Source organism: Spea bombifrons, chromosome 11 (assembly GCF_027358695.1).
Source record: "Spea bombifrons isolate aSpeBom1 chromosome 11, aSpeBom1.2.pri, whole genome shotgun sequence".
NCBI lineage: Eukaryota > Metazoa > Chordata > Amphibia > Anura > Pelobatidae > Spea > Spea bombifrons.
The window spans coordinates 19,146,175-19,218,263 of NC_071097.1; the positions used below are offsets into that span (position 1 = coordinate 19,146,175).

At 39.7% G+C, this 72,089-nt stretch overlaps 3 protein-coding genes across 5 annotated transcripts; 1 reads left to right on the plus strand and 2 right to left on the minus strand.

The window, feature by feature from the left end:
• Nucleotides 1-27,940: 27,940 nt before the first annotated feature.
• TNKS2 (tankyrase 2) lies at nucleotides 27,941-48,662 on the minus strand. 3 transcript variants are annotated; one of them, XM_053451211.1, is made up of 28 exons: nucleotides 48,108-48,662; nucleotides 46,521-46,745; nucleotides 45,734-45,829; nucleotides 45,580-45,616; nucleotides 45,371-45,446; nucleotides 45,195-45,242; nucleotides 44,902-44,996; nucleotides 44,617-44,683; nucleotides 43,003-43,189; nucleotides 42,510-42,631; nucleotides 41,377-41,468; nucleotides 41,200-41,278; nucleotides 40,463-40,634; nucleotides 40,286-40,365; nucleotides 39,828-39,973; nucleotides 35,321-35,486; nucleotides 34,875-35,094; nucleotides 34,404-34,513; nucleotides 33,795-33,983; nucleotides 33,046-33,295; nucleotides 32,485-32,567; nucleotides 32,230-32,350; nucleotides 31,983-32,080; nucleotides 31,180-31,254; nucleotides 30,421-30,526; nucleotides 29,742-29,928; nucleotides 28,948-29,104; nucleotides 27,941-28,718 (listed from the first exon to the last, which is right to left on the minus strand). In XM_053451211.1, exons 1-28 carry the CDS (start codon nucleotides 48,307-48,309, stop codon nucleotides 28,656-28,658), a joined length of 3,549 nt encoding a protein of 1,182 aa, XP_053307186.1. In that variant the 5' UTR covers nucleotides 48,310-48,662; the 3' UTR covers nucleotides 27,941-28,655. The 3 variants fall into 3 exon arrangements, with proteins under 3 accessions (XP_053307186.1, XP_053307185.1, XP_053307187.1); XM_053451210.1 differs by having other exon boundaries at nucleotides 45,195-45,245; XM_053451212.1 differs by lacking the exon at nucleotides 45,195-45,242.
• Nucleotides 48,663-52,820: 4,158 nt separating this feature from the next.
• LOC128469393 (toll-like receptor 13) lies at nucleotides 52,821-55,727 on the plus strand. Its single transcript, XM_053451213.1, has one exon. The coding sequence runs from the start codon at nucleotides 52,828-52,830 to the stop codon at nucleotides 55,669-55,671; it is 2,844 nt and encodes a 947-aa protein (XP_053307188.1). The 5' UTR covers nucleotides 52,821-52,827; the 3' UTR covers nucleotides 55,672-55,727.
• Nucleotides 55,728-66,344: 10,617 nt separating this feature from the next.
• On the minus strand, nucleotides 66,345-69,171 carry LOC128468242 (toll-like receptor 13). Its single transcript, XM_053449932.1, has one exon. It carries the CDS (start codon nucleotides 69,169-69,171, stop codon nucleotides 66,358-66,360), a length of 2,814 nt encoding a protein of 937 aa, XP_053305907.1. The 3' UTR covers nucleotides 66,345-66,357.
• Nucleotides 69,172-72,089: the final 2,918 nt, after the last annotated feature.

A 72,089-nucleotide genomic window follows, 5' to 3' on the forward strand; every position in this document is an offset into this window, starting at 1 on the left:
TGGGATGTGGTGGAACAGGAAATTTGTATCATGGGTGTGCTGCTGGGTGATGCTATCATGTCCATATGTACCAAAATCTCTGAGGAATGTTTCCAAGACCTTGTAGAAAGTATGCCACAAAGAATGAAGGCACTTCTGAAGGCAAAAGGCGGTCCAATTGACCCCCCTCCTCTTTTTACAAACCCTTAATTCTAAAGTCATCCGTGACACAGCTCTTTCCTACTTCTCTGACTGTACTTTTAGTGTCTCCTTCACTGAAACGTGTTCCTCTCCCCTACTGCTATCTGTTGATGTCTCTCAGGGCTTAGTTCTTGGGCCTCTATTTTTCTCCATCTACACATTTTTTCCTGGACAACTTATATCTTCCTTTAGTTTCCAATACCACCTATACGCAGATGACACCCTAATCTACACTGATCAGCCATAACATTATGACCACATGCCCAATCTTGTGTAGGTCCCCCTTTTGCCGCCAAAAACAGCCCTCACCTGTTGAGGCATGGGCTCCATTAGAACATGTGCTGTGGTATCTGGCACCCAGACGTTAGCAGTAGATCCTCTAATGTCCTGTAAATTGCAAGGTGGGGCCGCCATGGATCGGACTTGTTTGTCCAGCACATCCCACAGATGCTCAATTGGATTGAGAGCTGGGTAATTTTATACGGAGAGTGCAAGATGCATGGGAGACAGGGAAGCAAGGTAAGAGTGTGAGTAAGGTGTGTGAATGTGTATGTATGTGCACTGTACTGTTGTGTAGAGTACAGTGTGTATGCAAAGTGTTAGATTGTATGCAAAGTGTGGATTTTATAGAAATACTGCACAAAGCCACCACTAAGCCTAGGCTCGTACCTGCTCTCATGGAAAAAATCATAAGGCAGAGTGACGGGGGAGACAATGGGCTCAACAAGGGGGATCAGGCATTAAGTCTATACTGGGCCCCAAGATTCTTGATGGCGGCTCCGTAGCTGATGGCGGCTCTGTAGCTACCTATACGTTTCTTGCACCTGACTGCTGGGAGTTCGTCCCTCTCTTCAGTTCCTGAATATTTGCAGGATGCACCAATAATTGGTGGTCAATCCAAAGCAGTCCACTTTTTCCTTTTCAATTAATCTTTTGTGCGTTTGGATGTGTGCTTTGGATCAGTGGCATGACCACAGGGGTGAAAGCGGTCTCAACCACCTCTCAAGGGGACCTAGGCGACCCCTGCAAGCACTTGTTTCTGTCTCTCTTTGCAGGTTCAAAATTGTTCAGAAAGGGTTCTTCAGAGAGTATCTATAATTGTGTGGTGGTGATATTTCCATTTTTATACTATTTCCTCCTATTTCCTCTTTTAGTTATTACTATTTACTCACGTGCTGATTTATGTATGAGTGCATCTATTTCCCTATGCTTTTTATTTTCAGGAGATAATATACATGATATATAAAATATTCTAGGGTGCCAATAATGTTGACCATAAGTGTGCTAACTTCTTTCTTACTGAGTTTGTGCCTACTTTTATGTATGTTAGTTATAGCTCTAATTCAGTCATCTTTCTTTTATATAGAACATTTTATAATGTTTGATGTATACATTTTATCATCATTATTATAGGGTCTAATTATGTTTATAGTTTTAGCATTATAGATAAAAGATCATGTGTGGTTAGCTAATGCGTTCTGAATAGAGTTCTGAATAACAATGTTGATTTTTGAGATGTATGCATGTATTCTTTTAATTATTATGCAAAACTTTATCTTATGGGGCCCCATGGATTTCCTTTAAAAAGAACCTTTTGTATATGGATTAATTTGCCAGTTCTATAGATGGTTGAGTTTTCTGAAAACCCTGTGATTAGAAAGCAGTTTTAATGAAGCCAGGATCTCACCCTAGAATTGCTCCAGTGACTTTAAGGTTTCTTCTAATCTGCCTCTGTGCCACATGGATGCTTTCTTCTTCTTTTGATATTTGATTTCTACCGTATTCTGCACATAAACAGTTTACTTGCTTACATAAGTGACATGGTTTACACATTTTGGATTTCTTGTTACAAGTCTACCCCGTGTCTATCACTGCATGTTCTTTGACATTTATCAACTTCTAGTTACCAATTTTGGATTTCACACTGACCACTATTTTACTTATACAGTTTCTGCTTATGACCTTGCTAAATCTACACTACGCCTACTAGAAAAGTTTGCAAGACTTCTGCCAAAGACCACGTGCTGGAATCCACCACTGCATCAGGACTCCATGCTTACATATTACCCAGTAGCATATTAATACATTAACATCATACACCATACACTAAGATGTGCATGGCATACATGATTGCGTTAACATATGTTGTAAGAATGAGTGTTAACATATGGTGTTTGTAACTATGTTAACTATACCAGGTCTAACTGGGAAATGCAGGTACATGCATTTAGCCTTTGTGATATTGTCCCTACTTTTGCTAATACTTGGCTGGACATTCCTTCTCTTACTATTGTATCTGAGGTATAACTTGTACAGAAAATGCAATCATGCTATGCATGTGCTCTAGCAGGGCCGGCCCAAGACATAGTGCCCCCTGGGGCGAAGTTTGAATTGCCGACTGGGGGCAAAGTTTGAAATGCCGTCCCCCCCTGCCGATGCCACTGCTCATTATCTACCCTTCATCTCCCTACCTTCTCATTATCTACCCTACCCCCCCCTTTGTACTTTACTTACCTTCCAGCAGTCCTGCGTCGAGAATCTCCCTGCTCTGCCGCGGTGCGCGCTGCTTCACTGCTGAGCGCCGGAAATGACGTCATATTCCAGCGCTCAGCATTACAAGCAGGAACCGAGACCGAGCTGACCATAAAAGTATAAAGAAATCCTTATTTGCCACAAACATATGCACAAAGATGAAATGTCCATTTCTTGCATTCATAGAAGGTGGAAGTTATGTGCAGAAATGCCTAACTTAACGTGAAGCCCTTTTCTCAGCATCACATGTGTCAGAATGACAGTTATATTAGAGATAATTTAATTTTTGGCAGAAGTAATGCTTCTGCTTTTAATGTGTACTTGACATTTAAAAAAATGGCACAGGCAGGTTGTTAAAGGGGCAGAGGTGGCACAGGCAGGCTGCTAAAGGGACAACAGTGGAGCGACCAGGATGTTTTAGGGGCAGCAGTGGCACAGGAAGGTAGTTTTAAGGGGCAGAGGCTTCCACGTCAATGTCTGGCTTAGTGTATAGAAATACAAACGAGGTGTGTGTGTGTGTGAAATGTGGCACTTAGCTCCTCCTTGTACTCCTCACAGTACTATTAAAACAAGAGTAATGTATACAGGTAGGGAAGCGCAGGGTTAAACGGTGTGAAAAAATTCACAGGACAATCCAGGACAATCTAAAATGCAGTCCTTTCCAATGATCTGTATAAAAGAAATGATACCATGGCACAGTATAGCAAGTAAAAAGTGTGGCCCCTATTTATTGGAGCAACTTACAAGAGGTGATGGCTCACAAAGTGAGCTACAACAGCATAAATGCAAAGGCAGTGCACGAGGAATCCTCTGGTAAGTGATGATATGAATGGATGAAGATAATATCAGCCTCTCTATGCATTTCACCAGGTGCTGTCCTGGCTTCCTCAGGAGACAAATTTGCTGACCGAAAATGCTGATTTATTTTCGGTCAGCAAATTTGTCTCCTAGAGTATAGTAAGCAGGGTTATGTTGCACTAATGTCAATGTCTGGCTAAGTGTATGGTGATGGGAGGTACGCTGTACGACCATAAACATCTGGCTCAGTATAGTGATAGGAGTTATGCTCCTGTTCAGTAAATGTTATTTATTTAAACTTTTTTATTTATTATTTACTTATTCAGATTTCTAGTTTTGTCCAGTTGACATACAGTTTACATCTTTGTGAAATAAGTATTCCTGCCAATATGATTTTTTTGTGGGGGTGCCACATACAGGATCCGACCCAGGTGCCAAATACTCTAGGTACATCCCTGCTTTTTATTTCCTTCTAATATTAGGCCATTGTAAGAAACAGTTTAGAAACAACAAAATATGCAAACAAAACAAGCTGCTATAACATATAATAAACGTGTTTTATTTATTCGTGTATATATTTATTTATTGTAAAAAATATTCACTTTGCCATTACATTTGGAATCTCCATTTGAAGGACACATTTACAGTAGCAGTTGCAAATACATTCCATGGCAATATGACAAAGGGATGATTGTGTCAGGATTTCAGATGAAAAATAGCAATTCTGTTAAAATATGCCAGGTTATTAATCAGAAATCCTATGCAGGAAGCTTCATCTAAATTATTTCAAAGGACAAGACCTCACAGTCAGGAAATTATAATAATATATTTCCACAACTGAGAACTTGCTTACTTTTTTCTTTAGTAAGTTACCAAATAATAATAACGCATTGAAGGACCAAATACAATAATACAAAATTTCACAATATTGCTGAATTTACAATGTCACATGTATAGTTGTTTTCTCAGAATAAACTATATTAGCCTGACATAACCTGGTGCAAAGTTCTGCCAAAAACTGGGCGCTTCCAGTGTCACCTAAAGCACCACAATTTTTCCCCAAGATGGCTTTCCACCAAAATTGCGGTGGTGTTGTTGACGCACCCCCCTACCAGTTGTAGGTTCTGGGAGAGGACATCACCAGAAACGCTTCTCCTTTCAAATAAGCTTGCCTTCTGTACTTTGTTAAATCCCTTTAAGTATTTAAATGTTTCTATTGCATCACACTCTCTCTTCTTTCCTCCAAGACCCTCCATATTAAGACCCTTTAACCTTTCCTGATAATTTCTGTCCTGCAAACCACTTACCATTTTTGTAGCATTCCTCTGAACTCTCTCCAATGTGTCAATATACTTCTGGAGATGGGGTCTACAGAACTGTATGTAATACTCTAGGTAATCACCTCCCTCTTTCTGCTACTAATGCCTCTCCCTATGCAACCCAGCATCCTGCTTGCTTTATGAAATGCTTTATTGCATTGTCTGCTTACTCTTCCTAAGTCCCTCTCTTCCATTGTTACTGACAGTACAGTGTCACCAATGCTATATTGTGTATTTTTACATTATTTTACATTTATTAATATTAAACTGCAGCTACTACATTTTCAACCATTCTTCTAATTGACTTAAGTCATTCACAATTTGAGTTGTCCCACCTGGAATGTCAAACCCTGTTGCAGACAATTGTGGCATCTGCAAAAAGACATATCATACCATTAAGACCTTCTGTAATATTATATAATATAATATTAAAAAGTACAGGTCCCAATACTAATCCCTGAGGTACCCCACTGGTGACAAGTCCTTTCTCTGAATATACACCATTAACTACCACCTTCTGCCTCCTATCACTCAACCATTGGCTTATCCATTCAACTATTCAGGCATCCATACCCATAGACTGTAATTTATTTATAAGTCTTCTATGAGAGACAGTGTTAAATGCCTTACTCTGATCATGCAGACCATTTATGTATTTAACAATCCGACCCTTAAGCATGTGCTAAACCATGGGCAAATGGGCCAAAAATTGTTCAAACTAATTTTTTGCTTCGTTGTTTTCCCATTCGTTTTTGTTTAACAAATGTAATTCCCTGCCCATTCTTCATCCACATTGCAGCGGTGATGTCCTCCTCGATCCTTCAATCAGGGGAGAGGACATCACTGCAAGCACCGCCATAGTGCCCTCAGGTGAACAGAGGGCAATACGGTGGTGCTTGTGATGATGGCCTCCCCGATACTCCAATATATAATGAGGGGAGTTATGCTGTACCACCCTTAGTGTCTGACTTACTATATATTTTTGGGAGTTATTCTGAAACATCATCAGTGTCTGACCTGCTAAATAATGATGGGAGATATGCTGTTCCCATCGTTGTCTGGCTCAATATATATGATGGGAGTTATGCAATACAACCATCAGTGTCTGACCCAATATAGAGTAATGAGATTTATTCTGTACCACATATGTTAGGCTCATTGTGTGCTTATGTGCTTATGTCCCATTAACTTCACGCAAAATACATGCTCAGGCCCCGACCAGAAAACAATATGAATAAATCATTGGAGAAATTTGTTTTACTATGATTTTTTTTTATTTCTCTGCAATTCTCATATCATTAATTTCCTTATTGTTTATTTCTATAATGTCAAGCTGTTTGGGCACAAATGTGGCACTGAAAAGCTGTTTGGGTACAAAGATGGCACTGACAAGATGTTTGAAGGCAAAGATGGCACTGGTAAGTTGTTTGGGGCAAATATGTCACTGACAAGCTGTTTGGGGACAAAGCTGACACTGTTTTGTTTGGCTGCATCTAATAATATTCCATATTAAAACATAGTTATAGATATCCATGTTTACTATTGTAAGCATATATTCCCTGCTTTTGAAATCCTGTATTCTGACCTACATCCATGCTCTCTTATCTATGTTATCTACAAAGCAGCCTGAAGTGCAACATTTTACACCTTACACTAACTTGCATCCTATAGTTTAGGACAATATGACTATCCACCACAGCTGACTTTCCTTAAAAACTTAAAGGCTACTTTAACCACATCACTACTGATACAATGATCAACCATACTCTCTTATATGTATATTCCATATAATCTCAAAAAGTGGTCTCTCCAGTCAGCCCCTCGCAAGTAGTTACCCTAAAATCGCTTGGCATCTTCAAAGGCAGTCATAGGGGCTGCTGTGGAGAAAAATCAATACTTAAAATTCAATATGTTCATACTATCATAGCTGCTTCACCACTATGTATACCTGTAAACCCAATTGAAGCCACAAAAAACACACAAAGAAATTTCTTTCTGTGATCCCCATAAGAACACAAACCTTTTACAAAGTACAGAACAAGAACTTAGAACCCCAAGACAATTTTATCAGAACAACTTGTACAATGCCAGATCAATAAGGAATAAAACAGTTATTATCGTCAACATTATTGAAACCTGCACTAGAAGCAGCTATTCCAGGAAATTATTCTTTACTCTACCACCCGAGATAAGAGCACAAGGGCAGTGGTGTAATGATCTGTGCCAAATCATCCTTAAACCCCAGTCCAATATCAGCCAACACACCTCAATTATTATTGTTTATTTTTTTGTATAGAGTCATCATATTCCGCAGCGCTGTACAGTGGGTAAACAGGACATCACAAGTATATAACATAGCAGAAACAACAGGTAAAGAGGACTATGCTCAAACAAGCTAGCATCTGAATAGACAGAGCATTCTGGATAATGTTAAGTTACAGACCCCCAGGAGATGGAAGGAGATTTCTTAATGAACTCTCAGACCTTTTGACTAGTTTAATCCTTGAACAACTAAGATGGCTTGTGTTGGGAGACTTCAATATTCGCCTTACTTGGACAGGACCTCCTCAACTTAATGAGTGCACTTGGTTTTATACAAATCATCGCTACTTGTACCCATAGAAAAGATACACTTGATCTAGTGTTCCAATCCGGACAAGAATTGTCGCCAGTCAGACTACGACTCCATACACTTCTCCATTATATCATAATGGGCCAGACGCCAGACTCAGAACCTGGTCAAACACCACTCATTAAAAAGGGTGACGTCATTGGGCATAACAGCAAATGTGGATCTAAGTGAAATGATGGGCACGTGTGAAGAACCCAGCTCTTTAGTCTGACTCTACAACAAAACCCCGAGAGATACCTTAGAGAGCATAGCATCGACAAGCATGTGCAAAAATGCACCTTGATTTCATAGTGTAATCAGAGATGTGAAGAGAACAGGCCATGAAAATTGGCACAACACACATAGTCTAATAATTTAAGACACACTTACCAAACTTTTTCATTTTGGCAAATTACACTCTCCTGCAATAGCCCTAGGCATATCCCCACCAACTTTCCCAGGCTTAATGTGAAGATTTTGTTATCTTCTTTACTGACAAGATTTCTTCCATCTGAGCCTACATCATAGCTGGCCAGCCAGAAACAAACATAACCTTAACATTGGATTACCGGATTGCCACATGGTGTACCTTTACAAATGTGGATAGACGTTAACAGAACCATGCAAAAGTTGCGCCCCACTACATACAGTGTGACCCAGACCCTGTTCCAACGTATGTTATCTCCGCATGCATTGAAACATTCGCCCCACCCTTCACAAAAACAGTGCAGTGCTCACTAAAAACTGGAAACTTCCTGGATCCTATAAAAGAAGCAGTGGTAAAATCCCTCATAAAGAAACTTTCATTAGACCCAGACTGCATGGCAAATTACAGACCAATTTCCAACCTTCAATTCAAGGGGAAAATCATTGAAAAAGTAGTAGCAACTTAACTGGAGACCCAGTTCAAGCGATAACATTTTTGATCCCTTCTAGCGAGGTTTCAGATGTCACCACAGCATGGAAAAAGCACTAGTCCGAGTGCTAAATGATCTCCTTTTTGCGAGAAACAAAGATAATTACTCTATCCTAATTCTTCTGGATGTTTCAGCTGCATTTGACACCACTGACCATTGGATTTTAATAGAGCACTTACAGCACATCTGTGCTTTAGGAGGCACAGTCCTTAACTAGTTGAAATCTCTCCTCCAGGGCCGGACTGGGACTGAAAAGCAGCCCTGGAAAACTTTGGGGACCAGTCCCATATAGTTTATCTCACGGTGAAGCTCTTATACCCACACGCACCCCTTAAACACACCCGAGTCACACTATGTGCCATTTTTATCTCATTATTTGTATTAAAATGCCAGAAAGCAAAAGTGTTAAAAGGCCCTAATAAATGAAATACATTACACATAATGGGATCAAAACATTTACTACTGCGACATTTTTAGATGAAAGAGTTCCATTTTATTCAGTGGAACAAAACACTGATCACATTATTCTTCACGATATTCTGGTAAGAAACTTTTATTTCTTTATTAATTCATGTAGACTATTTTTTTCCATATTTAATAAAAGCTATGATTGAGACATGTTTGGTTTTTATTTCCTTTCATTTGCCAACCTACCCCCGAGTTATGCACCTCTGCCCCCTATTTGCCACTCTGCCCCCCTGATATGCCTTCTAACCCCCTATATGCCACTCTACCTCCAGAAATGCCTTATACCCCCTATATGCCACTCTGTCCCATGATATGCCTTCTAACCCCCTATATGCCACTCTGTCCCATGCAGTGGCGACTCTAGAAACAATATATAGGGGGGGCACACAAGATACCACAGTCAAACTGGGGGGGCATTAATAATTTCCACCATTAAATGATACCACTGAAAAAACACACATATATATATATATATATATATATATATATATATATATATATTGCCAAAAGTAATGTGCTATGGAATGATACTTTTGTTATTGGACAATACAATACTTGATCATTCATCATGGGAAGCCTGAAGCCACAATTTAGTACGACTAATCCTTGAAATCCTTTAAACAACACAATACCTTAACTTTTGCACTAAATGATTTCAGGGCCTAATATTAGATCCTGCTGCTGATATACATATATATTAGCCCCTGCTGCCCATATATATTAATATTAGCCCCAGTTGCCGATATATATTAATATTAGTCCCTGCTGACGATAGCAGGTATAGATCAACACATTAACACACACAAACCCAGCTTTGCATGTATAGATCAATTTAAATTCACTTGTGATCTCAGCACTGAAGGTATATATCAAATAAACAGAATCAGACATACAAATCCTGTATTTGCAGGTATACAATAATATTATATGAAACGTAGCATCGCAGGTATAGATCAAATAAATACATGGAAACAGCATTGCAGGTATTAATCAACTGAACAAGACATACAAACCCTGTATTTGCAGGTATTCATAAATAATGTATGGAAACATAGCATAGCAGATATGGATCTACAGAATAACACAGAAACCCAGCTTTGCAGGTACAGATCAATTGGAATTCACATAAAAACACAGCATTAAAGGTATATTTAAAACCCCCTAAATTACAGGCATAGATCACAGGATGCACACCCCAAAGCAAGCCCTGGCGTCCACGCTGTCCACATAGAACCTGGCCAGAACCCAGATAACACACATACGATTTGCCATCTTTGTCCCATATACACCCGGCCTGTGCCATCTTGTTCCCCAAGGCTCAAACATCCTGCTAGTGCCATCTTTGCCCTTCCACAATTATACATCTATGATACACACAAACACATTAACTCATGCTCTCCCTCATTCAGACAATTCATCCACACATTAACTCATGCTCTCCCTCATTCAGACAATTCATCCATTTTAAGAAACTACGCCCCTTGGAGCTTCAAATGAGGGGCTACATGTATTTCTAGGACAAAAGTTGAGTGCACAAATAATGATGGAATATGTCGCTTTGGCTAGAAAATATGTTTTTTCTATCCATAGCGACATGTTCATTTGTGTCTAGCGCACTCCATGTTTGTACTAGAAACACATACAGCCCCTCATTTGATGCGCCAAAGTGTGTAGTTCTTGCAAATGTGTACTTTTTGTGCCATAATTTAACTTCCTACATGAGCAGTAATGCCACGTCAAGGCTTCAACCCTAATTACTGATCATTCACACGCCTTTCATATATCCATTCACTCGCAGAAGCACACACCATACTTTCCATAGATTCACTCACATAAGCGCACACACCATTCTTTCCCCTTGCAATCCCAAAGAAATGATGGTAAAGGGAGAAAAAAAAATCACTTTTACAGCAAAAATAAGTTTTGCAGTAAAAATGCAAGGCGCTCCAGGGATGATATGGTTACTCACGTACCACACAGGCTAAATGGCTGATTTTAATAATATTTGCAGTTCATCAGGATTTCAAAAATTGCCTCCCTCTACCGTTGGCTAAATTTAACCCCATGATCAAAGGGATCATGGGATTAAAAATTAGTATCGGCCATTTTTAAAAAGGGAATGTGACTTTTTATAGCTATATGATCGCTGTGGAAAGGTGAGATAATTACCTTTCCAACGGTATATGTTGGAGGTCTGTAGCTGCTTAGATGCCTGAGATACAGGCATCTAAGCAGCATGCCCCCATACCGCTTTAACTGACAATTGTCAGTTATTAATAAAGTTGCGCGGTGACGTCATCGCGTCATTGCGCGTGCCGTCACCGGCCGGATCGGATGGCCCCGGTGATGCCCTTCAGTGTGAGGGGCAGATCGCCGGGGTAGGTGGTGATGGAGGTCCACAGACCTCCATCAAGGTAAGATAGTGCTAGTGACGGCATGGTGCCGTCGTTAGCACCTGACTGGGACTGCTAGCGACGGCACCATGCCGTTGTTAGCAGTCAAGGGGACTGTCCTGGGTGGCTCCAATTTCGGCAGGGGGGCAACAGGGGGGGCAAGGAATATCCTAGGGGGGGCAATTGCCCCCCCTTGCCCCCCTGTAGCGACGCCACTGGTCCCATGATATGCCTTCTAACCCCCTATATGCCACTCTGCCATATAGGAGGTTAAAAGGCATATCATGGGACATTTTTGTTTACTTTATATGGCAAGCCGATCCAGCTTGCCATATTAAATAAAAAATAATATATGCCACTCTGTCCCATGATATGCCTTCTAACCCCCTATATGCCACTCTGCCATATAGGGGGTTAAAAGGCATATCATGGGACAGAGTGGCATATAGGGGGTATAAGGCATTTCTGGAGGCAGAGTGGCATATAGGGGGACACACTTACATACACACACATGCCGATTTTTTTTTGTTTTTAACAAATACAAAAAACATTATACAGTACAAAAAATACATTATTTTACTCACCTTCTACTTCTCTTGACTTTCTGGTAGCTGCACACTGTTCTCCTCTATGCTGACAGGATGCCACTGACCTGACATCCGGTGCTGCAGCAGTCTGAGTGCGAGGGGGCGGAGCTTCCACCTCACGCTGCTCCCATCACTATGCAGCCATCAGACTGCTGGGAATGTAATCTAAACGGCCAGTGCGTGCTGATGCCGCCGGACGGAGCTACTTTAACACTTTTTTTATTTATATGGTAAGCTGGATCGGCTTGCCATATAAAGTAAAAAAAAAAGTATTAAAGCAGAGCCGGCCGGCGGCATCAGCACGCACCGGCCGTTTAGATTACATTCCCAGCAATCTGATGGCCGCATAGTGATGGGTGAAAGGTCAGTGCGAGGGGGCGGAGCTTTCACCCCTCACACTGCTCCCATCACTAGACGGCCATCGCACACGGCCGCTTTGATTAGATTTCGGGCAGCCTGGGGGGCAATTGCCCCCCTGCCCAGCCTGCCCCTGGCACCGAGGGAGGCGTTCAATGCAATTTGCAGCCGCTCAGAGGCTGTCTTCATGGTTAGTCTGCCGGCCGCCCAGCCCACGGACCTTCCGGCCCACCGGGAAATTTCCCGGTATCCCGGTGGGCCAGTACGGCCCTGCATCCATAGGTTCACCGTATGGGTAAATACACAAATGTTTGTAAATACATATGGGGGGTAATTGTTCCAACCCACACCAGCCAAAGCATATAATAAAGAAAGCAATTACTTTTACTATCTCCTATATAAAGCATCTTTATAAATTGTTCTGTTTAATACAGGCAATGAATGCAAATCTTTACTTTGTTATTAGTTATTTATTTCATATACAACCAAAAAAATGTTTGCTCTTCCAAGTCCAATTAGTCTGATTCTATTATTAAAACATTCAGAAAATATCCTGCTGGTATCTAGTAACTAAGCCCTGCTCACAACACCAAGCTCCTACTATTATGTCATAGAATCTTTGTGATATCATTGTTGATACCCATGTAAACTCAAGTCAAACAAAGCTTTCCATCAGTAGAGCAGCAGGTGGTCAGGAGTGTTCTACAGATCTAGCTTTGGTACCATTGCTCTTAGCGTGTTCTTCAGGAGATTAACCATGGATGAGAGATACGATGAGGTATGAATAGTTTGGGCCAGATTTCATTTCTACACAAAGATTATTTCTATGACGAAATCAAAATGTGAAGAAAAAGATGTTTTATGTTCTTTCTATTTGCAGGCGAACTATTTCACAACACCTCCACAGTTTGGTGTTAATGAGGAAGGCCTTTCTGTCCTTACCATCACTGAAGGTGGCATTTTCATCACCACCTATATGGACGATGGCCTTTCAGTCATGAACATTTCGTACTACGGTGTTTTCATCCTTACCGTTAATGTCTACGGCATTTCCATCACAACCATTACCAGAGATGGCCTTTCCATCATTACCATCGCCGGTGATGAAGAGGAGGAGGAGGATGATATTGGATATTACCCCGAGCCTCCTCCCTTGGAAGAAATAGAGACTCCCTGGGCCCATACGGTCAGTTCTTAGGTTCTGTTTAAATAATTTACTAATCATTTAATTTTATAAATTTAATTCAATATTTTGAATTCATGATAATTTTAAGAAAAATATGATTTACTTTCTTTCTATTCGCAGGCCAATAACCTCCCAACTCCTAAACCATTTGGCTTAAATGAGGAGGACTGTTACATCTTTATGCCAGATGAGGATGAGGAAGAGGACGAGGAGGAAGACAGAGAGGAGGAAGAATTGGTGGAGGACAATGACCTCCCGACTCCTAACCCATTTGGCTTTGAGGAGGAGGACTGTTACATCTTTATGCCAGATGACACAGAGGAGGAGGACGAGGAGGAGGACGAGGAGGAGGACGAGGAGGAGGACGAGTCGGTGGAGGACAATAACCTCCCGACTCCTAACCGATTTGGCTTAAATGAGGAGGACTGTTACATCCTAATGCCAGATGAGGATGAGGAAGAGGACGAGGAGGGAGACAGAGAGGATGAAGAATTGGTGGAGGACAATGACCTCCCGACTCCTAACCCATTTGGCTTTGAGGAGGAGGACTGTTACATCTTTATGCCAGATGACACAGATGAGGAGGACGAGGAGGAGGAAGAGTCGTTGGAGGACAATAACCTCCCTACTCCTTACCCATTTGACATTTTCATCTTAATGCCAGATGACACAGAGGAGAAGGACAAGGAGGAGGACGACTCGGAGGAGAACAACAACCTCCCTACTCCTCACCCAAAATATGATGATATCATTATTTCTGATGATGATGCAGATGGGGAGGATAAGGAGAAAGAGGAGGTTGAGGAGGAGGAAAAGGAGGAGAAGGAGGATGAGGAAGAGGAGGCTGGCAAACATGGGTGCTTTCCCTGCAAATGGAGACCCAAGATCAGATCAAGCCAAAAAACACCTGGCCTCCTGGGCAGACTCCTGTCATTCTGGAATAGGAGGATTATGAAGAAGGGCGTGCGTGTGGATGATTAAGTCATCGCATTTGTTGTTGCTTGTAGAATAAATTAGATTAAGTTAGAATAAGTTAGAATAAGTTAGTATTTTAAAAATAAAAATGTTGTGTTGCATTAAACACAGGATTATGTCTTATATTATCCGTGAAACTCAACAATAAATTCTCACCAGATCCTTCCATCACCAGGACCAACCCCACAGAACTCTCTGCCTGCTCCGTCCAACCATTTACTAAAAAACCCTACTTTACAGCAAACATAAAAAACACGGAACCTGCCGGCAGATCACTCACTGTATTATCCTCTACAACTTCAGCTGTTAGGCTGTTCCACTCATCTACTACCCTGTCACTAAACTAAAAGCTCTTTACTTTTCATCTAAGCCTCTGGCCCTTTAGAATTACACTTTCTGATGACCTTAATGCTCAGGGCTAACAGTTCTGGCAATTAATGGCCAAAAACAGGTTCTAACTAGATAGCCGAATGCTTAGTAGGCAAACAGACTCTTCTTTTCGAAGAAAGGGGGTCTTCCAATAACGAGTGCAGACGGGGGGCATTGGGGTAATTACCGGATTGATGCGGCAACAAGGTGTTGTACTCGACGTAACCGATTGCTAGCTCTTTAGCTTTTATAGAACCTTAATGACGACGACTAACGAATAAATAAAAAAATATTGAAGTTGAACTGAAGTGACATCTGTAGCAAAAGCCATATTTTTGGAGCGTATTTTTCTTGCCTCAATTAACAAGTAAGATTTTGTCAAATTTTTCAAGATTTCTCAAGCAGAAACATATTTCTGACAACAGATGTGATGTAGGTCATGAGAAGACATAAGAGTTCTGGAATTTGTATTTTTCATTTGTTTTTTTTTCAACTAGCGCTGCCAAATTTAAAAATCATGTATTTTTAACTCTGAAAACAAAAGATTTGTTGCAGTTAACGGCTCGCTTGCAGAACACCGTGCTTTCAAGATCTTGGGGGGTCCTTATAAAAACTATGATTATATTTATTATAATATAATCATATTATAGTTTGTATATAAATGTGTATATATATATATATATATATATATATATACAATTTATTTATATGCCACTCCTGAAGCAAGAATAACAAGAATCTTGGGGCGTCCTTATAAAAACTATGATTATATTTATTATTATTATATTCAGGGCCGGACTGGGACTGAAAAGCAGCCCTGGAAACATTTGGAGAGCAGCCCCATATAGTTTATCTCGCGATTGAGCTCTTATACCCACACGCACCCCTTATACATACCCGAGTCACACTATTTGCCATACAAATAACTATAAAACATTCTTTTTATCATATTATTTGTATTAAAATACCAGAAAGCAAAAGTGTTAAAAGGCCCTAATAAATGAAATATATTACACATAATGGAATCAAAACATTTACTACTGCGAACATTTTTAGATTGAGACATTTTTTGTTTTTGTTTACATTTCCTTTTATTTGCCAACCTGCCCCCCCCAGTTATGCACATCTGCCCCAGACTTGCCACTTTGCCCGCTTTTAACCCCCTATATGCCCCTCTGCCTCCAGAAATGCCTTATAACCCCTATATGCCACTCTGCCATATAGGGGGTTAAAAGGCATATCACGCGAGTCGCTGTTGCCCAGAACCTGATGCAATCTTTCCCTTCCTCTAATAGGGTTACCCACAGCCCCTTCTACCCCCTTTTTATTTTCTTTTGCACAGAGCCCCATGTCAAGGAGCTTTCAATTACTTAAGTTAATAGAACCTGATTAAGTTAGTAGAATCTGATGTCTTTTCGTATTGCAGGGTACATCCAGAAAAAAAACACAGATCAATTCTGGTGGAGTGCCAGACATCTGCCCCAGGCTTGCCACTCTGCCCCCTTTTAACTCCCTATATGCCCCTCTGCCTCCAGAAATGCCTTATACCCCCTATACGCCACTCTGCCATATAGGGGTTAAAAGGTATTTATAGAGGCAGAGTGGCATATAGGGGGTTAAAAGGCATTTATAGAGGCAGAGTGGCATATAGGGGGTTAAAAGGCATTTCTGGAGACAGAGTGACATAAAGGGGGTTAAAAGGCATACCATGGGGCACTCCAGAAAAGCCTTATGCGCCCCATATGCCACTCTGTCTCCCTGATATGCTTTATACCCTCCTATATGCCCCTCTGCCCCATGATATGCATTTTAACCTCCTATATGCCGCTTTGCCTCCAGAAATGCCTTGTAGCCCATATATGCCACTATGGCATTTAGGGGGTTAAAAGGCATTTCATGGAACAGAGTGGCATATAGGGGTATAAGGCATTTCTGGAAGGAGAGTGGCATATAAAGGGGCATAAGGCATATCAGGGAGGCAGAGTGGCATATGGGGGGCATAAGGCTTTTATATAAAAAAAATATTATACAGTTTGTTAAAAAATACATTTGTTTACTGACCTTCTACTTCTTCCACTTTGGAGCTTTTTTATCCTGGCCTCCGTCCTCTGGTAGCTGCGGGCCGCCGTTTTCTATGTAAACAGGATGTCAGTGACAGGACATCCGGTGCTCCAGCAGTCTGAGTGCGAGGGGGCGGAGCTTTCACCCCTCACGCTCCTCCCATCACTATGCGGCCAACAGATTAATGGAAATTTAATCGAAACGGCCGATGCGTTTTTGAATTGAATATGCCGGATCGGCTTGCCATATAAAGTAAAATAAAAAAAAAGTATTAAAGTAGCTACGGCCGGCGGTGTCAGCACGCATCGGCCGTTTCGATTAAATTTACATTAATCTGATGGCCGCATAGTGATGGGAGCAGCGTGAGGGGTGAAAGGTCCTGCGAGGGGGCGGAGCTTTCACCCCTCACGCTGCTCCCATCAGTAGGCAGCCATCGCACACGGCCGCTGAGTGCTGATGCCGCCGGCCGGCGCTGCTTTAATACTTTAATAAAAAAAAGAATTGAAGTAGCGCCGGCCGTTTAGATTAGATTTCGGGCAGCCACCCGGCCTACGAATCTGCCAGCCCACCGGGAAATTTCCCGGTATCCCGGTGGGCCAGTCCGGCCCTGCTCTCCTCACTGGTAGATTACAGAGAATAACATCCATCGGCTCCAACAGAATTAGCCTGCAGAGTTCCACAAGGTTCCACCTTGTCTCCCATCCTATTCACAATTTAAATGCTACAACTGGGGGACAACATTAAGGGGACATGGTCTAAGAGACCATTGCTCTGCAGATAACACACAACTGTACTTCTCTTTTGCCCAAGATACTAAAGACCTGACATGCCTCACCAATAGTTGCTTAGCAGACCTCATAGAGTACATGAATGGTAGCTGGCAAAAAGTGAACCTGGACAAAACAGTGTTCCTCTTAGTGAGGGGACCCCACACATCAAGAATAACTCATGATTACCCAACTGGCCTGGAACTAGGAAGCTCTGAACTCAAGTTCAGCATTCAAGAGAGGTACGACTGCTGATTGATTCTGGAATCTGGACTGTCATTTAAAAAAGATTCCCTCAGTAATATAATCTGCATGTCTATGGATGAGTGTATGTGACCATGGATGTGGATGTATAAGTGTGTGTGAGCATGCATGTGAATGTATAAGTGTGAGCATAGATGTGGATGTGTAAGTGTATGTGAGCATATATGTGTATGTGTAAATGTGTGTGAGCATGTATGTGTAAGTGGTGTGAGATTGAGTGTGTGTTAGAATGAGTGTGTATGTGTGTTAGAGAGTATGAGTAAGTGTGTGTGTGTAAATTCTTTACATATGTGTGCCCTATATATGTGTATGCTGGAGGAGGGGTAAGCGAAGTTGGGGGGCCCCAGGCAATTTTCACACTGGAGCCCTGCGATTTCTAGTTACATCCCTGTCCCTCCTGCCTAGAATAAAGACAAATTCAGGTTCCGGGCATTTAGCTATGCTGCCTCCATACTCTGGAACTCTTTATTGTGCTCATTATTGTGTATCATCAGTACAAACCTTTACAAAAAGCTTTTTTTTAATCAGGCATTTAGTCAGCTCATCAGAAACTCTTAATGTATGTGTTTGTTTATATATTTGTAAAGTGCTTAGAGTCTCACAGGGAGAAAAGTGCTATAAAAATCACAAATTATGCTTATTATTTTTATTGTTTATTTATTTTTATTATTTATTTTTATGTAGTCAAGATAAAATTATAGTTGTTCATAGTTTGAAAGCCTCGAGTTGGGTGGTCAAATTATAAATACTTTTGGCTGGTGGTGGGCCCCATATCTTTGATCAATACGTTCTTTTGTTGTTTTATACAATGGAAACAATGGATGTCAACTTCTCTAAGGGCAGCAAAAAGTACTTTGGAAATGTAATAAAAGGGGGGAGGGAGGGGATCGGAATGTTTGGGCCAAATTCCACCAGATATTTGTAGCAGCTCAAATATGTAGCTTTCTCAGGCTGAAATTCCATCACATGATGTTTCTTATGAACATGCTGCCTGATGTATTTTAAAACAAAAATGAGTCAAAAATACATATTGCATTACCAAAAATTGAAGGTTAAAAGTAATAGAATTGACATTGTGTATATATATATATATGTTTGCATACTGTGTTGTTGCAATTGTTTATTCTTTTCTGAATAATTTAATAGTACACTTCACCTTCACCCACAACAGAAGATCAGCTTTTCTAAAATATTCATTACAATTCAAATTCATTCATAAAGTCCAGCACACCCACTTTCCCTCTGCTAATGCAATACTATTCAGAAGACGGAACCGTGGGAAACGTTAGGTTATTGTTGAGTATTCGGGTGGTTAATAATGCGTGTGCCTTCGGGGATAAGGACACAGGGGCTGGACTAAACTTCCATAATTCAGCCCGCCCTCTGGTTTCATGAATAGATAAAATGGCCTGATGGTGGTGTGGCGTGATTTTACCCATTAGTTGCCACCCCTTAAATGTTGAAGTGTTCCTTCACAAAAACAAGCCATGTGCTGTGCATTCACATTGGCTTATTCTTGGATCCCATATTCATTACTGATTTTAAAAGGATCAATAGGAATTCTCAGGATTGCCCAAACATTGGGGGAATGCAGTGGCATGTGTACTGAAAAATAGTCTAACTATTTATCTATAAACACTCAAACACAGGTATCTCTGGAAATATTTACAGATTTTTTTTAAAATAAACAATAATTCTCTGTATTACATTTTGGTTGCTTGTAAACAAACAATTTTATAAACAAAAATACCCTTCCTTTCTATAGTTTTGCATAATAGGCAAAAAATCAAGAATGTACGAAAATAATTAAAAAAAAAATCATAGATCTGTCACTACAACGCAGTATTTTCTTGTGCTACATAGAGAACAATTAAAAAGAATGCGCTATTATAATTAATACCGTATAGGAACGTTAATCTGTCTGTACAAGCATTCTAAAATGTGTTCTTACTTTCTGAGCCTTAGATATGTCTGTTATGTTAAAATTGTTACATAGTGTATGTCTTTTATATAGCATGCCAAATGTGTTACATAGAGATGTAATTGGGACATTAAAACGTTGTCGCATATTTCAATCTAGTAGGGTCCGGCAAAACTAAGAGCCAGATTTAAAAAGAATTAGTAGTTATTAGTAGCTATTAACATTGATCAGGATCGGGAAGTTTGAAAAGTGGTCTGATCACCATAGCAACCAAAGTAGAGCTCTAGTCAGCAGGAGGAACATTCACTACTAATTTTTAAAACCTTGAATTAGAAACAGATTTTATCCATACCACCTATTGTGTGTATACAGTGCTCTGTCCGAGTGTACATTTTCTTTTGATAAATTGAATTAGATATGAATAAAAGACAAAATTATTACATTGCCATTAGCATAGCAATGCATTTTGATATGATATGGGCTTTTTGCAGCGTTTCTCCTATTTACCAATCATGGCAAGAAATAAACAAATCTTCAATTTCAAAAATCTATTTTTATCCTTCTATTATGTTTGGTGGAGCAGTTTACATTCTTACATTGTATCTCAGGACACAATGGACTTTTATATGCAGGGCCTTCCTTACCTATAGTTTTTGTAAGTTCAATTGTTTTGTTATATACTACTTGTTGTGCCCCGTTTACTCATTGTACAGCACTGCAGAAAATGATGGCACTTTAATAAAAATAATGCAGTCCATGTATGTCAATCAATAAACAGTAATATCACTAAGTAATAGTTAAAGTATCATTTACGTCCAAACTTTTTTTTTTGGGGGGGGGGGACAGGTCAGAAGCTTCCTAGTGAAGCCACTGCAATCGTTGCACAAGTCTTCTTCAAACCAACCTAGTATCAACCACCATTTAAAGAAAGTCCTCATGATAGTGCCATCTTAAACACATGGGCACGCTGCCCAGGGGCTCCACTTCTAGGGGGTGGGGAATCATATCGCTGGCTTATCGAGATCGAGGGAGGAATATATGTTGGTTGGGGGACATGACTTATACGAAGGTGATGATGGTCAGGGGCAGCTCTACACTTGCACACACATACATACAAACAAACATACACATAGACTATATGGACAAAAGAATTAGAACACTTGACCATTACACCAACAGGGACTTTTATGAGATCGCATTCTAAATACATAGACATTAATATGTAGTTAGTCCTTTGCAGCTAGAACAGCCTCCAATCCTCTGGGTTCCATGATTTTTTCTGTGGGAATTGTTGCCCATTCATCCAGTAGAGCATTTGTGAGGTCAGGCACTGATGTTGAATGAGAATGCCTGACGCGCAATCTCCGTTCCAGTTCATCCCAAAGGTGTTCGATGAGGATGAGGTCAGGGCTGTGTGTAGGTCAGTCAAGTTCTTCCACACCAAACTCATCCAGCCATATCTTTATGCACTGGGGCACAGCCACGTGGAAATAGAAAAAAAGGGCCTTCATCTTCACAAAGCATAGCATTCTCCAAAAGTCTTGGTATGTCTCCTTCAGCATACCAAGACGTTTTGGAAAACACCAAACACTTGCCCATGCATACACACAGCCAGGCCCGGACTGGGACAAAAAATAGGCCCGGGCATTTAAGCCTGAGCAGCCCATATTTATTTATTTATTTATTGTTAAAGCCTACCCTTCATGTGCCACCTTTGCATTTAATCATTCACACAAATCATTAACACATTCATTAATGCAGTCTCACAAATCATTCAAGCAATTCATCCTCACATGAATTCATTAATTGTCATACGCATTCACACAATTCATCCACACATTTATTCATTCATTCTCATACGCATTCACACTACCCCCTCTCTTCATCTTATCTGCCCCTTTTCACTATGTAACCCCCTTCCCCACTTCTCAATATGTAGCGCCTTTATCTATCCCCTCCCCCTTTCTCACTATCTAACCCCCCTCTGCCCCTTCTCACTGCACCCACCTCCCTCACCCTACTTACCTTGTTGCCGAAGCAAGCAGCAACTGCGACCGCGCCTGTGGCAGGGCAGGATTGACTTAGGGGCTAATGGAGCTGCAGCTCCAGGCCCCCACCTTAAAATAGGCCCACTCAGGACCGGACTGACTGGTACTATATGGCCGCATTAACACAGAGCCCCTTAAGCCCGCCGCAACTACCCCCTCCTAACTATCTACCCTCTCCCTCTTTGAAGTTCACTTACCTTTCAGGAGTCCTGTGGTGGGGGTGCAAGGCCTCTGTCTCCCAGCTCTGCCACTGTATGGAACAGTATAGAGTGATGGGAGTTATGATGTACTTTTAGAGCATAATTAGATCATGAAAAAAGACATTGGAAATGGTACAGCATAACACCCATCACTCTCACGCATTTACCAATCCACACATATACCAATCCACACGTATACCAATCCACACACATACCAATCCACACATATATACACCAATCCACACACATATATACACCAATCCACATTCCACACACATATACCAATCCACACATATATACACCAATCCACACACATACACCAATCCACACACATACACCAATCCACACACATATACACCAATCCACACATATATACCAATCCACACATATATACCAATCCACACATATATACCAATCCACACATATATACCAATCCACACATATACACCAATCCTCACACATACCAATCCACACACATACACCAATCCACACATATATACCAATCCACACATATATACCAATCCACACACATATACCAATCCACACACATACACTAATCCACACGTATATCAATCCACACATATATACCAATCCACACATATACACCAATCCTGACATATATACCAATCCACACATATATACCAATCCACACACATACACTAATCCACACGTATACCAATCCACACACATATACCAATCCACACACATATACCAATCCACACACATATACCAATCCACACACATATACCAATCCACACACATATACCAAGCCACACATATATACCAAGCCACACATATACACCAATCCACACATATACACCAATCCACACATATATACCAAGCCACACATATACACCAATCCACACACATATACACCAATCCACTCTCACTTAATGCTTTCCTACCTTTCCTTTCTTCTTTCAGCTTCTTTTCCTCTTCTTCAGTTCTTCTGTCTTCTCTGTCTTCTTCCGGGTCAGAGGGCACGGACAGCGGTGGGCGCGGCTTCAGTGCTGTGCGCCGGGATCTGACAACAAACCCCGGCGCACAGCAGCTGTTGCCGCGTGGATCACAAGGGAGCGGTATCGGAGGTCTTTAACAGACCTCCGGCTCCCTTGAGTGATTTTAAGCCGGGTTGAACCCGGCTTAAAATCACTCAAGGGAACCGGAGGTCTGTCAAAGACCTCCGATACCGCTCCCTTGCGAGCCTGCTCCTCCAGCGGCGGACATTACTGTCCGTCTCTGGAGGGGTGCCGGGTGCCGCAAGTTGGCGGCACCCAGTGCGGACCGCCGCCGCCCCCTGGAGGGTGGTCGCACACCCCAAAGGTCGGCCCTGCCCTAAGGGGCCGGGAAGCCCCCACCAGGGAAGGCCTTAGGGGTCTGCGGCCGTACAGGGTTTAAATTAAAACATCGGGGTTTTTTTTTTCAACTTAAAAAAACTTTATTTAACATGGAGGATGTTAAATAAAGTTAAAAAAAAACCCCGATGTTTTAATTTAAACTCTGTGCGGCCGCAGACCCGTAAGGCCGGCCTTGGTGGGGACTTCCCGGCCCCTTAGAGTGGCGGACCCGGTCGCAGTTGCGGCGGGCTTAAGGGGCAGGTGCCCCTTATGCCCTGCGTTAATGCGGCCGTAGGTAGGGTAGGGGCCTGGAGCTACAGCTCCATCAGCCCCTAAGTCAGTGCGGCCCTGCCGTGGCCCGGCCCACCGGGCAAATGCCCGGTGTGCCCGATGGCCAGTCCGGGCCTGCATATATACCAAGCCACACATATACACCAATCCACACATATACACCAATCCACACATATATACCAAGCCACACATATACACCAATCCACACACATATACACCAATCCACTCTCACTTAATGCTTTCCTACCTTTCCTTTTTTCTTTCAGCTTCTTTTCCTCTTCTTCAGTTCTTCTGTCTTCTCTGTCTTCTTCCGGGTCAGAGGGCACGGACAGCGGTGGGCGCGGCTTCAGTGCTGTGCGCCGGGATCTGACAACAAACCCCGGCGCACAGCAGCTGTTGCCGCGTGGATCACAAGGGAGCGGTATCGGAGGTCTTTAACAGACCTCCGGCTCCCTTGAGTGATTTTAAGCCGGGTTGAACCCGGCTTAAAATCACTCAAGGGAACCGGAGGTCTGTCAAAGACCTCCGATACCGCTCCCTTGCGAGCCTGCTCCTCCAGCGGCGGACATTACTGTCCGTCTCTGGAGGGGTGCCGGGTGCCGCAAGTTGGCGGCACCCAGTGCGGACCGCCGCCGCCCCCTGGAGGGTGGTCGCACACCCCAAAGGTCGGCCCTGCCCTAAGGGGCCGGGAAGCCCCCACCAGGGAAGGCCTTAGGGGTCTGCGGCCGTACAGGGTTTAAATTAAAACATCGGGGTTTTTTTTTTCAACTTAAAAAAACTTTATTTAACATGGAGGATGTTAAATAAAGTTAAAAAAAAACCCCGATGTTTTAATTTAAACTCTGTGCGGCCGCAGACCCGTAAGGCCGGCCTTGGTGGGGACTTCCCGGCCCCTTAGAGTGGCGGACCCGGTCGCAGTTGCGGCGGGCTTAAGGGGCAGGTGCCCCTTATGCCCTGCGTTAATGCGGCCGTAGGTAGGGTAGGGGCCTGGAGCTACAGCTCCATCAGCCCCTAAGTCAGTGCGGCCCTGCCGTGGCCCGGCCCACCGGGCAAATGCCCGGTGTGCCCGATGGCCAGTCCGGGCCTGCACACAGCCACTTCAACACCGTCCAATTGGATATACCTACACACTCCAACACCATACACTTACACATGCATACAATCTTTATTAGTTACATTTTCGATTTTGTTTTATAAATCTGTTTCCCAGTTTATCTACACCTACAATGGAGGGTTTGCATGTGCTATTCAGTTAATCTCTATGTGTCCATGTCGTTTTCATTTGATCTACAGCTGCAATGCAGGTTTTGCACGTTATTTAGTTGATCTCTGTTACCATGTAGTTCTCATTTGATCTACACTTGAAATGCAGGGTTTGCATGTGATATTCAGTTGATCCATTTTGCACCCATATTGGAAAAAAAAAATTGCCATTGCAGCCACATCAATTTCCAGTGCACCAATATTGGGGGAGGGGGGAATAACCATCTTGTGTGGCTGGTTCCCCCAAGTACTTTGGACATATTCATTTGGTTGCCTTGTGCAGGATGCAGAACTGGCAAGATGTTTGGTACAAACACCCAACCCTAAATTCATCCAAGAGATCTAGGACAGCTGCCTGGCATGAAAACGTACAACAATGTTGTGAGCCTGGCAACTGGGGGCGATTTACGTTTGTTGTTTCTATGCCAGAATGAGAATGAGAGGCTCAAGTCTTCAAGGTCACAAAACATATTCCCATGCTAAGAAACATAAGGCTGTTGTAAGTTATGAATATTTAAATGAGATGAAACAAAAAATCAGGCCATTTTAAGAATCTCCAAAATAAAACACAACACTCGGTGTTGCACTATATACGACTATATGCAGGTAGTGTCAGAATCTCTGGGAGATTAATCAAGCTTCATGTGCATATGGACAGATAGACCATAGACTGCCATACATATAACCAATTCTCCATAGAAAAGCATATAGCGTACTGTCATCTGGTAAACTGTGCCGAGAATAAATTACGGCATAAATAAATAAGCGTTAATAGGAACTCATTGGTAATTAGGAAAAATACCAAATCAGATTCAATTGAAAGAGTGCCCCCTGGTGGACTGAAGATGTATTAAACCAGTAGTGTTAAACATCTATTTAAATTTGTTTATATATATATAAAAATCTTGATAGTGAAGAGAAGCCATGAAGAATACATATTCAGCACTGTTCATTTAATGTATTAAAAACCACATAATATTTTAAGTATATAAGGTTTTACAATAAAAGACTAAGTAACTATAGGGGAGCTTTGATCTGTAGTAACAATAATAACAACATAGCATGCAATGTCCTGCTCTGAAGTTCCGCACCTTCTCATCGCTATATCATTGCAAAGGACTTCTTTAGTTTCCACAAAAGAGGGGAGGAATGGCTTTATAGGAAATTTCAGCCATCATAGGATAGCTAAACTGAAAAATGTGTGTCTAATGTACGGAAAGGATTACAAGAGCAGTTGGCTTTATTGATGCCTAAAGTTATAGAACTTATTTACATATATTATATAGAATTGGATAATGCTTACAAATAACCAGATTTAATGTGGGGGGGCATATAAAAGGATTCTTGAACCCAACCAATTTACTCGGTTGCATATCTAGGTATGGATCAGGGATCATATGGAAATCATGGTTAAAACCTTGCCCTTAGTCTTTAGCCAGTTATAAGAGAAGATTTGAGTTAAGTCAAACAGCAACAGACTCCCATCAAGTCGCAACTGTGTTCATCTGCATTCAGGCATCAGTTGGGTAGCCCTTACAGGCTACAGTCCATAAATACTGAGCTAACTATAGCTTTAAGAGAGGTTTTAGTACTCATGTCAGTAGATGAAATGAAACCAATAATAGACCAATACCAGATCATCTGCTATGTTTTCATACAACTAAGAGGAGAAAAACTATTGTCTTCCTGCATTAACAGTTCCCATTACAGGTTTGCAGAATATGGTGGCGTTATGTAAATCAATAATTTATAATAAACAAAAAATTAGAAACTCATCGTTAACATCACAATTTAATAGAGATTGAGCAGGCAGGCATGGCAGTGAAGGTCAATTTACGACATGTCTTTAAAAACAGTACAATGTCCAGCAATATGCACATTTTACTTCCACAGGGAAGCACACATACATCAAATACTGCTTGCGAAGCAAACCGGGGGGGAAAAAAAGGTATGTACATTTTTAAAAGAGCACAATCCAACATGTAGAATAATTGATCTATGTAAGGCGCTAGACTGTTCTTAGAAATAGGGAAAGGACAGCGCTATTTGAGTTCTGTACCAGAAATATGGTGTAGAAATAAATATTTATTCAAAACTTATTCCAAACACTAGAAATTAGTCATGACAACTCATAGCTTTACTTGCATTACACACAACAAATTAAACTATACCAAACCACCAGCAAGAGTTAAGGGAAAACATTGCCTTAGTGACGGGCAAGAAGGGGCATGACAATTGTTTGGTAAAGGCAGCAAACAGCACAGTCACTGGCTAATTATTATAGATCGTTCACGTTAACATATAACTCAGCACTTCATAACATTAACATGGTTCTTGTTAGGTTCAAAAATATTAGAATAAAACACAGATCTACCAAGGATTTCATCCCCTGTAGGAAAAAAAACCCACCAATGTGTATGTTATGGTCTGTCTTCTACAAAATACATAACCGAATAGGAGATAAAATGCATTGCAACGGTCTACTATCCATCACAAAAAAGGAGATGCTCCTTAACTCGAAATGACTGCTTTGACAGCATCTACACCGATTGAGAAATATCTTTCATTAGTATAAGTAATATATACCATTGATTTACAGAACGAAACAAACATTTCATGACAACCTCCACTGACACCGAGTGGATGGGGGAAAAATATGATTTTACAATAGGGTGTTGCATATAAGATCATTGAGAGACACTCTTAACAGAAAAAGTTAATGGTTCTCTAAAGTCATACCAGTCGGGTACACATATGATTTTTTTTCTTTCAGACAAATGTTAATCAGTACCAGTACTATAGAATTTGTAATGGTCAGTATTCAGAATCACACAGTACAAGGACTAACCCATACATACTGGTGAGCTATGCTAAGAACAGCTGCTTTAGAGACAGTAAAGCCATCATGATAGTAAAACTCAACTAAAATCTGTCTCTTTGTGTTCGAAGGATCAGCAGCTTCTTGCAAGTAAATCAAAGGGTTAAGCTTTACTGTCATTGAAGATATTATCATTCAAACATGACCACGAACGAGTTTAGCTACTATTTATGATTCTGCTGCACATTAGGCTGCTTCCTCAATGACAAGCAGAACTATTTTCTTCCCCAAAATCGCCCTCACAAATATATATCACTGCTTCTCTCACTCCTTAAATTATATCATTTGTGTCAACATTTCTTTTTAGAACCGTTGAGCAAATTCATTATTCTTTAAGAAGTTGTTAACCTTTCTATGCGCTATTAATCAATGTATTCCACCAAATGTGAATGTAAACGTTTGGTTCAAATTCACTCTGAAATGCAGCCATACCTAAACCTGGGAGGTGTTAGTGCTGCAATCTTATGACAGTCCCCGCATACAGTACGTAACGCATAGGACTGTGGTGCACAAAGGGTTTTTGGAAGTTCAAGTTCGTAGAAATAGCAATCAATCTCTTTTGTACAAGGCTGCAATTCAGTTAAGTCTATATTACAAGGCAATGTAATAAATACAAGGCTAGTACAAAAAAAAGCTCTTATTTACAGTTTTACAAATTACATATTCAGTGTAAATAGTGTGCTTTAAAATAAACGAGTTTAATAATTCATTTTGTTATATTTTTTTTCTTTTATTGTATCTATTCCTTTAGATTTTCAAGGTGTTAAAATATTGACGCATTTTTATATCAAGAATGACGTCTGTTAAAGTGCTGATAAAGTAATTCTTGAATGTTCAGGAATTATCCTGTACAATATTTAAAGCTTTAGTCTCTCAATGCGACAATGTATTCACATTGCTTTGCACTGTTTGCAGAAATATGCAGTCGGTAATTTATCCTTCTCCAGTAGCTTCAGGCTTCATTATTTGATAGGTTATTAAATATTCTGGGTAAGCCTGGAAATAAACGAGAGAAAAAAACATGTATTAATCAATTACCTTTATCACTTTAGTTCTTTTAAACTATTCTGCATACGATGCATTTCAATTAATATAAGATGGGAATACACCTTTGGTTTGAAGAGTAAGAGTTTGGAGACTCTCCTAGCTATGCTGATGCAGGATTTTCAATTAAATCCCCCATTACCATACTTTACATACAACAGCAGATATTACAGACGAGTACCTGCTCTCCCCGGTAGATAACATATTCTGCCAATGCAAGCCCGTTCACACTAGGACGACCAGTTACTGAGTGATGACCAGGTGGTGAATGAGCCATCTTCATTGCACTGAATTGCAGGAAAGACTTTCCCAGAGTCACACGACAAAACAGCAACTGCCTATAAAAATCAAAGCAAATGGTGTGATTGATAATAACTTGTAATAACTTACACTCGCATTCAGTAAATAGTAAAAGTTTGCATGCGTCTTAACTAGATGTATCTGGCTAAAGCAAGCATTGGGTGCTTCAACTTCATAAATAATATTGATGAAAGAACAGTTACCCCTTTCAGGCTAATTGGAAATATGCCAGATGGCCTTCTTTGAAATGCATACAAAATCAACAAATCCCATTTATTATACTGAATGTACCTATGAGAGTTTAGATATACGCCCTCAATTGTTGTGTTTGTAAATCCTGGTGGTCCCGGGTTCTGCCACTACTGTGATTCACTAATACATGCGAGCAGGGCCCTCAGTTTGTCTTAGTCTATCAATTCTAATTTTGTCACAATTCATTTTTTTTATTTTATTGTATCTATTCCTTTATATTTTCAAGGTGTTAAATATCGATGCATTTTTTTTTATCAAGAATGACGTCTGTTAAAGTGCTGATAAAGTAATTCTTGAATGTGCAAGAATTATACTGTACAATATTTAAAGCTTTAGTCATATATATTGCAAGTACTGTATGTTTTGCACGATATAAATACGAGATAGTTATCGTTTTTCAAAGACATTTGTATTTAGACATACCTATGGCACACGTAACATGATCTGTCTTTGTGTACCGGGCATCCAGTGCCACCTCCTATTCCGTAGACATACTGGTTACTTTTTGAAGAGTTTTCAGCAAAGTATATGCCAGCTCCAAACATACCGCCAATGTATGCATGTCTTTCATCAAATCCCTTGTGGATAATTGCATTTACAAATGGAGAACCTGTGAATATAGCGATAGTGTTAAGTTTTCTAATGATGTAGCCAAATAATTCCATTAGAAACCCATTAAACATTGGAAACTTCTCTGGATATAATAACTGAATAAAATCTATTTTTATAAAATGAATAATAGAGGCCCTCAAATCCCACGTACATTTCCCATTGCAAATGAGTTAGGAAACATTTAAAGTAACTTGTTTTATAAACATGATATCAATTTCAATAATATTTTGTGCTTCAAAAAGAAGAGCCATTGTCTACATGACCTTAAATAAATATGTTAATTACCCCTCACATGGTAATACTTTGCAGGGGAAACCGATTACTTGCAAAATGGAACAAATGCCCTAGAATAACTTATCCCTTACATAGTGCTCAACTTGTAGCCTGTAAGTTTTCACAACCAATGTGATTAAAATATTGTTAGTTATTAACACATTTGAATAGTCATGCCCTTATTTTATGTTGCGTGTCCATGGCTACCACATCATACCGTGAAAAAGCATCCGTTCATTGGAATGATTGTGATTTTCTTCTGTGACCTCTCTTCGGCGGTGAGTGTATCTTTCCCAAAGCTTTTTGTTACACACTTTCTGAATCTAGGTATAAATAGTTACAATTAGGGCTGCAACTAACGATTATTTTATTAATCGGCCGATTATTTTTTCGATTAATCGGATAAAAAAAATATTTAATAAAATGCCCTGCACCCACCCACACTCTGCCCCATCAGTTTCCCACCCGGCAATCAATCAATCAATCTCTCTCTCTCTCTCTCTCTCTCTCTCTCTCTCTCTCTCTCTCTCTCTCTCTCTCTCTCTCTCTCTCTCTCTCTCTCTCTCTCTCTCTCTCTCTCTCTCTCTCTCTCTCTCTCTCTCTCTCTCTCTCTCTCTCTCTCTCTCTCTCCGTACCTCCGCTACCGAATCCTTCCACTTACAACGTGCAAAACTTTATTCAAATCTTCAACGTACACGCGCGTCACATCCGTCATTACGTAACGTCAAGCAGACGGACACTACAGAGCTCTGCAGCAGAAACGGGGGAACGCCGGCGGAGGTAAGTGAAAGGAGCCGAGCGCTCCAACGACGAATCGATAACGGAAATCGTCGACAACGATTCCCGTTATCGATTATTATCGATTTTATCGATGCGTTGTTTCAGGTCTAGTTACAATACATATATAAAACTAGTTAAAACCATTTTTGTACATCTGGTGAATAAGCCTTATGCACCAAAAGCAATCAGAATATACCTTTAATATGTTATATCTGTTAAAGATGCCGCCTGCGTGTCCACCATCTCTATGTTCTCGCACAGTGCTTTGCATCTACGAAGAAGAAGAAAAAAAACATGCAAACAAAAATAAATAATAACACAAAAGAATCCAACCACACTATTCACAAATAACATAATGTTATAAATATTGTGGCATGTATAAGGATCACATCCTCAAAAAGGGGGGCAACTCCTATAAACTTTGTACACTGAGCAAGAAAAGAGTTCTACAAAAGCCCTTATATAAAATATATTATTTTATTATTGTACAAAAAATTAGTAAAAAACATATATAAAGTATTTCATTATATAGACAACAGAGATTTAAAGAAGAAAATCAGAGCACATGGAGGAAATATGGCTGTATGTTGTATAAAGTGTCTCAAGTGCATATAAATCAACATAAGAATCATAAAGTGCTAAGTCATTTGGATGTAATTGAATATTACTCTATATAGAGTGCATCTATCAAATATATGACCATCAAAGAGTGCATAATTAATAATACTCAATATGGAGTGCACCTCTTCACTTGATAAATATATAAAGCACTAACGACATCAATGCAAAGTCTACAGTTCAATACAATGATATAAATACTGTTCTAAGAGCGATATGCTCCTTACCCATATTGTCCACCACTTCCCCTACGCCGTTTCGGTTCTCCTTTTTCAAGGGGTCGCGAAATAAATACTAGAGCAAAAAATCTATATATTTTTTTAAATATGTGTAGATTCCATCTGTCCAAGTTGTTTTCCAGATTTGGTTAAACATATTTACCTCTTCCTCCACAGAAAGAAATTCTTTGTCATCTGAAGCTAAATCGATTAGTATGGTTCCACTGCCAGATGTATTTAAAGTCAAATATGCATTTAAACCTAGGTAAAAAAAAATACAGAAACCTCAGAAAGTGAGCAAAGGATACTGAGAGTGCAGTAAACATGATTGCACACCAAAATAAATACATGAAAAATTACACCATAATGTAAAGGTTAGTCTAAAGAGGACATTTTATTAATTTGGTTACCTTGTTGTCCAGAGATCAGCCTCTCTACACCTTTAATTATTTTATGTCTGTGTCCATATGCATTAATTCCTATTTCCTTGAACTCCTTGTGGCCCATTTCAATTAAGACATCGAGTGTGATCTATAATTTAACAAAAAATAACAATGATATAATTTATAAAAGCAAACATATAGATTAAAACCTGAATATATTAAGATTATGCAGTTTTAGATTTTTTCTTTTTGGTAAAAATACACAATTTCAGTTAGACGTACCTGCTCTCGTTCAAAGATATCAATAAGGTGATCAAGGCCAAGGTTCCTCAAGAACTGATTTATGCTCAGGTCCACACCTACAACTAAGCAAAACAAACAAACATTTGCATCACTAATGTTAAATTATAATGGAAACATAACTATCAATTGACTTATCTTTATAGCTAATTTTGCCTCTTTCTAATCTTACATCTTTTTAGGAATTTAATAACCTTTAACTTTAATGTAAAGGATTTGCACATAAATGTTTCAGACTGATCATTAATAGCACTTGTGTTAGTAACAGCGCCTTTAAGTTGTACAAAATAACAATCTTACACTTACATAGAAGGGACAAGCATTTTGTGACGTTTAAGAACATCTAAAGATAGAAATAACTCCTTTATCTAATATTGTATCCATAAAAAAAATTGCCTTTTAATAAAAAACATAGGATCATGTAAGGCACAAACCACGACCACAACTAAAAACCTTAGATACTTATAAAGCTCAGTAGCTTTATTGGCGAGATACAGCACATGCCATTTCACTACCCACAGAAGTGAAAACCAATTCACTTACCTTCTTCCTTTTTCTCCAAGCCAACAGCGCCTTCAGCACCGCTGCCAACAGATGACGTTTCAGAGAAGCTGGCTGACAGATTATCCAGGCTACTGGCGGCAGATAAACTGGGAGGACTCGAGGGCACAGAAGACAGGACCGGGACAGAAGCTGCAGTAGGCTGCGACACGCTGATAACCGGTGGCTTATAAAATGTTGGTAGTGCGGCCGGGGGCATCGCGGCTGTGAGAAGCGCACGGACATCATCAGCCTGATTGAGAAGAAAACCAATAAATCCTTTATTAGCCATTTATATTAAGAATGCATTTGTGTGACCGGTTGGAAATAATCACACTAAGAATTGACAGATTGAGATTGAATTGCTTGCTATTAAATTTAAGGATGCAGTGCAACTTCATGTTTAACAGTTAATAGCTACAAAGGCCATGCTAAATCGTCATATGGTACATAAAACAATGCACCGAGCAATGTACATCTTGTATTTATATTACATTATCAAGAGGGACTTTTTGACAAGTGTACATATAAATACACACAAATTTGAGAATGTTATAACTGAAGAATAGCTATGGTGAGATAAATGACTAAACGGTCACTTTTAACGATGAATGGAAATCAGATGGCGGAAGTGATAGATGTTACAATATAGACTGAGATTTCAGTGAGACTACAACTCCCATCATCAGAAAACAGGATCTTGCAAAAAGCCTGCTTTGGACCAGCAAAATTGAATGTATCTTTTTACTTACAGTAACAAGGTCTAACGGGGTTTGTCCTTCTTGATTTTTCAGAGTAGGATCCGCTCCGTGTGCCAACAGCAAAGCGCAAAGCTGCGTCCTTCCTTTCTGGGATGCTTCGTGCAGGGGTGTAAAGGCCCATTTATCAAAGGCATTTACAGATGCACTGTATTTTATGAGTAACGCTGCCACATCCACATGCTACAAAATAAGGACAGCCTTACTGATTAGTTCCTTGCCTACGGCCATTACAGGTGAGCAGAACAATTATGATACGTTCACAGGGAGTATTGGAGTTTAAAGTAGTTTGGGATCGAACACACAAACCAATCCAATGGATTAATATTTTTGTACAACCGAGTTCTATACTCTCGATTTACATTTGTGAGTCCTGTAAATTAACTATTCACTTAATGTTGATTACCTATTACAATGTGTAACACAAATTAAGTCTACATGAATAGGCTGGTAAATACATTAACATTATTTAATGCATATAATACTGAAAAAAACAGAACTAATACATTTAAGGGAAGATGGCCATATATTTTGAGCTACAGCCCCATAAAACTTAAATTATAAATCAGAAAAAATACAAAAGGCACACAAAGCCAGCCTTACCCCATATGATGCTGCATTGTGCAAAGGGATTAGTCCCCCTTTATCCTGTGCATTTACATCAGCACCATGCTCTAAGAGGTACTCCGCAACCTCCAGATTATTATAGCCAGCTATGAACAAAACATTCAGTTAAAAAAACAACACACACACATCCTGGTTACATCTGTTAATACATTTAATAAGTAGAAATTAAATCGCAGTTTAACATGAATAAGATATGCACAAATTCAGATTTCTTTTTAATCATAGATTATCTTGGTGCCAAAATCGTATTCAATAAATCTGGAAGTGTTAAAAAAGTTGTAATCACCACCTGCCACGAGGGCCACCTGCTCAACATCACACAAGTTTTGTAAATACTATTACACAATTATTTGGTTAACCAAAAATATGCCCCACATGCTTGCTTTAGAGCAGGTCTAAACCCCTTTGAACATGTCCTCTCCAGAATAAACATACTGTAACACTTACCTGCTAAATGTAATGGTGTAGAATGCCTGCCTTGTGTATCTCTGCAATTGACATTTTCTGGGGTGCAAAGTTTTGTAAGCCGAGCCATGCAACCCTTTTTAGCGGCATCAAGCAAAGCAGCATCTCCACGGAGAAGATCTTGAATATCAGTGTCTCCATCCTTCACCAAGTCCAGTGGTGTATTACCGTCTCGGTTTTTCTTTGTGGAATCGGCTCCGTGCTGTTGGCCAAATATCACAATTTAGCCATTTTGTTAACAGTTTATTCAGTTATTCAGCTGTTGTGCTGTAAAGGGTCATCTAACTAACAGAGCATATTATAGCGCAAGACTGAACACGACACACGGTACTGAATTAGTTTCAAAGGCTACTACACTTTAGATAATTCCTTGCCTAATGCAATTACCAATATGTACCAGTCCATCAGTATGTAAATTGTACCCTTACCTGTAGCAGAAGCTTGCATATCTCATATTTCCCTTTTGCTGCTGCTTCATGTAAAGGAGTAAATTTCCATAGATCTGCTACGTTGATAACAGCTCCATGTTTGACCAGTAATTCTGCCACTTCGTAGTGGCCATAGGAACAAGCATTGTGCAAAGGCACCAAACCTCTGAAATAACACAAGGAGATGAATTATAAACACGTATGAATCTATACTCTTTTTAGTTATTTAAGTCTAAATGTCAGTTAATGAGCACCAAGTAGCAGTTAAAAAAAAGACTATACACGTGTACAGAAAAGGTTTACTGTTTTGTACAAAAATATGAAAAATGTACCGGCTATGCATAAAAATTATTGGTATAATGTAAATAATGTGGAACAGCACCCATAGCAACATACAGGAGGTTCACCGCTTACCACTGCGCACAAAATGCCTGCATTTCTTTTTAGAAGGTGGAAAGCTTTTGAAATATGTGTTACATAGTAAATGCTTTATGCAATCAACCTAGTGCCAGCACAGCTCTTTAAAGCATCATGGACATAACATACGCTCGCTGGCCACTTCATTAGCTGCACCTTGCTAGTACTGGGTTGGACCCTCTTTTGCCTTATGACTTTCTACAGGGTGCTGGAAACATTCCTCAGAGATTTTGGTCCATATGGACATGATGGCATCACGCAGCTGCTGCAGATTTGTCGGCTGCACATCCATGATGCGAATCTCCCGTTCCACCACATCCCAAAGGTACTCTTTTGGATTGAGATCTGGTGACTGTGGAGGCCATTGGAGTACAGTGACCTCATTGTGTGAATTGTATCCTCAGTTTCCTGTTCTTAGCTGACAGGAGTGGCACCTGGTGTGGTCTTCTGCTGCTATAGCCCATCTGCTTCAAGGTTCGACGTGTTGTGCGTTCAGAGATGGTATTCTGCATACCTTGGTTGTAACGAGTGGTTATTTGAGTAACTGTTGCCTGTCATCTTGAACCAGTCTGCCCATTCTCCTCTGATCTCTGACATCAACAAGGCATTTTCGTCCACGCAACTGGATATTTTCTCTTTTTCAGACCATTCTCTGGTAACCCTAGAGATGGTTGTGTGTGAAAATCCCAGTAGATCAGCAGTTTCTGAAATACTCTCACCAGCCCGTCTGGCACCAACAACCATGCCACGTTCAACGTCACTTGAATCCCCTTTCTTCCTCATTCTGATGCTCGGTTTGAACTTCAGCAAGTTGTCTTGATTACGTCTACATGCTTAAATACTGCCATGTGATTGGCTGATTGTGTTAACAGGTAATTGAACAGGTTTACCGAATAAAGTGGCCAGTGAGTGTATAATACGATTAAGGCTAATGAATACAATGTAACTTTTATTACAATTTATCCAAATATGATTAGGCAGGAACTGATGTTACAGCGCCTTTAGTCGCAACTATTCTAGCCTCAGGCCTAAGAATTTAGTTTGAAGGAGAGCCTAGTGTGGAGGACTTTACTTTGAGTGGCTACAACACTTAATAGAGGGAATAAGATTTATTTTTTAAATATTAATAAAACTAATATTTTCTGCATACACTTATTGCATGCTTCATTCAGTAAGGGTTATTCCCCTTGTTTAAAGTAAGTGGCACTGAGACATTTAATTACTTTGCTTAACAGACATCATACAAAATCTGTAGTGTTTAGGTCCCTTACGTACGATTTATATTATGCAAAGCAGTGTATTATAGTAACATGTTTTGATACTATACTTGTTTTTCTTATATCAAGCAGAAGACATGCAGCACCATTAACGCATTTACTATCCCTTAAAGACCAATGACGGACCGGAACAAAACGGTCAGGTAACTACCAGGCATTAAACAAGGGATCTACGATCACTTCGCTTAAACAGTGTTGCAGCAAACAGAGATCTACATCATGTCTGGCCTCTCCCTGGGGGGCGCCAACATCCACCATACACTGTATCAACAATCGCCTCCTAAGCTTCAGTGGCGTCGCTGAAATGACTTGATAGCAAGGCATTTAGCAACACGTAACACAAAAACAATAAAATAGAATAAAGTTTATTATGAGCAAGTCCTACAATTAGCACTGTAAAAATCCTGATATGGAAAGAGTTAAGATAAAAGCATTTCAATTCTACTTTGACAAAGGCTGGCAGTAAAATTAGTGCGTGCAAAGGCTTAAAATAGCTCCATTTGAAATACCCTGGGGTGAACAGTTTTCAAAAATATATAATTTGATAAATTACTACCACAAAGTTTGACAAAAAGTGGTAGTAGGGTTAGTGCATGGAAAGGGTTAAAATTAGAGCTGAAACAACGAATCGATAAAATCGATAATAATCGATAACGGAAATCGTTGTCGACGATTTCCGTTATCGATTAATCGAGTGATCGATTCGTTGTTGGAGCACTAGGCTCCTTTTACTTACCTCCGCGAGCGTTCCCCGCTTCTGCTACACGCTCTGCAGTCTCCGCCTTCTTTTAGCTACGTGACGGATGTGACGCGTTCCGGAGGTAAGTATTCTTCATGTCTATGTGCACGGATCGCACAGAGCGATTCGCTCTGTGCGAGTGGCTCCATTCGCACAGAGCGGTTCGTGAGTGTGGGTGCAGGGCAGAGTGGGGGTGGGGGTGCAGGGCAGAGTGGGGGTGCAGGGCAGAGTGGGGGTGGGGGGTGCAGGGCAGGAGACTGGGTGCAGGGCAGAGTGGGGGTGGGGATGCAGGGTGTGAGTGTGGGTGCAGAGCAGAGTGGGAGACTGGGTGCAGGGCAGAGTGGGGGTGGGGATGCAGGGCAGGGTGTGAGTGTGGGTGCAGGGCAGAGTGGGTGCAGGGCAGAGTGGGTGCAGGGCAGAGTGTGAGTGTGGGGGCAGGGCAGAATGTGGGGGCAGGGCTGGGTGCAGGGCAGAGTTGGAGACTGGGTGCAGGGGCACAGTGCAAAGTGCTGGGTGCAAAGTGCCAGTGCTGGGTGCAAAGTGCCAGGGCTGGGTGCAAAGTGCTGGGTGTAAAGTGCCAGGGCTGGGTGCAAAGTGCTGGGTGCAAAGTGCCAGGGCTGGGGCAAAGTGCTGGGCGCAAAGTGCTGAGTGCTGGGTACAAAGTGCTGGGTGCAAAGTGCAAAGTGCTGGTGCAAAGTGCTGGGTGCAAAGTGCCAGGGCTGGGGCAAAGTGCTGGGTGCTGAGTGCTGGGTACAAAGTGCTGGGTGCAAAGTGCAAAGTGCTGGTGCAAAGTGCTGAATGCTGGGTGCAAAGTGCTGGATGCAAAGTGCCAGGGCTGGGGCAAAGTGCTGGGTGCTGAGTGCTGGGTACAAAGTGCTGGGTGCAAAGTGCCAGGGCTGGGTGCAAAGTGCAAAGTGCTGGTGCAAAGTGCTGAATGCTGGGTGCAAAGTGCTGGATGCAAAGTGCCAGGGCTGGGGCAAAGTGCTGGGCGCAAAGTGCTGAGTGCTGGGTACAAAGTGCTGGGTGCAAAGTGCAAAGTGCTGGTGCAAAGTGCTGGGTGCAAAGTGCTGGATGCAAAGTGCCAGGGCTGGGGCAAAGTGCTGGGTGCTGAGTGCAAAGTGCCAGGGCTGGGTGCAAAGTGCAAAGTGCTGGTGCAAAGTGCTGAATGCTGGGCGCAAAGTGCTGGATGCAAAGTGCCAGGGCTGGGGCAAAGTGCTGGGTGCAAAGTGCTGGGTGCAAAGTGCTGGGTGCAAAGTGCAAAGTGCTGGGGCAAAGTTTCTTGAACAGTAATAGTCCACCTCTTTTCAGAATGTTTGGGGTTATTTTGTTTCATAAATATTGTGTTTGGGTTCTTGTACTTTGAAAATATTGTTTTTTATTACATCATAACAAAATAAGAATGTTAATGTAAATTTTAAGTTGTTTTTTAACATCCAGTTCATTAAATTCTTTTAAATAAACGAAAAATTTGCATATTGTTTTTTTTATCCGATTAATCGATTAATCGAAAAAATAATCGGCCAACTAATCGATTATTAAAATAATCGTTAGTTGCAGCCCTAGTTAAAATGCCAGCATTTGAAATACCCTGGGGTATATAGTTTTCAAAAATATATGGTTAGATGGGGTAATTGCATTGGCCAGCTTCAAAGATACCTAAAATGGCACATGGGGCAGATTGACCAATAACTTGCAGAAAAAAGCAAACACACAAAATCATTGGGAAAAACATTTAGGTGAGTAAAAGATTTTTCAAATAAAAGTGAGAGGTTTTTTTTTTTTTCCAAATTTTCATTGTATTTTTTTTTTTCTAGGAAACAATGATGTGATCAAAAATAGTTTTCAAAGAAAGCCTGAAAAAAATATATTTGTGTGGGTACACTAAACGGGAGAGGAGAAAATTACTGCTAAACACGAGCACCGCAAGTGTTAAAACAGCCTTGGTCACAAAGGGTACAAAAACTAGTATGCTAGGGCAATTATGGAATAATGCTTCCATGAGGTTATGGGATACATCAATACGCATGTGTGTGTGTGTGTGCGTGCGTGCGTGCGTATATGAGTGCGCGCTTACCCTTTATCTTTTGCATGAACATCAGCTCCTTGCTGCAGCAGATATTCCACCACTAACACCCGATTGTATCCTGCCGCAAAGTGGAGTGGTGTTGACTGACGTCCTTCTAAGTCTCTACAGTTTACGGTTTGTGGTGTACACAGTTTCTTTGGAGACAAATGAAGAGAGAGAATTAGATGGAAATAGTGGCCTTGCACTGTTAATACAACTTACTTAAAGGTTGCTTAAATCCTAGTAGAATAAAATATTAGTGTTCTAACTTTGGTCTGCAGAAATACAATATCAAGAATAAACTCTGCAAACAGAACAGGCCCAATATATTGGATTGGATAAGGTTCCAAGAAATACACTGGGGCTGCAATTAACTATTTTTCAATTAATCGGATAAAACAGGTCTTGAGTTTCTGCTTTTCTAGTGGCCTGAGTTTGCACAGTTAATGTCTTAATAAAGCACTTACTTTGACAGTTTCCAAGTCGCCAGCCTTTGCAGCTTCCAGCAGCTGGCGATCATTATCCGTATTACTGAAAGGCGTACCCACTGTGGAAAAGAAACATTAATTAATGGACATAAATTCCATAAATATATATTGTTCTAAATGCTGCATAAAAAAATAATCATAGATTTCAATATTTACCATGAAGAAGTTGTCGTAGACTCTCATTACCCATCTGAAGAGCTGTAAAGCCCTGCAGCGACACAATTGCTGGATCACATCCTGAGTTAAGTAGGAGTCGGCAGGTCTGCAAATGGCCACAATGTGCAGCACGATGAAGGCAGGTCTGTCCCAAATTATCTAACGCATTAACCTGTAAAATCAACAAGAAAATGTTGAAAATTGGGGTCCATAACTTATGGCAAAGCTGATATAATTAACATCATATTTTCAAGTAGGTTTTGAATTGTTGCCTTACTACATGCATAATGATTTTAGTTTTGTTATCTAAACTGCAGCAGACAAGTCTTTATAGATGTGAATGGGCCTTTTTGTAAAGCTGATTTATGCAAGCTTACTTCCACAGTCCCGTATAAATATATTGTTTGGATTATATTTGTAACCCAGGGGTCACGTGAGATTAAAGTGAAACTACAATTAGCCCTTTCTAATCATCTCTTACTCACTCTGCTGCTAAAAAAACCCCCAACACATTGAGTAGAATTGCAATTTAGCTGTAAGTTATGTAACAAATGATTACTGCTGCCTGTGAGTATGGACAATGCCAGAAAGTACAATGGTAGCAGAAGACAAAAAATCCACTTACCAAAGTATACAACCTGGACTGCAGAACCACTAATGGAGTGTGATACCAAGACCAAGGTCAGAATGAGATGCCAAAGCTATAGACATTAACTGCCAACTGACAGGAACTGTACCTTAGCATCATGCTTCATCAACACTTCGATGACATCATTGTGGGCCTTCTCTGAAGCAACGTGAAGAGGTGTCAAAAAGCTTATGTGGAAAAAGAAAGACAAGTTACTTAAAATTAAACAATCTCTGAACGATTGATTTTTTTTTTTTTTACTTTTTATTTTAGAAAAACAGCTTACTCTTTCGTCTTCTCATTGACATTTGCTCCTTTTCTAAGCAGTAGCTCACACACTTGTTTCTTTTTGGGATATGGCGATGCAGCAGCACAGTGCTAAACATAGACAGGAGATTCAAAAAGAAAAGCAATCAATTTATGCTATATCAACCAAAATAGAAAAGGAAGCTACTTACGAGAAAAAAAATAAATAAATAAATAAATAAAAGCTCGCAGAAAAATCTTAAAGATGCCAAGCAAATTCCATCAGTGCCTAATTCTGTGAGAAGGTTTAAGATAAGCAGATTTTTCCCACTAACTGGAAGTAAGAGGTCAGACAAATGACCTTTGCATAGCTTAAAGCATACAAAAAACCGCCGGCTGGATTTTCTCATCGTACCATAAATAAAATACTCTGCAAACATCCTCTCATTTCCTTAAGAAGCAATCAACTTATGAGAATACAGAAAGCTTTTCATAGGAGGAAGCTTAAATGGACACGTGTTGCAGTAATGATATTGGATATAATGACCAGCACGCAATGCCAGGGTTGGATTCATTTCAAGGAAAATCTAGTCAACTAGAAATGGATTCAGAAATAAGTACATTTTTGGAATGAAAAAACGCAATATGGAAATTCTGTTCATTTAAAATAATGTAACGAACAAACTGGGTGTTAAAAACAAACAGCAGAATAAAACACTTAAAATTTACATTGACATGTGTCAGTGTACTGTGCACACAACACTTACCTCTAACACAATGGCATTTCTCGCCTTCTTATTTTACTAACATAAAAATAATAAAAGCTATATTTTAAAGGCATCTCCCAAACTAGGTTTTAATAGCTAAAAAGGTTTTACTGGTAAATATTAATTCACATGTATTTGCCCACCTGCCCCCCAGTTATGTACTTCTGCCCCTAGGCTTGCCACTCTGCCCAGATATGCCTTATACCCCTATATGCCACTTTGCCTTTATGCCCCTATATGCAACCGAGCCCCTCTGATATGCCTTATACACCCCCCTATATGCCATTGTGCCCCCTGGTATGCTTTATACCCTCCTATATGCCTCTGTGCCTCTAGACTTGTGCATATGGACCAAAAACTATTCAGACAAATTTGTAATATCAAATATCCCTTCAACGCTCCTTACCAAAGCAGTCTCATGAGTCTGTGGGTGTTTAAAATTCACTATCTCTAACGACAGATGTTTTTTAAGACGAGCAAGATCTGCTTCTCTTGCAGCCTGCAGCAACGAATGGCCTTTAAACTCATCTACAAGGGAAAGATGTAAATAAGATCATTTTCTGTAAACAAAACACTGTAAAAATGTAATAATAAACATTTCTGATGTCTAGATAGTGCCTAGATTTTGTGTTACAAAGCTTCGTGTAATTTGATTTGTATAACACTCAACTAACTTATAAGGTGGGGGGTATATTCCTCTAGGCCAAAAATAATACCTTGGATCTTATGCAAAAGCTTGGCTTCCTCAGAGCCAAGAGTATTATACAGATGTACAATAAAAGCAAGTCTGACAATTAGTGTTTAAACAGAAATAATATTTGCAATAGATTGTTGCAATATTACTGGGCTGATCAGAAAGTAGTAAACAAATTATCAACATTACAAATAGCACTACTTACATGATAGCCTCTCCTTTAGTTGTGGAGTTGGGGCCAGATCAATGGCACTTTTATTATGGCAATTAAGCATATTAGGATCAGCCCCGTAGCTTAGCAATAGAGAGCACACTTCCACTCGGTTCTTAGATGCCGCTTCATGCAGAGGAGTAAACTGCCACAGGTCCATTGCATTTACACAAGCACCGTGCTAAGGAGCAAACAACACACTTATTTAGAACAGGAAAAACAACACCATAAGGAGATAACAGTAAAGCAAACCATGTCACTTTGTGTTATGTTCCTTAACACAGGATTCGACAAACCCTGAGCACCCTGCAAGTGTATAAGAATGTGGTGTTAGTGTGTATGGTGTTCTATATGTTACAGTATGGCATTAGCATGAGTGTGTGTCAGCATATAATGTTAGAGTGTGTATTAAGAGTATGGCATTAGCATGTGTGTACATGAGTGTAGAATGTTTGTGTGTGCATGTTACTGTAAGGTGTTAGTGAACATAAAATGTTAGAATGTGTTAAAAATGTGGGCGCCAGGTCGATTATAAATCACTTCCTAGCACCTGGGGTGCCGAGGCGTGTGCCACAGGTCCATGGCATCCATGCTATGTGACCCCCCAGTGGCAGAGAGACAGCAGCAAGCAGCTTGCATGCAGTGCAGACAGGTGTGCACGATGTAAGAGGGAGAGCCGTGTATGAATGTATGTATGTGTGTGTGTACTAATCTATAAATATATATTTAACATATTCAGCTGCACAGCATGAGGGTTTAAACAAGCCCAGGTATGTGCCCCAATAAATAATCTTAATATGAATAGTCTGGATATGGTTTACTAGGACACCTTAAATAATTTCCTCTTTGGCAGGTACACTAAAACACTTTTTTTGTTAAAGATAGTGTAAAACAACCCTTGTCATCAAGTACTGCTGTACTATTCAAAGTGGAGCAGCACTAAAAAAAAAAATTAAATAAAAAAAAAAAGGGTGCGTTCTATGTTAAATTATCTCCATTGGGGCAATACAACTGCAGACCAGTTGTATTGCCCCAAAAAAGGCCGGCTTCTAAATTTTCTGGCTGGCTTCCAAATCCAAACCAAGTCTGTGAAATCATGGCTTAGCAAATGTTTGTAGCAAATGATCTCATGCCCGACATAATAATAAATACAATTACAACACTGCTGGATAACAAATTACTACAACTATTTTGTTTACAGTCCTAAACGCCTGAATCATTCAATTTTAACAGCTTATAAACTGTAAAACGAAGATGCCCTGTTTCTCAGAAAGACATAACTCATGCAAGTCTTCAAGTCATCATCTGGTGATTCTCTATTACGATTCCGGCATCTTAAGGATTTTTAGGTGGCCTAAAACCATTTTTGTGACACTGAGCTTCGATCATTGCTGCGGGCGGGCATCACTGATGAAACCTTATGACAACTCTCATATGATGATGGGAGGCAGAAATTGCAACATTCCCATCTCAGACAGGAAATGCAACCGGAGTGTTTTTAAACACCTCAAGGGATTTAACATTTTGCAAAAGAAAATTTTATTTCTGACGTATATTGGCTCTTTAAAACTCATGGAAAGAAAAAAAAAAAAAAAAAAAAAAACACACCTTAACAAGAAGTTCCGTTACTTCATAATGTCCATATGAACAAGCATTGTGAAGGGGTACCAGATCCCTTAAGAGAAGAAAAAAAAGCCTCAGTTTTTTTCCTGCAAAAGGAACAGTACTCATACATAGAATCAACAATCTATGCAGTAAAAGGATTAAAACAAATGCAGAGGCCACCAGTAAGCATACAAACACGTTGATCTCAGCTTACATTAGTATTTCCAGATCTATACATAGGATGCACACATTTTGAGAATTACCAATAAAAAACAAAAGTCACTATACCCTTTATCTTTAGCATGCACATCAGCTCCATGGTGAAGTAAGAGTTGCACAATTTTGACCCGGTTGTAGCCTGCAGCTAAATGCAGTGGGGTTGACTGTAAAGGAAAGGGACGAGAAAAAGGAATATATTATTTAGAAAACACTAGCCAACATACTGCGATATACCACTGGTTTGCAGCTCTAGTCCCCGTGAACTCTCAGCGGTACGTATATTTTTAGAATAACCTAAAGCTCTGTGAATGCAGGACTAACAAAGTAATCAGTAGCTTAGCTTTTCTTTTTGCAAGATTCACCTTGGCTGAAGATCCCTGAGGACTGGAGCTGAAAACTGCTGTCCCATCCTGCTACACAGCAACGAAAAGGAAAACAAAATAAAATAATCAACTGTCATAAGACTTTCAACCCAAAACATCATTAAAATGCACAACAACGATGGATTGATTCTCACTCTAATGCCAGAGAAGCATACCTTTCTCCCATCGCCGGCGTGACAGTTGACATTAAGAGGCGTCAGTAATGCCATCATTTTCTCCTCATTTCCACTCCTGGAAAGTGGAAGAAAACAAAATGAAATAAGAAAAACAATCTGTGAGAAATTTCAGGCTTGGCATCTAAACAGAATGCCCCCTCTACAATAGAGGCAAAAAAATGATAGAAACGGTTTACTGAGATACATACCTTGCACCTTCTAACAGCTCATCTTTCTTGTACTCTCCTAGCAAATGGAAAAAAATACATCCGCTTTGAAATACACAATAAAATGGTTCCAAGCACACAAAGCGTAGCGGAAACTTAACTGCTGTAAAATCTTTAAGGCAAAAACAATTATTACCTGTCAACACAGCTTTTGCAGATGGGTCAGATAAGTCTAAAGCAGTCCTCCCGTCTGTATTACGGATAGTGGGATCAGCACCGTGCTGAAGTAGTACTTGAAAAAGACAGAAAGATTTCAGTAACTGCGATTTCATAAACCAAAAAGTGAAACCTATGTTAAAGAAGAAAGAATTGGGTATCTTACTGAAGCATTGCTAAATCAGGTATGCTATGCCAAGGTGTACAATGTAAAAACATTAAGATATTCAAGTATCTAACTATAAAATATACAGTATATAGTTTATTCTGTAAGTTACACAGTGCAGAAAAGGCCATGCTGAGAAAGCAGCATTATGGCCAACTGTACCAGCTTCATAGGCAAACATTCCTTCACATCAACATTTCAAGTCATGTGCAAAACTAAACTTAAGACTGGCTGCCCATGTGACTGCCATTCACTTAAATAAAGCTGAACTATCATCTAAGAAATTGGCATGGAGGAGATTTTCTTTGGTATGTATGTATGTATGGTAATCTAAAACGAGACCAAGGACTGATTAGTGTTTTAACAGCTGGAAAAACGAGAAGACTAGATAGCCTAAAAGGTTCTTCTCTCCCACCAATTTTTTTTTCTATATCTCCAGCTAATTGCTAGACAAACTATACCAGGGTATACAATCTCCACAAAAGGTGTGTGCATATAATACAATTAACCTGGAGTTCTTCCACCAGTTTAAGTTCCTTGTGCGGCCACAGCCTAGCTCTTGCTATAAAAATTCAAAACATGCAAATCAATATTTACAGACCTATACAAACATCGATTTTGCCCTTGATGGCTGCTTCATGGAGAGGTGTGTAATTCCAATTGTCACGGGCATTAGGATCAGCACCATGTCTCAGAAGGAGATTCACAACTTCGGCATGGCCAAAGGAACAGGCATTGTGAAGTGGAATGAGGCCACCATCATCACGAGCATGGACATTGGCACCAATCTGCAGCAAGTATTCCACAACATCCTTACGACCAAATCCTACCAAAGAAACAAATGGTTTTCATGACAACTTTCTCCAAAACGCACACAACACAGTTCTTTACGCTACTAAAAAGTTCAAACAAGCAGTGTATACGTATATGTGCACACACGCCTACCTGCTTTCTTTATCTCAGAATCTGCATGGTTAGCCATTACCTAATTCTGACTTGTTGCTGAATGTTGTTGTTGTTTGATGTAGCATTTAAGAGGATGATGTGAAAAGAAATAATGCTGGCCACTGACCATAGCTTTCAAGGTGAGACCTTTTAAACTAAATATCCCCAAAACACTTAGCACCAACTATAGGTTGGTCTCAAATTATATATGCTAAGTTCCAACCCCCCCCCCCCAAAACAAAAGCAATGGTGACTCCTGCCCCTTTAATAAAAAGTTATGCAATGGTGCTTACAGATTGTGTACACACCCACACAGTGCCCTCCAGAAATACTGTCACCCTAGGTAAACACGCGCAGACGTCTGTGAAAAAAGTGCCTATTGTTTAACCTTTTGATAAATTCTTCAAACAATACAAAAAATACCCTGCTCTCATGGATATCAAACAATTGCAAACAGCACAGGTTCATCCCCCCCCCCAAAAAAAAATCAAAATGGTTAAATATTTGTAATTTGTAAGATTTGATAATGATGAGATAATGATCATTGACTATAAGAGAAATTCTAATACGCCGCACAATTTGTTTGAACATTTCAATTTCCATATACAGAAAACAATAACTAGCGTCTAGATTTGTGGAATTCATTATATTGAATAACATAAATCTGTATTTCAGCATTACATATTGCTTCCCACAAAGATGTTGATACGTTTAATTGTTTGATTTCTCTACCTAATAAATTAAAGAAAATTACAGAATTGTAACTTTCAGGATTTTAACTGTCAGTTTAATAAAAATCATTAAATACAAGTTTTCTTTCATACTAGGGGCCTAGAGATGTACTGTGTTAGCCATAGAAAGAGAGAAAGCAAACGTGGTAAGGATGACACCTTTATTGGCAAACATATTACTGATCACAGGCTTTCGAGACTATTTAGGTCCCTTCTTCAGGTACTTTATAGGCCTGTCTGTAAACACAAGCGATGGCTACAGATGGCCTGATAGGAGGATCAAGTAACATGAGTTGCCTCCACCCTAGCTCTATGGCCTAGACCGAGCTCAGGCAGGAAGTGAAAATGAACGTAAAAGCCATGTTTACATGGGGCAATTCCAATGCCTAATGCCATCATACAATCAGCAGGTAAATGTCATAGGTTTCCATGGAGATGACTTTTCATTTAGAACACTCCCTATTATATGGTTAATGGTCTGCCCATTGCCCACCTTGGGGCCTGTGCGTTACCTGCAGCAAAGTGGAGTGGGGTTGACTTCCTGCCCGCGGTGTCCCTGCTATTCACGTTCTCCGCATTCACCAGCTTCCTTACTCGTTCCACGTCACCATTCCTACAGGCCTCGAATAGCTCGCGGGCAGGCTCCCCGCTGGTCACCGTATCTCCGTGAGCAGCGGCAGAACCCGAGGCCCCGGCGCAGCGGCGGCCTGACATCCTCCACCAGCAATCCCCACCCAGCTGCTTGGGCAAAGAAGGAGCAGTCCCGCACGGGACAGCGTGTACCCCCCGAGCTCCCGGGTCGCAGTCCCCCTTACCACTGCCCGGGCGGGTCACCGAGACCCGAAGGCCATCCCCGGGGCAGTGCGAGCGCACTAGGTCCCTACGAGTCGCCGTCGCGTCCTCTTAGTGAATTTCCGCCGCGCTGCCTCTCACTCCCCAGTATGCCATACTGGATAACGAATTCTTTCAGAGACCCCAATCGTGTTGTCGCCCAATTACCCCCAGCATACGTAATCGCTAATCAGATACCGATGGGCTCAAGCTTCCAGCGAAAGGCTTGCCCCTACGGTCACGTGACGGAAGCGCGCCCCAGACAAAACAGAGGTCGCGCGCGAGTTCACCATCTTTCAGCGCGCACTCGCATTCCGTCACACACTGCTAGCGCTCGGCTGCTGCTTGAGCGTGTGACACGGAAACTCCTGCGTGGTTACACTGTACCAGGCAGCGACAAACGCTTGCGGTTTGGTCCACGCGAGCTACATGCATACATTCACACAACGTCAATATATAAATATATATAAAAAAAAGATCCAGTCATCATTTTTGCAACTACATGACGTCTGTGTGGTCCCTTCAAATTGTCGTGGTGTCCTCACAAATGCATGGGGGGGTCCTGCTGAATCACTCCATATGCATTTCCCCGCCCTCTAGCTAATAGCTATTTTCCATGCTGGAGGTGCGTTCCACGAAACAAATCGTTATGGCCTAATACATTCATCCACTGTCAGCTTTAGCTCTGGCTTCGAAAACATTGGGCACAGTCTGCTCAGACCCTGGTGCTATGCGTCAAACGCTCTCTCATTGAATTCAATGGGTGTTCTGGCTGCTTCAGTATGTAAGTGACAAGAATATTCAGATCACTGGAGGAGTATGGCAGCTTTTCAAGAATCCATATTAAAGTACATTGAATACATTCATCTTTTGCAGGACTTTCACAAGAGTAAACAGTCCTTTTAATAGTTTACCTTAACCCCTTAATGACCAGTAACGTACCAGACACAACAAAAACAGTCAGTTAGTGACTTCGCTTAAATGGTGTTGCTGTAATGTCTCTATGTGATCGCCTCCTAAGCTTCAATGGTGTGGCTGAAATGTCTTGATAGCAAGGCATTCAGCGACACCGAAAACCCAACGCTACACTGTGACTTCTCCGGAGCGTGGTCACAAGCGTCACTGTGAGAGATTTTGGCTCTTGCAAGATGGTGGTGTCCATTAAAAAAATAACCAAGTTGCCAAAGTTTCCAAGAGAACTAAGGTGCTGCATTCAACCATGGATGTCAATGGAACCCAGCTTTCTCATCAAAATGTGATTAGTAAAATATTTAAAAAATAATAAAAAAATATAAAGCTAAAATAAATAAAAATGTGGTTACATTTATAAATAATTATGCAGGGATATCGCCATCAGGGCAACTGTCCAGTTCCAACAAAATGTACTGAAAAAAAGTCCAAAAAAGAAAAAAAAAGTTTATTTTGAAGTACTAATGATAGCGCTGTATCTTTCCAAAAATCCTGAAATGGAAAGAAATATTAGCATTTCAAATACCCAAGGGGTGTCTACTTAAAAAAAATAATGGTTTGATGGGGTAAATTGGAGTGGCCGGGTTCAAAGATGTCCCAAATAGGGCATAGGCACAGACTTACCAAAATGAAAAAAGCACACTTCCCAAATGTGGCCTTTTAGCCCCAAACAACCAGACAAACCCATGCATGGGTGATATCACTGTACTTAAGAAATGTTGCTGAACACAAATTGGGGTATCGTTTGACAGTGATGCATACCCAAAGTGGTAAATTCATACCTGGGAAAGTGTGGGGAAAAAACACAAAAAATACCACCACAAATTTTGACTAAGGCTGGTAGTAAAATAGTGCATGGAATGGGTTAAAATACCAGCATTTGAAATACTCTGTGGTGTCTATTTACAAAAAAAAATGATTTGATGGAGTAAATTGAACTGACCAGCTTCTAAAATGTCCCAAATGGAGGCAGAAGGACCAGATGCCAAAGTTCCAAATTAAAAAATGTGCACTTCCAAAATGTGGCGTTTTACCTCTCAAAGCAACCCGACAAACCCATACATGGACGGTATCACTGTACTTGGTAGATGTTGCTGAACCCATATTGGGTTGTTGTGTGACAGTGACTTATAGCAGGACCTATGAATCCATACATGAAGTACAATGTACGTGAAAAAAATATAAAAAAAATACTACCACAAACTTTGGCAAAGGCTGGTGTTTACTACATTATCGTTAGCAGCCCTGCCCTATATGAAGATGCTGTTTTCTGCAAACAGACGTTTGGGTTGAAGTTTGGGAAGAAGTGGAGCTGCAGGAAAGGAGACATATGGCATTTACAGGCCAGTAAGTCTTACATCTGTAGTGGGGAAATTAATGGAAACTATGTTAAAGGATAGGAATGTTGAACATCTGACGTCACATGGGTTTCAAGATCAAACACAACATGCGTTTACCTCAGGAAGATAATACCAAACTAATCTTATTGATTTTTTTGATTGGGTGACTAAAGTGACTAAAGTAATTGATCAAGGTGGTCCAGAAGACATTGCGTATCTGGATTTCAGTAAGGCTTTTGACACTGTGCCACATAGAAGAAATAAACTGCAATCTCTGAGTTTAGATCCGAATATTGTTGAATGAATTAGACATTGGCTGAGTGACAGAGGGTTGTAGTCAATGGCGTATATTCGGAGCAAGGTCTTGTTACCAGTAGGGTACTTCAGGGATCTGTACTTTGACCAATTCTCTTCAACATTTGTATTAGTGATATTGCAGTAAGGGATGTCTTTTTTGCTGATGACACAAACATTTTCAACAGGGTTGATGTTCCTGGAGGCATAAGACAAATGGCAAATGATTTAGGTAAACTGAAAAAATGGTCAGAGCTTTGGCAACTGGCATTTAATGTGGATAAATGCAAAGTAATGCATCTAGGGTATAAAAATCTCAAGGGCCGAGTATAGAATATTTGATACTGTCCTAACCTCAACGTGCAAGGAAAGGGATTTAGGATCAGAGGATTTAAAGGTAGGTAGACAATGCAATAGAGCAGCAGGAAATGCTAGCAGAATGCTTGGTTGTATAGAGAGAGGTATTAGCAGCAGAAAGTGGGAAGTGTCAATGCCATTGTACGGAGCACTGGTGAGACCTCACTTAGAGTATTGTGTACAGCACTGGAGACCGCATCTCTAGAAGGATATAGATATGTTGGAGAAAGTTCAAAGGGCTACTAAAATGGTTCATGGATTACAGGATAAAACCAGGAAAGGTTAAAGGAGAAATACTACCACAAGAGGACATATTGTTAAGCTAGAGGAGCAAAGGTTTAAAGGTAATATTACTTTACTGAAAGGTAGTGAATGCATGAAATAGCCTTCCAGCAGAAGTGGTAGATGTTAATACACTGAGGACATTTAATCAAGCATGGGGTAGGCATGAGGCTAAGCTAGATATAGGATAAGGCTAGGGACTAAGGAAAGTATTCAGAGGTTGGGCAGACTGCATGGGCCGAATGGTTCTTATCTGCCATCACTTTATATGTATCTATGTGTCAGAGTGAGTTTGCATTTTAGTATGTATGTTTGTTAGTTATGGGGACTGAAAACAAAAATAATGCATGCTTTACAATATCAGCCTGTGAAAATATATAATGTGTCACTCACCACTCCTTTCTCTTCAAAATCTACCTCTGGACCATAACAACCTCTCCATTATTGTCAAGACTTCCATCCTGCTTTACACCCACTTCAACCCAACACTCACTCATTCTCTGATCACCACAGAACCCCACCATCTGCATTCTAATTGGATTTTCTCCTTTTATTATATATATATAGTCAATATATTATATTATTCTATATAGTCAAAATATTATATGATATATGATTTGCATAGCTCCATTATATTCCTATACAATGGGTAAAATATGCGTCCAAGCTTTTCCATGCCACATAAGCAAGACATGACAGGTGTAGCTCTGTCAGTATCAGTTAACCCTTTCATTACCAAAAAAAAAAAACTTTTAAGCAATACACCAGGCATAGCATGATGGAATGAATCCATTAAGTACTAAACTTGCATGGCAATTTATAGCAAACCCTTTTACAGAGCATCTGCTCTGTACTAGAGATAAAGAGAGTTAAAGAAGCATACTTTTGAGGTAAATTGATTTGGTATATTTAAGTAGATATACTCCTTACTGTAACTACCACTGTAAGTGGTCAATTTCAAACTGTATACTACATACATAGGTTATAGTGACACTATGCGTGAGAAATTTAGGTGCTGGGGGAGGGGGTGGGTGATGTGTTCCCTGCCCTTACGTTTTCACCATCAAAATGAGGAAACGGATGTGATGTATATTGTATTGCATTACTGCTTTTTATGACAACTCTTCAGACACCTGAATCTTCAGTAAAGTATAGAAGAATGGATAACAGCAGTTTTTCTTTGGTGTGGCTTGTCTGTTTTTCCTTCTTTTATCAACCATGTCTCGGTATGGATAAAACAAACTGTGAAGTCATGGAGAGAAACTATTTTGAGACATATGGATATTTAGTGTTTAATAAATGTTATGGATTTGAGAAAATGAATTTCACAGTTGCAACATTTTGTACAGTGGATAGATTGAATCTACAGAGTTCTCTACAAGCAGTACCAATGGAAACTGATTGGCTTTGTCTACACTTCTTTACTGGCACCATTCCACCTGGAATTTTTTCTCAGTTTACCAATTTGAAACATTTATACGTATATGGCATTTTACATCTATTATCTGAAAGTTTTGGAGTTCTTCCACACCTATCTACACTTTGGATTAAAGCATTTAATTATTCCATTGTTGGAAAAGTTGACCTTGGAGGATTTGAAAATCTGCAAGAGCTCAAATTGTCTGGGATCCATTTTTCAGATTTGAACTATTCCACATTTGAGAATTTAATCCAGCTAGAGCGTCTCACGTTAACTCGCAATAATATATATTTTTTGTCATCGGTAACGCATCATTTAACAAAAATGAAATCCTTGCAATATTTATTCATTGATGGTAATGAGATTACAGAACTAAGAAAAGAGGATTGCCTTCTTGAAAACTCATATTTGGCAAATCAGTATGTGAGATTAAATATTAGCTTTTTGAGCCTGAATGGTTTCCAAATAACAAATGTTGGGAACAATTCATTGTGCAATTTCCCCAGTTTGTCATTTTTTAAAGTCAATATTCACAGTTTGGTTGCTGAAAATTTATTTTATTCTGGGATTAAGAAAGTTAACATCCTTTCTTTCCCATATGTACAGTTTGGACATTTGGATATCTGTTTATATGTATCATTCTTTAACATAGAAGAATTTCAGCTCCTGAATACAGATATAAAAGAAATTGATACATCCAGTGGTTCATGTTCAACTCTAAGATTGTTAGATGTATCTTATAATTTAATACAGAAAGTTTCTGTCTCACAAGTAAAGAAATTAAAAAATCTCAGGGATCTCAATATATCCAACAACCAAATTACAAAATTGGACATTTGCCCTTCTGAAACATCTTCAACTAAAATGGAGCTTGTATACCTGAATGTATCATTCAACTATATAAAATCATTAAAACAAGGTCAGTTTGCATGCCTAAAAAACCTAAAGGTTTTAGTTTTAAACGACAACAAAATTCATACTATCAAAAACTGCACCTTTTGTGGATTAGACCAATTGGAAGTTTTGAAATTGGAATATAACCAAATATACATGATCAGGGAATATGACTTTGAAGGCCTTTATTCATTGAAACAACTCGATCTATTTGAGAATGCATTAGAATCCGTTGACGACTGGGCATTTGAGGATCTCAAAAAGCTTGAAGAAATCACTCTGACTTTTAAATATAATTTGGAAGAGATATGGTGGTCTAAGCACATTGCCAGTTCTCTAAGGAAACTTACTTTAAAAACTAATGATATGTATATTACACTTCTACAACAACATTTTAGTATGTTTTATTACTTAGAAAGTTTACTCATAGAGGCTACTCATATTTTCGTTGACTTCTGCGAAGAATTCCCATTTTATAAAGTCAAAGAATTAAAGTTAGTAAACAACGTTGTCTTCAGGTGTTTGACATTTGAACAAGCATTAAGCAATTTCATTAATCTAGAAAAACTACAGTTTACCTCAAAGTTGGACCAGACCACGGGAATGTTTACATTAAATTCTACTTTAATCCATTTAACAAAACTTGAATATTTTTGCTTGGAAAACACAGAAAAGTTGGTTGAGACTGCACTTATAAATTCAGATGAGTTATTTCAAGGTTTAGTTAACCTAAACATTTTGCATTTGATCAGCTCAGGAATAGACTATTTAAGCTCAGATGTAATGTTTAAAGACTTGAAATCACTGTCATTCTTAATAATAGAAAATCAACAATTAGAAGAACTAAAAGAAAATGTTTTTTCTCCGATGAATAACCTGAAATACATTTATTTGCCTGCTACAAGCATTGTTTGCAGCTGCCGTCTGATGTGGTTAAACCAGTGGCTCTCGTATAACAAGCAAGTTTCGTTTATTGATTTTTATTATCAGACCTGTTTTCTTCAAAAACAAAGTATGGAAATAAATCTTGTTTCATTCTTAGAAAAAAATTGCAATTTTGAAACAGAGTTTAATATCTTCATAGTTACATTTGTCAGCACATTCCTTTTTATGTCCATCACTCTGTTTCATGAAAGTATCTGGTGGTATACAATGTATTTGGCCTACAAATTTAAGTGCTGGCTGAATCACAGATTGAGAGAAGAGGGTAATGGCCAATATCAATATGACGTCTTTGTTTCCTATAACACTTATGATGAGCAATGGGTAGCGGAGCAGCTACTTCCCAAATTAGAACAAAATGGGCCACCTTTTTTTAGGGTATGTATCCATAATCGTGACTTTGAGATTGGGAGAGACATCGTAGAGAACGTAGTAGACAGTATCTGTAAGAGTAGGTGGACAATCTGCCTTATTACACGCAGTTATCTACAGAGTCACTGGTGCTCACTAGAGATGCGAATGGCAACTTACAGACTCCTGGCACAGAGGACAGACTCTCTTATACTGATATTTCTTGAAAATATCTCTAGAGAAGAGCTGCAATATTACCACAGACTGACTAAGCTGTTGGATAAGAAAACTTACCTGGACTGGCCCGATGACATCAATGGACAGGCATTATTTTGGGCCAGGCTGCGTAAAGTTATCTGTAGTTACAGAGATATATGTGATGACAATACTCTATGAAGGGTGGCAGGTCACCTAAGAAGGAGCGGAGATCTTAGCTTTTCTTTGCCACATATCTCAATTGCTTGCTTGCACTGTAGCATTGTATGGACCACTTTTATATGGTATATGTGCCAGAGATGTGTGATGAAAAGGGTACAGATTGTCATGCTCATCACGCCCAGACACCACTTGGTAACCCCTGTAGCACTTTTAGGTGGAGCTGTTTTTTTATTTTATTTTTTGACATGGGAACGGGCTTTCTGATTGTGGTCTGCTTTCTTCACTTATGCATATTTAGATCTTGAAAATCTCAAGTTTTTCTGTCACATTACTACCTATTATCATTCTACACCTCATGCCACTAGACTGCATGGGGAGGGCATCAAGTTACAGGGGATAAAGGTCCAAATAAGCTTTGTCTCAAAGTACATAGATAAAGATATTAGATGGTCCAAATAGCTCCTATCTCGATATTTTCTTATTTTTTACTTTTATATTTTGGCAAATTGTATAATGTCACTGTATTACCTTATTTTGTTAACATTTTCATTTTTATTGTTTGAAGTTTTAACTGTTGTTTCTCTCGTATCAGATGATCAAAAATAAATGTTATATTGAACAAACCTTTGGAATTTGTTGATTTTATGGATGATACTGTTTCAGGGATAGTTATTTTTCCTTGTGCAAACAGGAAAAAACCAATGTTCCACGTGAAATAATAATAAAATGAATACTTCCCCACACTAAAAGCAGCTTCCACAAACACTCTTCCTTAAAGTGTAAACGAAGTTCAACAGCAAACAGTGGAGCGCATATACATGGGGGAACAAAAATAAATACCAATAGTGTAATATGTAAATCAAATAGTAATTAAATGAGGTGTAAGATCCACTCACAAAAGGGCTGGATACATGAAGCTCATCAAAACGGACTCTGGATACACTTGAATGTAAAATGAAATCTTGGGAGCTGTAAGACCAAGGAGAACCACAATGGTGCAGTATCTTTCAGCCGCACTGGAATAAATCAAAATTGCACTTACATAAATGAAGTGGCACAACTCAGAGAGTGATGTGCAAATGCCAGATAAATGGGATACTCCGGTAGACAGCTGTAAAATATCGAATTTTTATTGGTCTCGACGCGTTTCGCCGATAGCACGTCGGCTTCTTCAGGAGACAATAAACCAAACAAAATAAAATAAAATAAAAACAGTATCCCATTTATCTGGCATTTGCACATCACTCTCTGAGTTGTGCCACTTCATTTATGTAAGTGCAATTTTGATTTATCCCATTGCGGCTTAAAGATACTGCACCATTGTGGTTCTCCTTGGTCTTACAGCTCCCAAGATTTCATTTTACATTCAAGTGTATCCAGAGTCCGTTTTGATGAGCTTCATGTATCCAGCCCTTTTGTGAGTGGATCTTACACCTCATTTAATTACTATTTGATTTACATATTACACTATTGGTATTTATTTTTGTTCCCCCATGTATATGCGCTCCATAGTTATTTTTCATAAATGGCTTGACACAGTATTTTGGCATGTACAGTGTTTAGCTCTCTTCAACAAATAGTACCTTCAATGACACACACGCAATTCTTATATATTCTTACGCACCTACAGTAGCACTTTTAATATGTACTACCAGTTGAAGATTTTTCTCTGAGTGATGCTGCAGAGGAGGTGATTTGTACGTGCTACACGCTTCAGCACTAAATGGCCCGGCTCCATGAATGTATGTTGTCTACTGATTTCTGGTCCAACAGTTAGTTACTCCTAGATGCTTCCACTTCACAGTATTGGCACTTATAGTGGACCCGAGCAGCTCTTGCAGGCCAGAAATTTCACAAACTGACTTGTGACAAAGTGCTGTCTTTAAAGTCACTTTCTGCTTTCCCACTCTACTGCCAATGTTTTATTCACCTGTTTGCAAACAGTATGGCTGAACCACCAAAACTCAATATTTTGGTGGCGTGTCCAGATACTTTTGGTCATATGGTGTATATATAGTAATGCCACACACCTTATACTAATGCCAAACACCTTAAAGATGCATACAGTTCCACATTACCAGGGGTAGATCACGTTCAACAAGAACTCAGCATCCTGGCACATTTCCAATAAGTACAACAGAAATGTGTAAGGCATCATTTTCATGATTAGACTAGTGAGGATATACAGCGCTTGTTTACAAAGGCCATTGGTAACTTTGGTACATTGGTAACAGTATGCCATTTGAGAATATCTGATTCTGATCATATTGACTGGACATCAAATGGGAACCATATATGAAGTCCATAACTTGCACATTAATGTTAAGACAAACTGGATAGAACAGAATCAGACATTATTCTCATAATTAAGTATTCCATGCAGAAAGTGTCACAAAACTATGAGCTTCAGGTAATCATTTATTTAGATTATCGACCTCAAATTAGATAATCCAGTGTCTCACACACATCGGAGAGCTCTGCACAGACTAGGTGAGCTGTGCAGCCAAATAGCAAGCTCAATGATAGGAAAGTGCTTTCTTTAAAATCAATAGGAAGACTTTCCATGCATGCGCACAAGAGTTTGTGAGCCAGTATTGGAGCAAGCTGGTGGAAAATATATCATATCATTGTGACAGAGACCCGTACTCGGCCTGAGTAGCTCCGCCATAGAGATCTTCCTTGCTGCTGTAAGCTCAATTGCTCAAGGGATTAACCCTTCATATTCACTCAAGCACTAGGCGAGATTTAGTGTAGGGTACAGACAGAATTTAGTATCAAAACATAATAGGATTAGGAGTATAATCTCATCAACCACCAGACAGCCCGTACAGCTCTATGGCCAGCAATGCCCACCCGACAGAAATCCTTGGGAAAGTCAATGAATATAAAGTAGTCCTTTGGCTGAGGGGGTAAAACACAGGAATTGGGCCAAAATAACATGAGACAAACAGATGAGCTGTCGCAATCATATATATATATGTCTGCAGATGTGTTCAGCCAAAAACTTACTGAACAGCAAAAAGCATATGGGGGATTCCTCAGAAGCAAAATGAAAATGAAAAGAGCTATCATATTTTTCCCTAGTTACTGGTTTCTATATACTATGTATGCTTGCTTGTTGAAACACTTCTGCATCTCAGTATGGTACTTATTATTGGTTTTAGGTGTATTATTTGTATTATTGACAGTTATACCTGTATATACTTGTGTATGCTGTATTTTGTCTTTAAATGACTGCAACAACATTCTAGACTACTCAAACCTTAAATGTCGCTGCTTACCTTAAATTTACCTTAATACGGCTTATACTTTACTATTTTTTAAAAATATTACTTTTATTATAGCTTTATGGAAAATAAACACAGTCTCTAATATTTTGCATTTTAAAAATATCAGAATAATTGGCCATGCATTATTCAGAAATGCTTCAAGCTAACAGCAGTTAGCGACAAAGAACATTTCTCATAACAGTAGGAAACAGAACTGAGAAAACAATACAGAAGCAAAATAAAAAAGGAAGGAAATATAATAGTTAAGTGTTAACAAATACTCAGGGAAGAGAAAAGTTGCTGTGTAAGATTCACTAGAGATATGGTCCTTGTGTTTCTCAATTCCGTTTGTGTAAATTTATATTCAACTTTCATGTGGGAGAAAAGAGGAATAAAGCATCTGTTGGTGGGCTGATCCTTTGACTCTACTCTACTCTACTCTATTCTACATGTGCGTGTTAATGGGTAAAATAATCACAAGATTCCATGCATCACAGGATTCCATGCTTCTCAGGATTGGGATTTAACCCTGGTCTTCCAATGCCCCAACTAAATCATCTCTGTGTCACCTGCCACTATTGTATAATAATTATCAGCCTCTCACAAATGAAATCGTTGCACCACCTTGGACTAGAGGGGCAAACCTACATAGTGCAAATACAGGTCATACAGAAAGGGCAAGCAGAGTTCTTTTAAAGTCAGTCAACAAAGTTGAAAGTCATGACAAGTGGAGTAGAATGGAAGTCAGTGATCGAGTCACAGTCAAAACCAAGTAGACAAAACAGCAAAGCCCACGCGAGTGAGGATAAGACCAAGTCAGGACTATAAAGAAATTTAGGCATGAAATGCAAGGTGCACTGATATAGCAACGCCAAGCCATGTGTAGAGTAACACATTAAGACACCAAAAAGGATTCCCACACAGAAGAACTAGGTTTAGGGATGTGTCTTACCTGCAGGGATCTACTAGTGGTCCACTCCCTAGCTCAGCTCACAGGTGTTCTCCTCTAGCCCTGCACTTTGCATGCCCATATACATATAAACAGAAATAAATATAAAGCACATGCATATCAACTGTAGATGCAGGGCAAGTCCTACACGTGCAATCTCGGTGCTGGGCCAAGTCCTTATGTGTGCAATCTAGGTGTTCAGACAAGTCCTGTGGATGCAATCTGGGCCCTGGGGCTGTCTTGTAGGGAGTAGTAGTAGGGGGACAAAGGAACTCAAGGGGTGATGGGAGACGCCACAAGGGGTGACCTGCAAAGGGCGCCTGAATTTCTTAAGCCAGTCATGCACCCATTTCTCCCCTTTGCCAACCTTTGTGTATGCTTCCTGAATTGTTTCCCGACCACAATACTTGCCACTTTACCTATACATATTTAACATTTATGAGCCAGAGACCTCTGGAGATGCATTGGCAGAAAAAGAGTTAGATTACACAGCCTTGCCAGATGTGATTTTTTTGGGAAACTGAGAGAAGAGGATTCCCTCCCTGCCTCCCTAGTTGTTCTTGGAAGTATTTTAGGCTGCATTAGGATAATAGGGCCAGTGGCAGAGTTGGTTTAGGCTTATTTGGAATGAATATGGCGTTGTATGGGCATGTGGTTTGAAGGTGGGTAGATGTTAGAGGCATGCCCACATTATTATACATGTTTATTATGTTATTGTCTAGACTTATCATGTCAGGAGTTCCGAATGACCGGTGGCATTTGGCGGAGCAGGAGCGGCGTTAGTAGGCGCAGAATTTAGAATAGTTTACTATAAGTTTCAAATTTTGAAAACTAGGCTGTCTTTGTTTTCATAATAAATGATGTTGCCACATTTGGTAAATACATGCTGCAGCCTATTCAAAATCCAGTAAGTCTGAATGTGTTTTCTTTGGTTAATGTTATTTATTTTTTTAATGGGGGCCTTAACCAGAAGTAGCAGGTGCCTGGGTAATGTCTCTAACTTTGGACCATCTGGAGTCTTGTATCACAATGAGTGTTCACTTCTGCTTCAGTAATTCTGAAATTTGTGTCAAAGTGTCAAGTTCCCCTTTTTTACAAATGTTAAATCAGCAGTAGCTCATCTGAACTTAATTTAAATAAGTAATCTATGAATCATTAAATTAAATATTATTTTAGCTATCAATTTGAAGGTGAGGTTTGACACACATGCACACATTATATATACATTATAGGCATTTTTCTGTTTTTGTTTTTCATAACAAATTTATATAAGACTTATAAATATTATATTTATGCCCACATATTGTTTTCCACATATACAGTGCCGCATCAGGTTCCCACCAGAAAACTACAGGTCGTGGGAGCGGTGTTGTGACACGTACCACTCTCCGCACATTTTGGTTTACACGGCAATTTTTTTTGTTTTGTTGTTCACAAGTTATACGAAAACTCTCTCCAAATTTATATTATATAAGGTGTGACAGAGACCCGTACTCGGACTGAGTAGCTCCGCAGTAGAGCTTTCCTTGCTGCTGAAATCATAATTGCTCAAGGGATTAACCCTTCATATTCCTCAAGCACTAGCTGAGACTTAGTGTAGGTGTAAAACAGAACTCAGTTTATTGAAGGCAGAACAGATATTTATACACCAAACATGATAGGATTAAGGGTATAATATCAGAACAGCCACAAAAAATGTTATTTGATGGAAGGTTAATCCCACTTTGCCTGCCTTGTCTATCAATTAAACTCCTGATCAAGGTTCTTCTATCATTTCTTGAACATGAAACTACCAGAAGATGACACTGTTGTCCAGGAATGGAGGGTGAGAGTAAGTGGGCCCTATAGACACTGTCATTTATTTATTACCCTCACCTCCAGTTTTATTTTTTAACTCCTTGTCGTACATGGTATATCACATATAAAGCATTGCAATTTTGCATTGGTTAATTAAATGGGAGGTCAGTAGCTTGTTGACTGGTCGCACAATGTGTGTGAATGCTGCAGCCCCAGTAACAGACCTCTCAGGGTACAGCAAACAACAATTGCAGGGTTCTCTATACTATACAGACGAACCCTACAGGGGAACGGTCTGCTATACACAGGAACCCTACTGGGGAACCACTAATTGCTGTACTAGGGAACCCTACTGGTGATGTCATAAAGGAGTTCCCTGTGCTAATAGAGAACCCTGGAGTTATAAAAGACTGAAAGGAGATTTCTAAACAACATGCTCTGAAGTTTGAAAATGTTATGCATGCCTTGTAATATTTGCACTAAGGCTGCCAAAATAGATGAGAATCTCAGGCATATAGGATGGTTGCCAAACAAGGGCAAATTAATGTATATATTTTGTGTTTACACTAGCTGTGTAAAATTTATATCAATGTTTTTTTCTTTTCAATCTTTAGTCATACAAAACAATGTCTTGGGTATATGAACATGTTTTCAATAGAAATCTCTACGTGTAAACCTAGAAATCTACTGCAGAACATTGTATCATAGTGAAAACTGTTTAAAAGTTGCACTGGTTTTCAGTGGCGTAACAGCCTTCAGAGGCATTTCCTGTTTCATTATGAAAAATTCTCTTGAAATGCTTGGGAAATGTTGCATAACAGTTGCCATTTACTATATCAAGTAGTTTCTTTCTAACAAGATTGTTACACAATCAAACATCTGACATGGATTGTATAATTAGTCTATCATTTTGTATGGTGAGATAAATTTATCAAGCGCTAAGAGAATACTTTGAGTTATGTGGCTACTCAGGAGCAGATTAAAACGGGTCCCCCAGTTGCTGCAGTGTAATTTATGTACAGTGCAGTGAACAAAATATTTGCCTCTTTCCCGATTTCTTCCATTGTTGCTTGATTGTCATATTTAAACCCCTTAAGGACAATAGGCGGTCCCTAAACCCATTGAAAACAATGCATTTTGTACATGCACGGGCTTTGTCATTAAGGGGTTAAGATGTGAGTAAACACAATGGAGCCTTTAAACGATGATTTCATTTATTGGAGGTAAATAGTTAATCAACACGATGAATGTGTATGGGTGTGTGTGATGGGACGCTCCCGAACCCCGACTGGATACTCCCGCCAAACTACGCTTCCCCCTTCAAGGACACCAGGGGTTAACCCCTTCAGCGCCAGACAGAACCAGCGTTATAGAGAGAAGGGGGACGCCGCTGCGTTGGCGCTGTGGCTAGCCGTAGCTTAGCGTATTCAGCGGACAGTGAAAAGGACAGTGCCTCCACAAATGCCTTATACCCCTATATGCCACTCTGGGGGTTAAAAGGCATATCATGGGACAGACTGGCATATAGGGGGATAAAAGCTATTTCTAGAGGCAGAGTGGCATGAAGGGGGTTAAAAGGCATATCATGGGGCAATCTGCCTCCAGAAAAGCCTTAAGCCCCCATTTAAGACCCCCTCCCAACTTACCACTTCTTCTGGTGTCTAGTGAGCGCAGCGGGTGGAGGCCGGCATTCATGAAGTTAAGGGGGTCAGTGTTCACGCACCGCGCCGCCCAATGGTCGTGCCTCAGCTCTTCGTCCCACCCCTTTTAAGATGTGGGATGAAGTGCTGAGGCACTGCCATTGGGCGGCGCGGTGTGTGCACCGGTCCCCTTAACTTCATTAGTGGCCGGCGGCTGGAGGAGGCGGCCTGGGTGCCGCTTTCAATACCGCTCGCAGCCGCTCAGCGGCTGTTTTGAAGGTTGGTCTGCCACCGACCGGCCCACCGGGAAATTTCCAGGTATCCGATGGGCCAGTCCGGCCCTGGTGACTACAAATTCAGGAAGGCGTTTTATCTCTGGATAAGTAAATATTACATACATGCCAGGCAGCACAATGCCGACACTGCTTATGGTTCCTATGGGTTCACCTTCCCTCCGCTTATACCACCTCTGGCCCGGCTTGGAAACTTGTGACGAACTGGAAAAAGTATAAATTTAAAGATAGGAATTTGGTCAGTGTGCTTACTAGGGGCCAAGATCTAATTTTGAGTAAGTCGCCATCTTTACTTGCTGGAGCCCTACGGATAGAAAAACTGTTACTTTACCATTCAAGTGAGTAGTTAGGTTTTCTGTAATTTCTCCTTTTTATTTTTATCTGTTTGGTGTAAATAATCTGTTTATCATCTTTTTTTGTATGCACTGTGGCTATTTTTTTGTTCATAATAAATATCCCTTTATTAAGTTCTGCCTTTGTCTGGTAAAGACTCACGTTACCCGATCACATAATTATTGTGTTAAAGTATATTGTGTGGGTTTTTAGTCTAATTCGGTGGGGACCACGGCACCTCATTTATAAATTGTCTTGGTGGTGGCAGCGTTATGATATTAGTCATATCATTATAGTTAATTGTTGGTGGTATTAAGGGTTGATATTTTTATGTTTATCACTATTTCCGGTCTAGGGCAGACAGAATTTTAACTCTTTTACCACCAGAACCAAGTCACGTACACACTTGGAGTAGGGTGCGTTTGTGACACTAGTGTCCTGAAATCTTTTAAGGACACCCCATCTGCCATTTACTCTGACATCTGACATTAGTACCAATGTGTACTATGACCAATGGATCATCACCAGCTCATCCCAACAATCTGTCCACGACATGCCATATCTGAGCCCCTGGGAGATACTGTTCAACATTCAGGATTTTAGCAAGCCCAGAGCTAGACTCCTAAAATCTAGTAACCCTACATCCCCTCTTGCAGCTTACTCTGCTTTGTCCCCTAGATACCTCCTCCATCCCGGGGCTGGACTGAGAATAAAAAGTAGCCCTGGAAAAGTAGACACCAGCCCCATATATTTCTTTGCGTGGTCAAGATCATGTGCCTATACGATACACTAAGGATATAACTTAAACCCACAGGACCCCGGGGCACCCCAACTGCACAAGCAACACATCCCTCAGTTCCACCGGTGCCACCAAACAGCTTGTTCGTGCCATCTTTGCCCCAGAAGCAGCTTGTCTGTAACATCCCTATCCCTAAAACAGCCTGCCTGTGCCATATCTGCCGCAGAAACAGCCTGTCTATGCCATCTCTGCCTCGAGTTAAGAGTTAGCTTATGTGAGCATGTGATGATATTAGATCATGTGAGAGCATGTGATGAGAGGGTTTCTGGTGAGGGAATGTGAACTTGCATATCCTTACCAGAAACATGACCCCCTACACAATATAGTCAACATTTATATAAATAAAATTAAAATAAATAAATATTAACCAAGGGTGGATATGGAGAGGGCAACAATTGCCCCCTTCCCCCCACTCCTTTTGTGCTAGGTGTCAATATAATAAAACATGGGTCAAATTGCCCACATTTACCCCCTGTCCCCATCCCCTACTCTGGGGAATAGGGAGGTGCATTACTATTCCAATTCATGGCATATATTTTCCAGTCCCACCACCCTGTAGTTTTTTCAAATTAAAAACACAACAAAAAAGGGGGGAATTTTGTGAACTTTTTTTTAAAGTTCACATTAGTTAGCTTTAGTGAACTGATGCATGTGTGGGAAAGCAAATTCACATTTTTAGCCAACTTGCAAGCCCTTAGAGTTTAGTGAATAGAGGCAAACATGGGCATCATGGGCATCGCCATTAACAGCCATTTTGATTTTACAATGTAATCAAAATATTACATGACTGCCTAAAATGATCAGCTATAGATCAGCAGATAAAAAAAAAATTAATGGAACAATGTGGAGCACAAACCAGTTAACATCAGTGCTACACTACAATATTGTGTGCAATATAAACACATTTAAAATGCAAAGAAACTTCCCTTTGATGGCTTGCTCTATGGTAAGTTGTCTTTCAAAAGCATCCAAATCAATTTATACTCTCTTGTGCTATGTTGTATTAGCGCATATTAGACTCATCCTGCTCAAAGCCGTGGGGTTGTGATAATTGGTATATGGGGCCACAACAGGAAGATCTCTGCGACGGAGCTACTCAGTAGGAGTACGGGTTTTCATGGATGATTTAAAAAGCAATGACGTTTATTTGTTTCCTTGTTTTAAATGGAAGTACAATATGGACACAGTGTGATAAGTACAGGGAAGCTAAGAAAAAGTTTCTCCTTTTTTCTAAAAACAAACAAAATAAAAACATTTTTTCTTTCAGAGAAAGAGATTTTAATGAAAAAAAGGAATATAAAATAAATTTGAAAAATAAATTAGCTTAGCGATGTCACCAGTGTGCTATCAGTTTAGAAGCAAAAGTTAATTTGAAATGAAAAAAGCAGACAAAATGTTAAATACAATAAACATGAAACTATTAATTTATTTAAACATAAAGTTTCAAATTAGTTAAAGTTTAATAAATATATATTGTTTTAATAATCATTTAAAAGAGGAGAATAAAAAATAAGATTTTCCTTGCATGGCAATAAATTAAGTTGAGGGAACTTACTTAACGTTCCTCTGAATTTTACTTTGAGGGTTTCCTGTGCTTGTATATTTTTTTTATCGCTGGAGCTATTTATTGGTTACTTTTGTTAACACCACCAATAACCTTACGCAGCCTGGTCCAAAACAATTGTTGTCCACTGACGTTGTCAGGCCAGTCCAGGTAAGTTTTTGTATCAACCAGCTTAGTCAGTCTGTGGTAATATTGCAGCTCTTCTCTAGAGATCTGTTCAAGAAATATCAGTATAAGAGAGTCTGTCCTCTGTGCCAGGAGTCTGTAAGTTGCCATTCGCATCTCTAGAGAGCACCAGTGACTCTGTAGATAACTGTGTGTAATAAGGCAGATTGTCCACTTGCTATTATAGATACTGTCTACTATGTTCTCTACAATGTCTCTCCCAATCTCAAAGTCACGATTATGGATACAAATCCTAAAAAAAGGTGGCCCATTTTGTTCCAAGTTGGGCAGCAGCTGCTCTATTACCCATTGCTCATCACTGGTGTTGTAAGAAACAAAGACGTCATACTGATATTGGTCTTTAACCTCTCTTCTTAGTCTATGGTTCAGCCAACATTTTAACCTGTAAGAGAAATACAAGGTATACCACCAAATACTTTCATGAAATACAGAAATGCACAAAAACATTAATATGCTGATAAATGTCGATATAAATATTTTGAAATCCAAGTCATCCTGACAATTCATATGCAAGAAATCAATCAGATTAATATTTGCAGAATTCATAAAGCATTGCTGTTCATGAAAATTAACCATGGGTGTCTGTGTATTGTATTCAAGCCATGACAGGAACCCAATAAATTTACAATTACAAGGAAAAAGAATATCTTGGAAGTAAACATAGCTAAGATTAGGCATTGATGTGAACACATGTTTACTAATTTCTTGAATTGATTGTTTTTCAATGAATAGAAATTCTAGTGACTTTAAGTCATGAAAAATGGCTGGTGAATCTAAGTGATCTAACCCAGAATTCTTCAAATGCAAGATTTTTAGATTTGATAACCCATGAAATAATTTATACACATTTACTGCACCTCTTCCGATGATCTTATCGGTGTTTTCTAAGCGAAGAAATTCTAGTTTTTTTAATTGTTGCAAAGTGGAATTAAGCGTGACTCTAGCAGATGATTCATGCGAATGGGCGTCATAAAAAAGTTTGTCCAAATTTCGGAAATTACCTAATGCTTGCTGACCCGACCCAAAGCAAGTAAAATAGATGTTATTTTTCAAATACATCTCGTTCAACTTACTAAACAGAAATGTTTTGCATGAATTAACAAAAACATTCTTTGACTCAACCTCTAAGGATATTAGTTTGGAAAAGTTATTAAAGTTTTCAGCTAATAATGAAACATCTTTTTTGCATGCTTTTACAGAAATATGCTTCACAGAGCTCCCAATGTATTTCCATATGTTGTTTTTGAAATGTTTAAAAGTTATTTTAATTTTCTGGAGTTTCTGTAAATCATCAAATGGAAAATCCGCTAGAATGTGTATTTTGTTTTGATGTAAATTCAGATCAGTTAAAGAAAATAGGTCAGAAAATGTACATTTCTTTATGCGAGATACGTGGTTGTGCTGTAGATATAGACCTTGCAATTGTTTCAAGCCATAAAATGCATAATCTGAGATTTTGTATATTTTGTTGTGTTCTAAAGCCAATATCTGAAGTTTTTCTAAGCAATGAAACTGCCTTTTTGAGACAATTCCTAAAAAATTGTGAGATAATCTTAGGTACTCAAGATCCATAACATAGGTATGTATGGATTCATTTGGGCAAATGTTCAAATGGCTTATATGGTTGTGGGATAAATCCAAATCCTTTAGGTCCTTAAGATGTCGCATTTGATTGAAATGTATTTTTCGCAAAGAGTTATGTGACAGATTTAGTATCTTTAGGTTTTTGCATTCCTCTGTTGAAGTTTTAATGTCTTTTATTGAGTTATGCATTATCAGAAGCTTTTGAACATTCAGATAAGATACACACTTACACAACTCAAAGGCGGGCAAGCGATTATTGGACAATGAAAGTGCCTGTGTCGTTTTAATACCAGAGTGGAAGACATCATCAATTGTCAAGCCAATATCGTCGGCTTTAAATTGAGACAAGTGTGGAAAGTTGCACAAAGAGTTATTCTCCACAATGACCAACTTGTTCATACTCAGATCCAAAAAACTGATGTTGAAATCCACAGAATTCTCTGAATGGAGACAGTCATCTTTCCTTAGAATATTAATGTCATTGTTTATTATAGAAAGACTCTTTAATGTTTTCAGTCTTCTCAATGATTTTGTAACCGTAGACAGAAAGCTGATGTTGTTTTTTTCCAATATAAGATTTTGCAGTTGGTAAATATGGCTGAACATTGAAGTATCCAACGCTGAAAATGGTATACCAATTAATTTTAGTTCTTGGAGGTTGTGTAATCCGCTAAAAGTATCGTTGTGAAATGTAATGCTGCTAGACATATTTTCCAATTTTATCCACAGAGTTGAAAGTTGAAAAAGACCATCAAAGACCCCAGGAAGAAGCTCAAAATTGCCAGTGACATACAGGGCTTTGAGGTTTGAGAACAAAGTAAATGATTTGGCTTCCATTCTCTCACCTTTATATTCTGTTAGACAAAGTAAATCTGTTTTCAAAGGCACTTCTACCAGCAAATCATTGGAGTTTTCCACCTTATCACAAGTCACGGCTATTGTAAAGTTGAAGAGTTCAAAATCCCTGCATTTATGGAATCTTAGGTGTATATCTGGATACAGATATTTTCTTTCCAGTAACCAGCATTTTCTTCTCAGTGTACCCCAGCCAAACGAACAAGTAGACACTATATAAATAATCCATTTGAAGCCACAGACATTCATGATGATGTCTACTCAGACAAGAGTTTTCTTAATTTGGAACCTTAAAATATTTTTATAGAAACATGACATTAAAATGAAAGCGGTAGTTGCGTGACAATGTTTGTACTTCTCATTTTCTATTAAAGGAGAATGACATTGTTTGTTTTGTAAGGAACAGATCTTATTAATGGCATCTCTTAGATTTCTATAATGCGAAAAATTGACTTTAAATAAATGTTGCTAAGGCATCTCATATTGTGCCTCATGGGAGGTTGTCTATCACATTAAGACACCTAGTCCTATATATATCTTGTTGTAATGGCACCTGTCAGTGGGTGGGATATATTAGACAGCAAGTGAATATTTTGTCCTTAAAGTTGATGAGATGGCTAAACGACTGGGTCATAGCATCTCCAAAACTGCAGCTCTTGTGGGGTATTCCCAGTCTGCATTGGTCAGTACCTAAGGAAAAGCAGTGAATCAGCGACAGGGTCAAGACTCATTGATGCTCATTGGGCACGAAGGCCCAGTATTTTAACTGTTTCCTTGCGAGAAGTGTTTGAAGATAAAGCACTAATTCTAGGACTTGCTCATAAATATATATGTATTATTTTGGGGGGGGCCTTCATTCTCTCTTTTCCTTTTTTTTTTTTTTTTTTTTTTTACATATTTTGGAACTGGAAGGTTCCCCTGATGGTGACATCAGTTGGAAATTATTTTTACATGTTACCATTTTTTTTTTACTTTTTTTGTCTTAATTTATTTTACTAATCACATTGTGATTAGAAAGCTGGGCTCCTTGACTTGCATGGTCTAATGAAGTACCTGTATTCAACTTGCAAGTGGAGCCAGGAGTTCTCAGGAAGGTCTGGAAAACTTTGCCAACGCTTTTATTTTTTTATAGAACGCGCCGCTATCTTGCGAGTGGCCAGGAGGTTGGGGATGTCGGCCAACTGCCCAGCATCCCTGTACTACAGGTGTGGAGACCATGGACCTATCCACACCTCCCAGGCCAACAACCTTGTGTATGAAGTCCATTAGATCCACAGGCTCGGAAGCTGTTTATAGTTCTAGGTAATCCTGATTAGTCTATTATGTCAATCAAAAATAGGAGTGCCACAATATATGCTTCAAGATGATCTTGCAATGACAGTGCTGATTTGTGTGTATTCCGCATCCTGATCATAAAGAGATTAACACTCCCCTCTTGGACTTTTAATCATTTAAATGCCAACGTTTGGGACACATTTTTTGCCCAGGAAGGCCAGGCTATTTTTCATAGTTTTATTATAATTTGACTTAGGAGGCAACCTTATAAAAAGCCTAAACTTCACCTAAGGAAACCTATATATTGTTTTCAGCAACAGTTACTATATTCACAGATACCAAGCTTAAAGCAAACTATCCCATTATGTAAAGGTAAAAATACAGAAAGAATGAAAAAAAAAATGCATCCATTAGATGGGCTGTACAAACAGGTACAATGGATATAAAAAGTCTTCACATCCCTGTTAAAATGCCAGGTTCTTGTGATGTGAAATAATGAGACAAAGATAAATCATGTCAGAACTTTTTCCACCTTTAATATCATCTATAACATGAACAATTCAATTGCAAAACAAACTGAAATCTTTGAGGGGGAAAAAAACATCACAATAACCTGGTTGATTGTGATTGGTTAATTCTGAACACAGCCATAGACCCAGTTATAAGAGGGTGTATGCCTGTTAGTTTAACTTCTGTTGTATGTAAACTGTTTGAGGGTTTCCTAAGAGATGCTATTTTGGAGTATCTCAATGAAAATAAATGTATGACTCCATATCAGCATGGGTTTACAAGGGATCGGTCCTGTCAAACTAACCTGATCAGCTTTTATGAGGAGGTGAGTTCTAGACTGGATCGGGGAGAATCGCTGGATGTCGTATATCTTGATTTTTCCAAAGCATTTGATACGGTGCCACATAAAAGGCTGGTACATAAAATGAGAATGCTTGGGCTGGGGGAGAATGTGTGTATGTGGGTAAGTAACTGGCTCAGTGATAGGAAACAGAGGGTGGTTATTAATGGTACATACTCTGAGTGGGTGACTGTTACTAGTGGGGTACCACAGGGGTCAGTTTTGGGTCCTATTCTTTTTAATATATTTATTAATGACCTTGTAGAGGGATTGTATAGTAAAGTATCAATCTTTGCAGACGATACTAAGCTCTGTAGCGTGGTTAACACAATAGAGGACAGTGCACGATTACAAATGGATCTGCATAGGTTGGAGGCTTGGGCTGGGATGTGGCAGATGAGGTTCAACACAGATAAATGTAAGGTTATGCACATGGGGAAGAAAAATCCAGGCTGGGAATATGTATTAAATGGGAAAACACTGGGGACGACTGAGATGGAAAAGGACTTAGGAGTCTTGGTTAACAGTAAATTTACCTGTAGCGACCAGTGTCGGGCAGCTGCTGCTAAGGCAAATAAAATCATGGGGTGCATCAAAAGGGGCATGGATGCCCACGACAAGGAAATAATTCTACCATTGTACAAGTCACTAGTCAGACCACACATGGAATACTGTGTACAGTACTGGGCACCAGTGTACAAGAAAGATATAGTGGAGCTGGAGAGGGTTCAAAGACGGGCAACCAGAGTAATAAGGGGAATGGAAGGACTGCAGTACCCAGAAAGATTATCAGAATTAGGGTTATTTAGTTTGGAAAAAAGACGGCTTAGGGGGGACTTAATAACTATGTATAAATATATAAGGGGGCAGTACAGAGATCACTCCCAGGACCTATTTATACCCAGGACGGTATCTATAACAAGGGGACATCCTCTACGGCTGGAGGAAAGAAGGTTTCTACACCAGCACAGACGGGGGTTCTTTACAGTAAGAGCGGTGAGACTATGGAACTCTCTGCCAGAGGAAGTGGTAATGGTAAACT

What these genes read in the sequence shown, in the direction of transcription:
- LOC128468242 (XM_053449932.1), bottom strand. Translation starts at nt 69,171, where the DNA reads ATGAATGTCTGTGGCTTCAAATGGATTATTTATATAGTGTCTACTTGT.
- TNKS2 (XM_053451210.1), bottom strand. Translation starts at nt 48,309, where the DNA reads ATGTCAGGCCGCCGCTGCGCCGGGGCCTCGGGTTCTGCCGCTGCTCAC. An exon ending in TAACGGAACTTCTTGTTAAG is followed by an intron (nt 43,190 to 44,616) that starts GTGTGTTTTTTT and finishes TTTGCTCCTTAG; the next exon opens with CACGGTGCTTGTGTAAATGC. An exon ending in ACTAAAGGAGAGGCTATCAT is followed by an intron (nt 42,632 to 43,002) that starts GTAAGTAGTGCT and finishes TTTCCCTTGTAG; the next exon opens with ATGAGTTTAAAGGCCATTCG.
- LOC128469393 (XM_053451213.1), top strand. Translation starts at nt 52,828, where the DNA reads ATGGATAACAGCAGTTTTTCTTTGGTGTGGCTTGTCTGTTTTTCCTTC.